The 72089-nt window shown below is 42.7% G+C and overlaps 3 protein-coding genes across 9 annotated transcripts in view; 1 reads left to right on the top strand and 2 right to left on the bottom strand.

The window, feature by feature from the left end:
- Positions 1-9082, bottom strand: part of LOC120033442 (integrin beta-6-like) — a 12384-nt gene extending 3302 nt beyond the window's left edge. Inside the window, exons 1-9 of the mRNA XM_038979803.1 lie at positions 8941-9082; positions 8384-8630; positions 7709-7874; positions 7326-7487; positions 6942-7037; positions 6545-6634; positions 4694-4828; positions 4123-4540; positions 3514-3736 (exon numbers count right to left, since the gene is read on the bottom strand). Of these exons, the coding sequence (XP_038835731.1) occupies positions 3514-3736; positions 4123-4540; positions 4694-4828; positions 6545-6634; positions 6942-7037; positions 7326-7487; positions 7709-7874; positions 8384-8630; positions 8941-8962 (1559 nt within the window). The 5' untranslated portion in view covers positions 8963-9082. The remainder of the gene's footprint in view (positions 1-3513; positions 3737-4122; positions 4541-4693; positions 4829-6544; positions 6635-6941; positions 7038-7325; positions 7488-7708; positions 7875-8383; positions 8631-8940) is intronic.
- Positions 9083-18494: 9412 nt separating this feature from the next.
- LOC120033381 (RNA-binding motif, single-stranded-interacting protein 1-like) lies at positions 18495-42405 on the bottom strand. Of its 7 annotated transcripts, none has more exons than XM_038979706.1 (13): positions 42021-42405; positions 33755-33906; positions 31942-32000; positions 31655-31746; positions 26591-26751; positions 26373-26452; positions 26153-26265; positions 24987-25127; positions 24782-24832; positions 20835-20936; positions 20557-20628; positions 20309-20384; positions 18495-20198 (listed from the first exon to the last, which is right to left on the bottom strand). In XM_038979706.1, the coding sequence occupies exons 1-12, from the start codon at positions 42069-42071 to the stop codon at positions 20316-20318; spliced, it is 1143 nt and encodes a 380-aa protein (XP_038835634.1). In that variant the 5' UTR covers positions 42072-42405; the 3' UTR covers positions 18495-20198; positions 20309-20315. The 7 variants fall into 7 exon arrangements, with proteins under 7 accessions (XP_038835634.1, XP_038835635.1, XP_038835630.1 ...); XM_038979707.1 differs by having other exon boundaries at positions 20557-20625; positions 42021-42404; XM_038979702.1 differs by having other exon boundaries at positions 20545-20628; positions 42021-42401.
- A 25141-nt stretch (positions 42406-67546) lies between these two features.
- The window catches only part of LOC120033715 (desmin-like), a 5977-nt gene continuing 1434 nt past the window's right edge, over positions 67547-72089 (top strand). Inside the window, exons 1-6 of the mRNA XM_038980153.1 lie at positions 67547-68362; positions 69658-69718; positions 70128-70223; positions 70587-70748; positions 71315-71440; positions 71702-71922. Coding sequence (XP_038836081.1) covers positions 67749-68362; positions 69658-69718; positions 70128-70223; positions 70587-70748; positions 71315-71440; positions 71702-71922 — 1280 coding nt within the window. The 5' untranslated portion in view covers positions 67547-67748. The remainder of the gene's footprint in view (positions 68363-69657; positions 69719-70127; positions 70224-70586; positions 70749-71314; positions 71441-71701; positions 71923-72089) is intronic.

Genomic DNA, 72089 nt, shown 5'->3' with positions numbered 1-72089 from the left:
GTCAAATAAAAAGCAAAGGGCTTCGCAATACTGTAGGTAAACATGATTTGTTTTTATTGGACGTGAAAACAGTTTCTGCTGAACATGACCCAGGTTTCACAGGATGTGGGCTAGTGTGGAACATGACCCAGGTTTCACAGGATGTGGGCTAGTGTGGTCTAGACATTTGCTATAAGTGTTGGCATCTCATCACTTTCAGTACTATATTTATTTGCTGTACTGTCTACAGTCGCTGTTGTCATTCCTGAAACACATGTCCTACAGTGCCTTCAGAAAGTATTCACACCCCAGGAGATTTTCCACATTCTGAATTTTGTGTCACTAGCCTACAAACACTATGCCATCATGTCAAAGCGGGATTATGTTTTTAAAAATGAAAAGCTGAAATGCCGTGAATCAATAAGGATTCAACCCCTTTGCTACGGCAAGTCGAAATAAGTTCAGGAGTAAAAATGTGCTTAACACGTAACATAATGGACTCACTATGTGTGCAATAATAGTGTTTAACATGATTTTTTTTTAATGACTATCTCATCTCTGTAACCCACACACACAATTATCTGAATGGTCCCTTAGTCGAGCAGTGAATTTCAAACACAGATTCAATCACAAAGACCAGGGATGTTTTCCAATGCCTTATTAATTACCCTTTGGATGATGTAGCAATACACACAGTCACTACAAAGATACAGGCGTCCTACCTAACTTGCTAGAGAGGAAGGAAACCGCTCAGGGATTTCACCATGAGGCCAATGGTGACTTTAAAACAGTTACAGAGTTTAATGGCTGTGATAGGAGAAAACTGAGGATGGATCAACAACATTATTGTCAGGGCGTGAGTTGGGGTGGGCATTCTATGTTTTGTGTTTCTATGATTTTCTATTTCTATGTGTTCTTTTTCTTTGTGTTTGGCCGGGTGTGGTTCTCAATCAGAGGCAGCTGTCTATCATTGTCTCTGATTGAGAACCATACTTAGGTAGCTCTTTTTTCCACCTGTGTTTGTGGGAAGTTGACTTTGTTTAGGGCACATAGCCTTTGAGCTTCACCACGCTGCACCTTGGTCCTCTCCTTTCAACAGCCGTGACAATTATAGTTACTCCAGAATACAAATATTCCTAAACATGCATACTGTTTGTAATAAGGCATTAAAGTAAGACTGCTAAAAATGTGGCAAAGAAATTAACTTCATGCCCTGAATACAAAATGTTATGTTTGGAGCAAATCCAACACAACACATCACTGAGTACCAGTCTTCATATTTTTAAGCATGGTGGTGGCTGCATCATGTTATGGGAATGCTTGTCATCAGCAAGGACTAGGGAGTTTTTTGGGGGGATAAAAATAAACGGAATAAAGCTAAGCATAAGAAAAATCCTAGAGGAAAATCTGGTTCAGTTTGCTTTCCAACAGACACTGGGAGACAAATGCACCTTTCAGTAGGACAATAACCTAAAACACAAGGCCAAATATACACTGAGGTTGCTTACCAAGACAACATTGAATGATCCCGAATGGCCTAGTTACAGTTTTTACTTAAATCAGCTTGAAAATCAGTCAAGACTTGAAAATGGCTGTCTAGCAATGATCAAAAACCAACTTGACAAAGCTTGAAGAATTTTTAAAAGAATGATGTGCAATCCAGGTGTGCAAAGCTCTTACAGACTTACCCAGAAAGACTCACACCTATAATCACTGCCAAAGGTGATTCTAATGACTCAGGGATGTGAATACTTACATAAATGAGATATTTCTGGATTTAATTTTCAACACATTTGCAGAAATGTCTAAAAATAGGTTGTCACATTGTCATTATGGGGTGATGAGTGACAATTTGTATTTATTTAATCCATTTTGAATTCAGGCTGTAACACAATAAAATGTGGAATAAGTCAAGGGGCATGAATAGTTTCTGACGGCACTGTATATAGTTGAAGTCGGAAGTTTACATACACTTAGGTTGGAGTCATTAAAACTTGTTTTTCAACCACTCCACAAATTTCTTGTTAACAAACTATAGTTTTGGCAAGTCGGTTAGGACATCTACTTTGTGCATGACACAAGTAATTTTTCCAACAATTGTTTACAGACAGATTATTTCACTTATAATCTGTCTGTAAATGATTTCACTTATAATCTTCCAGAAAATGATGTCATGGCTTTAGAAGCTTCTGATAGGCTAATTGACATAATTTGAGTCAATTGGTGGTGTACCTGTGGATGTATTTCAAGGCCTACCTTCAAACTCAGTGCCTCTTTGCTTGACATCATGGGAAAATCAAAAGAAACCAGACAAAAAAATTGTAGACCTCCACAAGTCTGGTTCATCCTTGGGAGCAATTTCCAAACGCCTGAAGGTACCACGTTCATCTGTACAAACAAGAGTACGCAAGTATAAACACCATGGGACCACGAAGCCATCATACCGCTCAGGAAGGGGACTCATTCTGCCTCCTAGAGATGAACGTACTTTGGTGCGAAAGTGCAAATCAATCCTAGAACAACAGCAAAGGACCTTGTGAAGATGCTGGAGGAAACAGGTACAAAAGTATCTATATCCACAGTAAAACGAGTCCCATATCGACATAACCTGAAAGGCCACTCAGCAAGGAAGAAGCCACTGCTCCCAAACTGCTATAAAAAAGCCAGACTACGGCATGGGGACAAAGATCGTACTTTTTGGAGAAATGTCCTCTGGTCTGATGAAACAAAAATAGAACTGTTTGGCCAAAATGACCATCGTTATGTTTGGAGAATAAAGGGGGCTGGCTTGCAAGCCGAAGAACACCATCCCAATCGTGAAGCACGGGGGTGGCAGCATCATGTTGTGGGGGTGCTTTGCTGCAGGAGGGACTGCTGCACTTCACAAAATAGATGGCATCATGAGGCAGGACAATTATGTGGATATATTGAAGCTACATCTCAAGACATCCGTCAGGAAGTTAAAGCTTGGTTGCAAATGGGCCTTCCAAATGGACAATGACCCCAAGCATACTTCCAAAGTTGTGGCAAAATGGCGTAAGGACCACAAAGTCAAGGTATTGGAGTGGCCATCACAAAGCCCTGACCTCAATCCTATAGAAAATGTGTGGGCAGAACTGAAAAAGCGTGTGCGAGCAAGGAGGCCATCAAACCTGGCTCAGTTACACCAGCTCTGTCAGGAGGAATGGGCCAAAATTCACCCAACTTATTGTGGGAAGCTTGTGGAAGGCTACCCGAAACGTTTGACCCAAGTTATACAATTTAAAGGCAATGCTACCAAATACTAATTGAGTGTATGTAAACTTCTGACCCACTGGGAAATTAATCATTCTCTCTGCTATTATTCTGACATTTCACATTCTTAAAATAAAGTGGTGATCCTAACTTACCTAAAACAGGGAATGTTTACTAGGATTAAATGTCAGGAATTGTGAAAAACTGAGTTTAAATGTATTTGGCTAAGGTGTATGTAAACTTCCGACTTCAACTGTGTATGACCCATTGGGAAACTGGACAGGTGTGTGTTCTTCTTACCTAGCAGAGCTACAGGAGTCTCCACAGGTAGGGCACCTTTCACAGGTGTCTCCAGAGGCTCCGGGCATGGAACACACACACTTCCCGCACACACACTTCCCCCGTCCGCTGCACAGCGCTCCGTCCTCCGACACACACTTGTCCCTGCTGCTGCTGCAGTTACAGTACTCCCCCGCCCAGCCGCTCTGACACACACACTCGCCGCAGTCACAGTCCCCGTGACCTACGCACGCACGCACGCACGCACGCACACACACACACACACACACACACACACACACACACACACACACACACACACACACACACACACACACACACACACACACACACACACACACACACACACACAGAGACACAGAGACACACAGACACACAGACACACAGACACACACACAGACACACACGCACGCACGCACGCACGCACGCACACACACACACACACACACACATTAGCACGCAAGTATATCCTGTTGCAATATTCTAAGGTCATATGTTATATTACTGTGTCACTGTGATGTCAGTACATTGTCTGTTTTCATCAAAAGAGGAAGAGGTGAAACCACAATGCTCGTCATGGAAGTCCGTGTTTCGACCGTACGTACACACCTCCACAGAGGACCCCTCGGAACCTCACACACGAGAAGTCGTCACACTCGCAGTAGGCCCCGTAGACGCGTCCGAAACTAGACGGGTGACACACACACTGGCCGCAGAAACACTCCCCTTGCCCGCTACAGGACTCCGGAGCGCCACTGGCCTTGCAGTTACTGCTCTGGACGCTCTCCTCCGTACACTCACACTTGGAACCCATGTACCCTGGATCACACAGACAGGAGCCACACTCCAGAGATCCACGGCCCAGGCTGCAGTGGCTGCTGTTGGGTTCGGGGGTCTGGTGACAGGCACAGGAGCACAGGGACTCCAGGTCTATCTCCAGGGGGTCCTGAAAGCCCACCGGTTTGATGAGGAAACGCTGGGGACCGTCGAGACACTCAGAGAGTTCTACAGTCACGTTGAAGGAGACCTGGGAATCACAGAGATTGAAGGGTGGATGTTATAGCATACATGCTTTGAGGTGGCTGTATAGTCAGTTGGAAACTTGTTACGACAAGAGGAAAATATAGGAATATTATTCTTGAATATCACTGACCAACTGACCAGCAAAATGGGAACAAACCGTGTCTCCAGCTTTGACATTGGAGCATCGTTTCTGTCCAGGTAGTACCGTGCCATCCTGACAGATCGCTGTGAAGGAGATCTGTAGATCCTCCGTGTCTCCTAGTACCTCCAGCTCTATCTCAGAGCGCAGCTCCTAAAAACACAAAGGTAACCTATAACAGGGCCATGGTCAGGTCCTAGTCCTGTGTGTGTATGTGTGCGCGTGAATGTGTGTGTGTGAGAGAGAGAGAGAGAGAGAGAGAGAGAGAGAGAGAGAGAGAGAGAGAGAGAGAGAGAGAGAGAGAGAGAGAGAGAGAGAGAGTGAAAGAGAGAGAGAGAGTGAAAGAGAGAGAGAGAGAGAGAGAGGGAGAGAGAGAGTGAAAGAGAGAGAGAGAGTGAAAGAGAGAGAGAGAGAGGGAGAGAGAGAGTGAAAGAGAGAGAGAGTGAAAGAGAGAGAGAGAGTGAAAGAGAGAGAGAGAGAGAGAGAGAGGGAGAGAGTGAAAGAGAGAGAGAGAGAGAGAGAGAGAGAGAGAGAGAGAGAGAGAGAGAGACAGAGAGAGAGAGAGAGAGAGAGAGAGAGAGAGACAGAGAGAGAGAGAGAGAGAGAGAGAGAGAGACAGAGAGAGAGAGAGAGAGAGAGAGAGAGAGAGAGAGAGAGCGAGAGAGAGAGAGAGACAGAGAGAGAGAGACAGAGAGAGAGAGAGAGAGAGAGAGAGAGAGAGAGAGAGAGAGAGAGAGAGAGAGAGAGAGAGAGAGAGAGAGAGAGAGAGAGAGAGAGAGAGAGAGAAAGGGAACCATTATAAGCTTCTGCAACCACTGACTTCTTACTCACTTTCTAAGGCTACAGTATGCTCCAACACTGCTAAGGTTTGCCCAGCTGGGCCTATTCATTCATAGTCTTCCACTATATAGGTAAGTCCCTTTCTCTGAGTGGTGTGAGTCATGATCCCAGTAACTTCCCAGGTATTCCGTCAAGCTCCCAGGTTTCCCAGGTGTTATTTGCCAATCACCACAGGGTACAGTGAGGTAGATATGACTCTTAGGACTCTTTCTCTTAGTAAACACAGTGTTGACAGATTACATTTTTATCCTTTCAGTTCCTTCAGGCCTTCGGGGAAGATGTGGTCTGTGTGATGCGTGAGAGAAAAAGCTTGAGCTGAGACACAGCTGGAGCAGTAGTGTACTCACGGTACAGTGTACTATGACGAGCACTAAATCAATATCTAGTTATCCCCAAAATAAGGGGGCTAATGTGGCTAACCTCTTAATAGCTTTTACACAAAGTATGTCCTGTACATTTCTTATTATGCTAGATGCTAAGTGCTTGCCATTAGCTCGGTATTGAATAAAGCTCTCAGTGAAGCCCCTTGGCATAGCTAGACGTGACTTGGCTATGGTAGGCTGTTCAGGAAGTGTCTGCTGAAATTATTAGAAGCTGTGGGTCTGCTCTCATCACCGTCAACGCACACGTACACACACCACTCGCGCATACCCTCGTGCATACACTCGCACACACACACACGCGCTGCCTGTAGGCCTGAAGCCAATAGGGATTAGACTGTAGGGAGGAACACAGAGCCACGACAGAGGATCAAACAGCAGGGGCGAGTACAGGCCTGCTGACAGCATATCGAGGTGCAGAGAGGAGAGGGAGAGAGGGGGGAAGGAACGGAGAGACAGGGATGAGAGGGGGAGGGAGAGGGGGGGTGGGGAGAGGAGGGAGAGAGAAGAGAAGAGATAAACAGAAAGGAAGATTTTAACCCGAGGCAGCTAGTCAGAGGTCACTACGGCCATGTACTCAGCAAGTCTCAATAGTCCTGCTAACTAACAAACACACTGTACACCCACAGTGACAGAATCGGACTCTTACTTTATACGCCGTCACAATCAGTTCCAGGATGTTCCTTGAATCTGATTCCAAAACCCCCACAGTGGCACCAGGTATGAAATGTGCATAGTTCTGTGATAAAACACACAACAGACACACTGTTACTGTTCATGTAGGTTGGTCGACCAGTCCCAGCAACATCATAAGGAAATAAGTTCAACCCAAAACAGGAAGAAGAGAGCGCTTGTTCCAACACGCCCACTGAGAGCCCTTAGCGAATCAAACATGATAACCTCAACGATACACAGAGATACATGTTCCTTCTCCATTCCATAACCCGGCTTACCGCATACCTCGTTTCAACCCGGTGTTTTCTGACAGGTAAACGTCACATTGCTGTTGGGAAAAGGACAATGGAGGGAGAAGGAGAAGTTCTCACCTCGTAGTTGTGTTTCTGATTTTCCGTCACAGCGAATATAAGCAAGATATTGTTGTCCACCAGTTTATCCATCAGCTGTCCCAGAGTTGGGTATTCCTGGATGGACAAAGTCAGTATTTTAAAACCTCAGACCGTCGCATTTCATCCCAATGAATGAACCAATTACATGTATTTCTAAAGCCCTTTTCACATCAACAGTAATAAAAAGTACTTTACAGTCACCCGGCCTAGACCCCAAAGAGCCAGTAGTCTTTACAGTAAAGGGACACTCCTTCACCATGGATAGGAATGAAAGCCATATTATAGTATCATAAACGGTGAATCACAGTATTACAACCCCAGTCATAGAAACAATGAATGAATCTGATGTGACTGTCCCCTTACCAGATGGGCAGCCATAGAGTATTCATTGTTGCTGTCCAGATGGCACTCCCCGTCGTTAGGGACGACGATGCCTGACATCTTGCTGTCCATCCCAAAGTGAGAGTCGGCGTCGCTCACAAACACCAGCAGGCGCATGGAGTCGTTCCTCCAGCCTATCTTGTCCTAACAGGAAGAGACGAGAGATTATTATACCGCAATAATACAATAGTCCGTTGTCAAAGAACACCTGAAGTTCCCTTGAAAAATGAAGATATTCTATCCCCTTCCCTTATATTCTATTCTGCAGTATTATTTTCTATTCAGCTCTATTCTCTTCTGTTAAAATGGGTACCATCTTTGGGGACAAATCAAATCAAACCTGAACCACAGGCTCTCTCACTTACTCCACAGACAGCAGCCTGCATAATGGCATCGAAGCCACACTCCGGCAGGTCGATGTTGGCAGACACACGCTGGTTGGTGATGATATTGTTGAACTTCTCTGTGCTGCTGGTGAGAGGTAGGACGTGTTTGTATCCAAATGTTGGCAGACAGCTCTCATCCACACTCCTGCATGGGAATTCCATACAGAAACATAGTGTATTACATCTATGACCAGGGCTCCCACTCTAAGACAAATTCAAAATAACAGAACTTTCCATGACTTTCCATGTCTACAGATAAGACTTTGAGGGACAAATATTTCCATCACTGTTTAACTAATTCGTTATTACTAGTTATTACTGTTACTTACAACAAGTAAGCGTGTTATAAACATACTCAAAAACATTGTGTCGTTTACTAAGCTCTTTTAGTGAGAAAATCTGTCTCTTCCACAGAAAGATGGTCCTTTGTAGCTTAGTTGGTAGAGTATGCCCCTTGTAACGCCAGGGTAGTGGGGTTTGATTCCCGGGACCAACCACAAATATGTACGCATGACTGTAAGTCACTTTGGATAAAAGTGTCTGCTAAATGCATATATTATATTATTATATAAATAAAGTGGTCTTCATTTGTACTTCAACCATAGTGTTACAAATGGTTTTCATTGAATTTCTCACAACCATACTGTACCCTACCTACAAGGGTTCTCCAGCTCTCCAGGAGTGATCTTAATGAACGGGAGGACTGGTTTCTCAACGAAGGACCCGAATCCAAGTCTGAATTTACTGGTGAGCTTTGCCATCTCTTTGGACAGGGTGGAGCCCAAGTCTTTAATCATCTCCAGGTCGTCAATCATGGAGGCTGAGAGGTCCATCAGGTAGTAGATGTCTACAGGGTAGTCCTCTGTCTGCTGCACACTGATCTGGAAAGTCACCTCACTGCCTGAACGAAAAAATAAGAAATAGAATAGAGTGTTTTCTGTCTCTCTCTCCGGGCTCTGTTCAGTTCAAGGTCTGACCATGCTAGTGAGAAATTATATTCATATTATTATCTTTATGTGATAAATTGTGTGACAATATTCATTAAACATCCTTCATTCATCAAAAAGAGTTTCTAAATCAACTTCAAATCACCGCCAGGCCAACATTTACACACAGTGTGAGCAGTGAGCAGTGTACCCAATGGCTGTATAAATAATAGACACATCGACTGCCCCAGGTCTCCATCAGTAACCGTATAAATAAGGGTTTACCAGTTCTGAGTTTGAGGGCCATCTTCTGTGGTGATATCTGTGTGCTGTTGGTATTCCCCGTTTTCTTCCCGAGAGGCTGGTCCTTGTGGACCTCGGAGTTGGTCACAGGAAATTCTACCAGGTCCTGGGCACAGCCTCTCTCTAGGAGGACGTACGGCGTGTCACATCGCTCACTAATTAAAAACGAGTCTGTGAAATTCTGAGAGGTTAAAAACACCACAAGGTTTTACTCCCACATTACAACCAATCTAACACAGAGACTCTTAACATATTTTATTGGTGTTTCGTCAGTCAATAGTTATATTCATACTACAGTACTAACTTAAAGGTAGAACTTCTGAAGATCATTTACAAATATTGTCATCATTAAATCATTGAACAATATTTTTTTGACTCTGCACTGCAATTTGCTCCATCAACAACATGTCATATCAGTATTCCATTTCAAGTTAGGCTAGTTGCACATTTATGAATTCATGATATGTTTTCCTACTGGACTTGCAACAATGTTATGCCCTAGATCAGCGTTCCTCAATAGGCAGTGATTTTATTTTGCCCCCAAAGTTCTGTGCAAAATATAGATATATAGTTTTATATATTTTTAATATACATTTCCTTCTTGGACATAAAAGACTGTAAAATCAGCAGGAAATGACGTCAAATAAATTTTTATTCAGGAAATTGTTCCCTAGTATTCCCACGCATAAATAGAGAGGCATATGTGATCGTATCCAAATGTAATTCAAGTTTGAAATTATTCTGTTTTTGTCAAATATTTGATCTGTTTGGAACTCTTGCGGTCAATTTGCAGTGCACACGTTATTTATAACTATAATGCGCCCCCCCGACCATCGGCTCAAGGAAAGATCGGCCCACGGCTGAATGTAATTGGGTTCCCCTGCCCTAGATGTATAGCCTACCTCTTGTGTGCACCATGCACAGTGGGGACCCAGCTGGAGACACTCGTCACAAGTCACTGCGCTGCCAACCGAACATGTTCCTACATGGACACCACACGGGGAATATAGAATATAGAAGTGGTCAGCGTGGTTGGCCCTGTCTAGCACGGGTTACATTTTCTCACGGCACTGATGCCTGGAATGTAATACTATAGTATATCAATATATGAATGAAGTTTTAGTGCCTCTGCCTATGTGATGCGCCTGGTTAATTTGCGCATGAATAACTAGAGCAAATGATAGGTTATGTCATCATGAAACATCACAATAATAATTGTGTGTGTGCGTGGGGGGGGGGGGGGGGGGGTATAAATAAATATTTGTATATATAAACCACTGGATCAAATAAATTAATTTAAATGTAATCAATAAATTGCATTAATGTATGACGTGGAATATTTACCTATATAAACGTATAATAAAGCTATTATAATATAGGGAAAAATCTGGATATACTGCAGTTACATGTAATCTTGAAAGGAGAAGTTAATGAAGTTATTTAATCAAAGCCGTTTGATCCGGTCTCTAGTCTTACCCTCCACGTTGTTGATCCAATGCCGAAGAATCAGGACCAGAAGTACAGCAATCCCCATTGGTCCTCGCGGTTACTGCTATAGGGATATGAAAGAACAACAAAACATTCTCTGGCACTTTAATATGTAGAGTAAAAGTAACAAAACAAATACTGTCTAAGCTAAACGACAAGAGAATGCGCCGTCTTTCTTACCTGGCAGGAAAGACTTTGAGTGCCTGCGTGGTTCAGACATTCTTACCTGCCCAGCCTTTTATGTTCACTTCCGTACAGGTGAGAACATAAACGGAACGGGACTACAGAGAGTGAGTGAGTGGGTGAGAAGTGAGTGTGTGGGTGAGAAGTGAGTGTGCGGGCGTGAGTTATGAGTAAAGTGAGGCCGGACAACGGGTACATTGATCTGGGTTTTATTTCAATGGAAGATTATTTGATAATCGAAATATAACAGAAATGAACTTGTATTTTTACATATATATATATATATTTTAAATCAATGTTATTTTGTAAGCCTGCAATCTCAAACTGTTATAACAAATATTGAAGTGCAGGTTATGGGATAAATAATCAAATCCATGTAACTATTTGTACACACAAAATAATAACTTTGAAATAGTGTTTAAACATGGGGAAATAGCATGTTTCATTCTGCCTTTCTAAATAAGCATGTTATGTGTCCTAGGACTGATCATTCTTCATTTTAAATCTGCCATGACAGAAATAATTCCCTCTTTACTGGACCTCTGTTTCACTGCAAACTATATAGGCTAGTGTTGATACTTTGAATATGAGTATTGATGCAGTTACGAAGGCCATAGTATTTGTAAGGTGTGTAAATTGACGTATGCTTATACACGGGTAATTCACTTGTATTAATGCCTCATGACCTATAATGACAACCTGATACATACCTAGACCAGTAGGCCTATTCCCTAGTGATCACAAATGAATATAATATTTGCCATTTAGCAGACACTGAAATACAAAGCGACTTAGAGCAATGCGTGCATACATTTTACATATGGGCGGCTCCAGCAGGAATCGTACACACAACCTTTGGCATTGCGAGCGCCATTCTCTACCCACTGAGCCACACAGGACCAAATGAACTAGATCAAGTCAAATCCCTGCGGCTGTAAAACATCATACTTTCGAACTTCCAGGATATGCAACAGAACACTTACCCATAGTTCAGTGGGTCACGATTGCCTGTCTGTCAATGTGTTGCATTATATGGTCAATCATGTCTTCACTGCCTTGTTCTTGAAATGTATTATATTATGGCACACATTGTCTTGTCTGTAGCATTTTTGCACTATAACAGGTCTCCATCAAGTGTTGTTTATTGGCTTTAACATCATACTCTATTCTATGTTGTATTTACCCATGAAGCAATGTGACTGGATCCATTGTTGAGCTGTGTATAAAGGCGGGTGTAGGCCAACGTGATAACCATTGTTTATAGGGACAACCAACCATCCAGGCGTGCCAGACCATAAGTCATTACCCCTGAATTACCCAGACGAGATACTGCAACTGAAAAAATACGTTAATATTTAATACGACCAACCCCTCAGAAATGTGCATATCTCAAGGGTTACTTTAGATTTAATGATTAACAGTAGGGACAAAAAATACGTCCTCGGGCTCTTTTGAAAAGTAGTCTGTTGCTCAATACAAATATCCTCATAAGTTTATGTGTGTGTGTGTGTGTGTGTGTGTGTGTGTGTGTGTGTGTGTGTGTGTGTGTGTGTGTGTGTGTGTGTGTGTGTGTGTGTGTGTGTGTGTGTGTGTGTGTGTGTGTGTGTGTGTGTGTGTAACCTGTGAGTGAATAGGCGTGAATGTGTGTGTGCGTAGCACATGGAGTGTGTGTCTTAACAGGCGGAGTGTGTAGGTGGGGAACAATTGACAGCTGCAGTGTGGATTTCTCAGCTCGTCCGTTCCAGACGGAATATCCTACTAAAGCAGTATCACACCCCTCCGAATCGCAGTAAGCCCCTCATCTGTTACTCCAAACCCCCTCCTCTCCTTCTCTGTTACTATCCCCCTCTCCTATGCTCCCTTCTCCACTTCTCCTCTCATATTTACTCATCTCTCCAAATGATTCTTCCATTATAATCTCTCCTATAGTCTACTCGTCTTTTCTCCAGTCTTCCGCCACCGTCATCCTTACTCCTGTCCTCCTCCACCCCCAGAGGCACCCAGCTGTCTGTCATTCCCACTGTCATGGATGGAGTGACCGTGTAACGACAGCACTTGTCCTCTGCCACTTTGCAGCTCCCTCCATTCTCTATCTGACTAGAGGACAAACATTTGTACAGGTGTGCCACCGCTGTTCAGAGAAAGTACACAGGCCACCCATAAACATCTTTAAAACATACACTAGTGTGACCTTTTAAAATATGATCTGTCGCTATCTGACAACTCAGCTACCCATTCATTCATTAAATTGTCCTACCTAATTGTCCTACTTAATTGTCCTACCTAATTGTCCTACCTAATTGTCCTACCTAACCAGCTTAGATATCCATTAACTCATTAAATTGTCCAACCTAGTTGTTCTACCTAATCCACTCAGGTCATTCATTACATTGTCCTACTTAATAGTCTTACCTTACCATGTCCATTCTTTCATTAAATTGTCCTACCTAACCAGCCCAGATATGCATTCATTCATTAAATGATCCTACCTAACCAGCCCATAGAATCACTCTTTCATTAAATTGTCCTACCTAACCAGCCCAGATATGCATTCATTCATTAAATGATCCTACCTAACCAGCCCATAGAATCACTCTTTCATTAAATTGTCCTACCTAACCAGCCCAGATAATCATTATTTCATTAAAGTGTCCTATCTAACCAGCCCAGATATCCATTCTTTCATTCAAAGTGTCCTACCTAACCAGCCAGTGTCCCAAAAAGTGTTCTCCAGCATGTCAATAAGCCAATCTTTGGGTCAGATGGTCATGTCTAACCATACAGAGAGAAATAGAAAAAACTTCTGTTCATCTTCATTGTTGCTTTCCCAAGGTTTCATTCCCACCATCAGTCACAATGTGAGGGAAGGAAGACTCTCCCACACAAAACCTGCCAGCATTCCTAACTAGACTCCAACCTCTACTTCCGTTGTTGAGACATGAACATGATATTGGCTTTGTCAAGTTAAGGGATTCATAAGAAACTGAATCCTAGTCATTACTCCTAGTCATTCCTTACAATGAGATGCCTGCTCCGGGTTGTACGCAGTGCTGTGTGATATGATATCACAGATATATCAGTGTGTGTGTGCCGGGCGGGCCGTGTCAACACACAGTACATCACAACGGTCGGCACTGCAATGAGGCAACTCACCTACAGGAGCCTCCTCTGGTACCATGCTGCCCTGTCAAAGGGCCGCTGCGTCCTTGTCACCGCCTGACAAATGGTGGGAGAGGAATCAGGGAGACGTCGCCACTGCCGCCGGCCCTCAAAACGTCCAGTTCCAACTGCAGCCCTGGGCAGGAGTAACTATAAACCTACAGTAACAGACAGCTTTATGAAGCATGACGCTGCCTGTCCCTCTCACCCTCCCCACTGCCCATGCTCCCAGGCTGATGGGGGTGGAGGGGTGCTGATGAGTGATGGCAGCAACTGCTGGTGGGTCTGAGACATACAAATAACAGCCGCCTTCATTAGAGAGGGATGGTAGCACAGTGGCAGTGATCCAGATTGACTGACAGGCCAAATGTGCCAGTGTTGCCCTCTCTTGGTTGACGCAGTAGGCTACAGCTCCCCGTGGGGAACTTGTGTCAAGATGTAAAGCACAAAAATGTGTTGTTTTTGTCGCTGTCTTGTGTTTGGAAGTGAATATCAAGCCCAGTGAGTTAATTGAAACAAGTGCAGAGGAGGGACAGAGATGAAAGGAGTGACGGTGTATTAATGTTATCCCTTCCCTGTGGTGGTATGATTGGAATGCGTGTGTGTATAAAAGAGTTACGGAGAGAGAGAGAGAGAGAGAGAGAGAGAGAGAGAGAGAGAGAGAGAGAGAGAGAGAGAGAGAGAGAGAGACAGAGACAGAGACAGAGACAGAGACAGAGACAGAGACAGACAGAGACAGAGACAGAGGAGAGAGAGAGAGAGAGAGAGAGAGAGAGAGAGAGAGAGAGAGAGGAGGTGGACAAGGTGACAGATGTACATCATAGGGATGAGAGTCAGATGAGTTCAGTAAAACTGCACATTCAGGCAAGGCATTATTCCCAGAAGTCAATGTGGTAACCATTCTGGTTCCAAATGGCTACCAGGCTAATCAAGCTGACTCTTTGCCATGTGGTACAGTTACCCTCTACTACTGTAGAGTAAAACACATTAGTCGCTTTTTACATTGCTATTGAAAAATGTATCCATAGGCTATACTGTGACCACATAAAGACACGTGGCAGAAACGTTTATTTAAAGGTCAATCAGCCCCTTTCCTATGAAATGCCATTGAACAGAAATTAGTGAATGAATCAAGACACTAGATACCACAGACCCTCTCAATGTCTGCACCCCCGATGTCTGCACAGGCACCCCCAATCTGACCTTGGCCCCACTTTAGGGAATAGCGCCATGTCCCTTCAGCTGTGGAGAATTAGACATCAGAAAGAGCGAGAGAAAGGAGAGAGAGAGAGAGTGCTAATCCTCCATCATTTGCTCCTTATGTTCATAGGGGTCGATGTTCTTGTGTGGCGTGGGGAGCATATGCCTGGCATTACAGTCTGGCTGGGTGGTGTCCAGAGCATGTGTGTGTGTGTGTGGTAGTGGGTGATCTTTACTGGTAAGATATATGGGACATGGTGCCTTTGTGTCTATGGCATCAGCTCAAGTAAGCTGCTAGCTTTAACAGAGAAGCCCCATAAAAGACACTGATATTACAATGGATACATTACATGAAACCCCCTGGATGCTACAAATAGTGCCAAATAGGTTAGCGCCATGGACATATACTGTATACTCACGTTTATATACATCACTGGTTAGCAAGTACATTGATACATCAAGTTCTTATCAAGACAGTACTAACGATGACAAAGTGGAATCTGAAACTATATATTATTCTATGTATATGATTTTAGACATCTGCTACATTTACTTTCAGGGTGGCAGGTAGCCTAGTGGTTAGAGCATTGGGCCAGTAACCGAAAGGTTGCTGGGTCAAATCCCCAAGGTAAAAATCTGTCGTTCTTCCCCTAAACAAGGCAGTTAATCCACTGTTCCCCAGTAGGCTGTCATTGTAAATAAGAATTTGGTCTTAACTGACTTGCCTAGTTAAATAAATACTTACTAATTTGAAAGCATAGCCCCCTCTGCTGTTGATTGAAGGTACTTCATGTAAATCAAATCACATTTTATTGGTCACATATTTAGCAGACGTTATTGCGGTGGTAGCGAAATGCAGTGCAGTAGTATCTAACAATTCACAACAGTACACACAAATCTCAAATTAAAAGAATGGAATTGAGAAATATATAAATATTAGGACAAGCAATGTCGGAGTGGCATTGACTAGAATACAGTAGAATACAGTATATACATATGAAATTAGTAAAACATTATGTAAACATTATTAAAGTGACCAGTGTTCCATTATTAAAGTGATCAGTGATTCCATGTCTACAGGGTAGCAGCCTCTAAGGTGCAGGGTTGAGTAACCGGGTGGTAGCCGGCTAGGGACAGTGATTAAGTTCAGAAAAGAGTACTGGGAGGAGGCCGGCTAGTGATTCATATTTAACAGTCTGATGGCCTTGAGATAGAAGCTGTTTTTCAGTCTCTCGGTCCCAGCTTTAATGCACCTGTACTGACCTCGCCTTCTGGATGATAGCGGGGTGAACAGGCCGTGGCTCAGGTGGTTGATGTCCTTGATGATCTTTTTGGCCTTCCTGTGACATCGGGTGCTGTAGGTGTCCTGGAGGGCAGGCAGTGTGTCCCCGGTGATGTGTTGTGCAGACCACAACACCATCTGGAGAGCCCTGCGGTTGCGGGCGGTGCAGTTGCTGTACCAGGCGGTGATACAGCCCGACAGGATGCTCTCAATTGTACACCTGTAGAAGTTTGTGAGGGTTTTAGGAGCCAAGCCAAATTTCTTCAGCCTCCTGTGGTTGAAGAGGCGCTGTTGCACCTTCTTCACCCCACTGTCTGTGTGGGTGGACCATTTCAGATTGTCCATGATGTGTACGCCGAGGAACTTGACGCTTTTCACCTTCTCCATTGACTTCAGTTGGATTCCATCAGGTAAATTTGCAACTAATATCCTCCGGAGATGATTTGCATTATTTTGTTTGCATTATTTTGTTGTAGTAATTAGTGTTGTCCTACACAATGTGTATACTTCTTTGTTCACTGTTCACTTCACTGCGGTCCCGTCGATGTGGATGGGGGCGTGCTCCCTCTGCTGTCTCCTTAAGTCCACGATCAGCTCCTTCGTTTTGTTGATGTTGAGGTTATTTTCCAGGCACCACCCCGCCCGCGCCCTCACCTCCTCCCTGTAGGCTGTCTTGTCGTTGTTGGTAATCAGGCTTGTTGTGTCGTCTGCAAACTCGATGATTGAGTTGGAGGCGTGCGTGGACACGCAGTCATGGGTGAACAGGGAGAGCAGGAGGGGGCTGAGCATGCACCCTTGTGGGGCACCTGTGTTGAGAGTCTGCGTAGTGGAGGTGCTGTTTCCTACCTTCACCACCCCGGGACGGCCCATCAGGAAGTCCAGGACCCAATTGCAGAGGGCGGGGTTCAGACCCAGGGCCCTAAGCTTAATGATGGTACTATGGAGGGTACTATGTAAAATTACATGCTTCTTGTCATATCCTGTTCTAACCAAAAGACTGCCACAATAGCTGTAACTGAAGGGGGTCAATTAAGATTTAGTAAACTACATCAAACATAAAATACGAGACATAAATGACTAAACAAACTCACCTCATAGGGCTGATTCATGGTGGGTTTTTATTCAAATGTTTTTATAAAGGAAAGCACAAGGATAAGATTGGTAGAACAATCTGGTGAAACAATGGCTGTAACATACATAAGGAAACAAAAATACAAAATTATTTTATTTTTCTAATTGATGATACCCAGCAGCGTCATCACCCGGACATGTAAAACAAAAAAAATCTATCTTTCTGCATAAATTACTACTATTTCATTTGACTTATTGTCATCAGCCAGTCTATATCACACAAGTGTTGGTTGAATTTGCTGTACAACTAGCCTATTGATCCAGACACAGAATTGCACTTGGTTCAGACATCGCTAGCTATGCAAGACTACAAATAGTATTGTTGCAATTTAAACTTCCATCTTTCAGACTTCTACAACCCCCTCACCACAATTAACTGCCAACACAAAGTCCCATACAGAGAAGGTGTGTGTGTGTGTTTCAAGGGAAGAATAGATCAAGTCTAGCCGCCTACACTACCACGTGGTGGGTTTGCATTCCTCTTTTATAAAAAAAACCCCCACCTCATTCCCCAGCCTATTGGAACCTCTGTTCGACAAGCAGCACTTTGTTTTTCTTTTAACTTTGGAGACTCCAAAACTAAGGCGGAGCTAAAACCAGATTCCACTTGTAACAATGTTCATATCGGGAAAAAAAGAAAAAAAAAGATTCAGCATGATACTACACTAAACAAAACAGAATGTTTCTTTACTTGGGGACAGAGTAGTAGGAGGAAGAATTGTAAAAATTGCTATTGGCCAGCTCCTGAGCTTGGCTTAGGATGCATTCCAAATCTGACCTCATTTCCTTTATAGTGCAATGCTTTTGACCCATAGAGATACATAGACGACTCTAGTGCCCAAAAGCCTATTTTAGCATTGGCAGCACCATTGAGGACTTTCACCATTTTGAAGTAGTCAACTAGGTGGGTCTTCCAATGGGTTAAAGGGATACTTTGGGATTTTGGCAATGAGGCCCTTTATCTACTTCTCCAGAGTCAAATGAATTTGTGGATACCATTTTTATGTCTCTGTGTCCATTATCAATGAAGTTAGAGGTAGTTTCGCAAGCCAATGCTAACTAGTGTTAGCGCAATGACTGGAAGTCTATGGGTATCTGCTAGCATGCTAGTAGATAAAGGGCATCATTGCCAAAATCCCGAAGTATCCCTTTAACCCATTGGAAGTCCCACCCAGTTGACTACTTCAAAATGCTCTCACAGACGGCATAATGGGATAGACACAATGATGTGATGTCTATCTAAGTCTATGTTTTTATTTATTTCACCTTTATTTATCTAGGCAAGTCAGTTAAGAACAAATTCTTATTTACAATGACGGGCTACTGGGGAACAGTGGATTAACCGCCATGTTCAGGAGCAGAACGACAGATTTTTACCTTGTCAGCTCGGGGATTCGATCCAGCAACCTTACGGTTACTGGCCCAACGTTTTGAACATAGCCCCATGTGAAAAGCCTATGGGTCAAAAGTAATGCACTACATAAGGAAAAGGGTGCGATTTGGTCCGCAGCTTTTGTGTTCTTCTCTGGTGAGGCGGGCTGGACCTGCAAACCCAGCCATACCAGCCCAGACAGAACTCTGAGGTAGATAAAAACCAGTCACACATGACCACACACGGTCAAGATGACCATTCAATGTTCTTTAAAGACAACCCCGTCAATTTAGCGTAAAGTAAAACAGATTGTAATTTCCTCATTAAAGTTAAGCATTTTCTATTAATATTACTGTATCTGTTGAAGTAAAAAATAGCAGAGAAAAAATAAAAGCGCCTTGATGTTACCTCACAATTTCAAGCATTTCTTTTAAATCTATTTGTGTTTTTTATTTGAATTGTAGGCTATCTTGTCTTAATTAGGGAGATGAGATTAGTATGTGTAGCATTTGATGGAGGTTCACATCCTTGGCTGTGTGTGAAATATGACAAAACAAGACACCTACACTGTCAAAGTCTAAAGAGACCTTACTATGGACTGACAGTAGTTCTAATTAAGAGTGGCTGTTCTTTTTAATGTAGCCTGGTTAGACCAGGCTGAATACTGTGATCACCATGAAGTGAAACAGTGAAATGTCAGGGAATCAGTTCGGATTCTGCCAGGCTATGTAAAATGACTGTTATGATGTTAGAGGAAGGCACATTATCCAACCCATCATCTATTTGGCAAAACATCTGCTTCTTTATCAGTTCTCTATTCATAGATTGATTGACAGCTGCCAAACGGCCAATCCTACATATTTAATCTGATACAGAAAATCATGTCAGACATTAACCCTAAAAGCCTAATTGAATGATAATATCTTATAAAGACCAAAAATGAAAACCAGTAACACCTCACCAAATGAACACTTTTTGCAAGCAACATTTTTTTCATCATATATCTTGGCTAATAAACTACCTATAAAACTCATTGGAAATCTCTTTTTCCTTAAGTCAACAGATTCCACAAAAAAAAGAATCAATCTCATGCATCTTTGAACATCACGCTGTAGGCTACTTGCCCCATTGCATCCACTTGGAGAATCCGTGGTAAAAAATGCACGTCTTTTCGTTTATCAAAATAAAACATATTTTTCCTGTTTTGAAGGGGGGAATAATTGTTGGTTTTGTCCATTTTTACACCTCTGTCTTCGTTTTACACACCATGGTATCATTGCTGTTGGTTCCATCATACACAGTTGTTTGGTTGAAGCTGTGCAAAAGAGTTCTTACTGAAGTCTGGTCTGGTCCAATCAGGAGAGGCTGTGACTGTGACATCATGAGTCAGCGCCCACAGCATCCATTACTGCTCACAGAAGTCACCTGACAATACACACAACAATCAGGATCATTACTCCTACTATTAGCAGTGTTACAGTACAATTAAAACTATCACTTCCATCTTATATAGGGACTCATAAGGAAGCACGTACCTTATCGTTACTTGCTCTGCTGACTGTAGGGAGACGAATTGTTGGACGAATCCATTTGCTGCTGTGAACCATTTTCCTGAAGAGAGAAAAACTGTGTAACTTCACATCTTAATATTGCGTATTAGCACCATCAAGTAAGTAATGGCATGGGATGTAAAGATTGTATGTAAAATGGCTGTACTCATGATGAGACATGAATGAGAGGAGATCAACACGATGAGATGGCAAAGACGAACCTCGGAACTTACGGCTGTCTGCTGCATGTGGGCGTACTGAGGCATATAGGCTGCCTGGACTGCAGCGTTGGCTGAAATATACTGCTGTCACAAGGAAAACAACAATATATTAGATTAGCTCAAATCGTGATTTAAGAGATACTGTACCCCTCAGAAGTTAGCCAACTCATTTTCACCCAATCCCAAATCACCCCCTAGTCCTTAGGCTCTATGCACTTTAGATCTGAGTTTGCATCAGGTAAAATGAGACTAACTAAATTGCACCTCCCCCTTCCCAGAATCCCCCTCACCGCTCCACTGCTGCCCAATGAGAGATGGCCCATCTGCTGTGTCATGATTGCGGTGGGCTGCATTGTCATGGAGTGGTCCACAGAGGGCGACATTACAGCCTGCTGTAGCAGAGAGAGAGAGAGATTATAATTCTAGAATCAATACAAGGTCATCCTCATACTCAAATCCATTGAGGATCAATGGAAGGTCTGCAGGCAAAAGTATCTGGCTTTAAAATGATTGGAATTTGTGGTTAGGTTTAACTGTAATAACTCATTCATAACACTGATTCTGTACAGGGCTGAATAGGGACTGGTTAGACCAAGTGTAGTGCTGAGCGATTAACCGAAATGTTGGTTATTTAAAAAAAAATTAACAACTACTTGACTGACGTCGGTTCAATTATTTGAATTCCATTTTGCTCCTTTTTTTTGTTGCTGAGCTCGATGTGCAGTTTCTGTAGAGATAAATCCGATCAAGCCTGAACTGTGCGATGTAGTAGGGAGTTGTAGGTTCCAACAAGCCAATATTCGACATAGTTTAGCGAAGAAAACATGGTCATTAACTACAATGACCATAATCCATTGTGTGCCCGCTTTAAACTTGTCCGATCTGTGCGGACTTGACATGGAGACAGAGAACAGAGAACGAGAGGGATAGAACGGAGAAGCTTCGCGAGTTTGAAAATGCAGGATCTAAGTGATTGATAGTTGGTTTTCAGCAGTCATAAAAGTATGCCTTATTTACTTTGAATCAAATCAAATGTTATTTGTCACATGCGCCGAATACAACAGGTGTAGACCTTCAGTGAAATGCTTACTTACGAGCCCTAACCAACAATGCAGTTAAGAAAATACCCCCCCAAAAAGTAAGAGATAAGAATAACAAATAATGAAAAAACTACTAAAATAGTGATTTTGTCAGACAGCATAGGCAGCAGCTTTATAGAGATGAAATAATGACTTGGAATAAAATAATAAAGTAATCGAATAAAATAATTTATTAAACTATAGTAATGTGAATAAATGATGGTTAATATAAGCAGTAATGGTCAGTCACTACCATCATGGGACTTGTATTAATAGTTTTGTTCTGTGTTGTTACAGAATTCAACCCACATACTGCATAGTGCATTTAATGTAAAAAATAAATACAAAATAAATACAAATAAAACCGTGATTATTTTGTAATAATCAAACAGAAACTGAAACGATCTCAAAAAGCACTAATCTCTCAGCACTAACCAAGTGAAACTTGTGACTTCAAGTTAGTTAGATTAATCAGACAAGCTCAGCACCCCCAGAAAATACATATTTGTTAGGCCTTAGGCCATCAGTATAAGCCACAACTCCTTGAGGGAGTGCACCATTTCCTTGTCAAAAGGAGGGGAAACAGACACAGACACTTGTTCTACTTGAAACCATCTGCTGAGAGATGCGAATGGCTTCAGTCATAAGACCGTGTCTGCTGCAGGCATTTCCTGTTGGCTCCATAAGGCAGTGGGAGCAGAGAGCTAGAGGCCAGAGAAGCACAGTTGTATTTTGGTCCCAGATCACACCCTATTCTCTCAAACTCAACTCTGGACCATTTTTCATTGTTCCCCTCTAATCAGGGACTGATTTAGACCTGGGACACCAGGTGGGTGCAATTAATTATCAGGCAGAACAGAAAACCAGCAGGCTCCGGACCTAGTAGGGCAAGAGTTGAATACCCCTGCCCTGTTCCCTACATTGTGCACAACGTTTGACCAGAGCCCAGAGTTAGTTAGCTACAGGAAAAGAGAGCTCTCTGCTTTTGTCTCAGGCTCTGGTCAAAAGTAGTGCACTATATAGGGAATAGGGTGCAAATTCAGACGCAACCTTAATCCACCGTGTCACATCCAGATGATAAAAGGAAAAGAGCTCAAGAGCTTAAACTCACCAGGGGAGTTTCCCCTTTAAATCCTAATCAAAACAATTGATTGGTTCCGCCCTCACTGAAATATGAGGGAATGTTTCGGTTCCCAGAACTGGGCTTGGCTCTGTTTTGTTCTGTTCTCTTCTCTTCCCACACAGATTTTGGGTGTGTTTATTCTGCTGCGTCAGCAGAACTCGCTGATTAAAGTAACACATTCTGTTTTTGAATCAGGGTATTTTGTCATATGTCATATGTGAGCCTCTCAACATATACTATCAGTGGGATAAGATATATACAGGGGCGCAACTTTCACATTCTGAAATTGCATTTTTGTCCCCTCCCAGTTGTATAATTGGAATGCGATACAAAACGAGGTGACAGTGTGCTTTAGGACCATGCGGATGCCTCCGAGCGGTCATGTAGGTTGTTTGGAGTGTTTATCCGACTGGATTTAAAATATATATATATATATACGCTACTGGTCAAAAGTTTTAGAAAATCTACTCATTCAAGGGTTTTTCTTTATTTTTACTTTTTTCTACATTGTAGAATACTAGTGAAGACATCCAAACTATGAAATAACACATATGGAATCATGTAGTAACCAACAAATTGTTAAACAAATCAAAATATATTTTATATTTGAGATTCTTTGATGCCTTGTTGACAGCTTTGCACACTCTTGGCATTCTCTCAACCAGCTTCACGAGGTAGTCACCTGGAATGCATTTCAATTAACAGGTGTGCCTTGTTAAAAGTCAATTTGAGGAATTTCTTTCCTTCTTAATGCGTTTGAGCCAATCAGTTGTGTTGTGACAAGGTGGGGGGTATACATAAGATAGCCCTATTTGGTAAAAGACCAAGTCCATATTATGACAAGAACAGCTCAAATAAGCAAAGAAAAATGACAATCCATCATTAATTTAAGACATGAAGGTCAGTCAATAAGGAACATTTCAAGTGCAGTCACAAAAAACATCAAGCGCTATGATGAAACTGGCTCTTATGAGGACCGCCACAGGAATGGAAGACCCAGAGTTACCTCTGCTGCAGAGGATAAGTTCATTAGAGTTACCAGCCTCAGAAATTGCAGCCCAAATAAATTCTTCACAGAGTTCAAGTAACAGACACATCTCAACATCAACTCTTCATAGGAGACTGTGTGAATCAAGCCTTCATGGTCAAATTACTGTAAAGAAACCACTACTAAAGGACACCAATAAGAAGAAGAGACCACCTTGTGCCAAGAAACACGAGCAATGAACATTAGACCGGTGGAAATTTGGAGTCCAAATTTGAGATTATTGGTTCCAATCGCCGTGTCTTTGTGAGACGCGGTGTGGGTGAACAGATGATCTCTGCATGTGTATTTCCCACCGTAAAGCTTGGAGGAGGAGGTGTTATGGTGTGGGGGGGCTTTGCTGGTGATGCTGTCTGTGATTTATTTAGAATTCAAGGCACACTTAACCAGCATGGCTACCACAGCATTCTGCAGCGATACGCCATCCCATCTGGTTTGGGCTTATTGGGACTATAATTTGTTTTTAAACAGGACAATGACCCAACACACCCCCAGGCTGTGTAAGGGCTATTTTACCAAGAAGGAGAGTGATGGAGTGCTGCATCAGATGACCTGGCCTCCACAATCACTGACCTCAACCAAATTGAGATGAATATAAAGAAAAACCCTTGAATGAGTAGGCGTTCTAAAACTTTTGACCTGTAGTGTATATGTCCCCCCCCACTTCTAAAACCAAAGTTGCACCCCTGGATATACAGTAAATATATATTTTTAAATCACAATGTTTTTGTATCAGAGAAGTAGCCGACTAACTGTATTATTAGTCGTATGTATGAGATACGCATGGTATACATCGTCCAACTAAATGTTTACTTGCATTATGTCTGTAGTCTACATGTATAGCGCTGCGAACTGAGGTAAGACATAGTTTCTTTCACTGTGTTTTTGTACCAGGGTAGGGTAGTACTCCATTTGTGGTAAAATGAAGTCTGACATATTTTCTAGCACTCTGTGTGTGGAGTAAGAAAGACATAATTTAATTTCTCTTACTGGGTGTTGCATGATGTAAGGCTGGTGGGCCATCCAGGAAGGATTCTGTACCTGGCAAATGAAAGGGTAGAGTTAACCTCATGCCACATTCTTCAAATGTACATAACATTTACATTTGAGTCATTTAGCACACGCTCTCATCCAAAGCGACAATCATCTTTTGATCGTTTAGATTTAATTAGCTCCAGGATAATGATGTGCCTACCTGGTAGGAGGTGACAGGAGACATGTAGGGAGACATGGCTTGCTGAGCCATCATCCTATTGGCCGTTAGAGTGTAGGGAGAGGCATAATAGCCGTTCTGCATAGCAGCTGAGGTGGGGTCGTAGGTGAGAGTCATCCCGCCCTGGTAGGACAAAACAGTACTGTCACACAAAACCAGATCCTTCTCATCTAACCGTGACATTAGCATCACAATACCAACCATTAAATCAGTACCATGATCTGTAATGGGCTATGCAGTGGTTCCTAAATTGTGGGGCGTGCCCCCCCCTGGGGTCGGCAGGGGGGGCACCGGTGGAATTGTGTAGAATTGCAGGAAATAAGCTTTAAACCTGCAAAATTCACTCCACCAACAAGAGGTAGAAAAAGTACACAATAGTCATACTTGAGTGGAAGTAAAGACACCTTCATCGAAAACGACTCAAGTAAAAGTAAAAGTCACCCAGTAAAATACTACTTGAGTAAATGTCCAAAAGTATTTGGTTTTAAATATACTAGTATCAAAAGTAAATGTAATTGCTCAAATATATTTAAGTACAAAAGTAAAACTATAAATCAATTCAAACCGGACAGCACCCATTTATAGTTTCTGGATAGCTAGGGGCACACTCCAACACTCAAACGAAGCATGTGTGTTCATTGAGTCCGCCAGATCAGAGGCAGTAGGGATGACCAGGTATGTTCTCTTGATAAGTGCGTGAATTTGACCATTTTACTGTCAAACTAAGCATTGAAAATGTAATGAGTACTTTTGGGTGTCAGGGAAAATGTATGGAGTAAAAGTTGTAGTACTTTAAAGTATTTTTTACTTAAGTACTTTACACCACTGGTCATGAACAGTTATTGTGCCCATAGAAATAGACAAGATGCGCGTGCAAAACGCAGGGGGGGGGGGGGGGGGGGGGGGTTGGGTCCCGAATGCTGGGAGGGGGGCCCGAGTGAAAAAGTTAATGAACCCATACACTAATGAACTGGTCTCTCAGGATAGGATTAACACTGGGCCCTGGGCAACTCAGTCAACACTAGACATGAGGTCATGCATTTACTCTTAAAATGGCCTTTATTAGTCTGGCAGGGAGAGAAAACGTGCAGTTGTGGCTCCACCCACAGAGACATCCAGACAGATGACACGGACAGAGAGGCACTTACTAGTCTGAGCTCTCCCTCTCGGGGCCATGTGCGACCGCTGGGGATGTAGGGACTGTGGCTGTGCCTCTTCCGCTGACCATCAGCAAACTTACACAGCAGTGGCTCAGAGGGAGCTGGAGAGGGGAAAAAACACATCATCCTCACCATCATCATTAGCAAAACCAAAAAGTGACCATCGCAGCCCAAAGCATGAGAGAGAATAAGAGAAAATAGGCCTTACCCGTAGTTCCAGGCGCCGTCTTGATAAACTTCCCATTGAAGTGGGCTATGACTGAGTTACACATCTCCTTGGACTCCATCCTGAGAATAGTGGACATAAGTCACACATGAATCAATGGGACCGAAATGAGAAAAAGTAGCAGGATTTGAACCCACAACCATTTGAGTTACCGACATGGTCCTCCGTCAAACTGTTACTGAGCATTGAGATGTTCTCACCTGGCGAAGCCGACGCCTCTGCTGGCCCCGCTGTAGTCTCTGAGGACGCGGGTGGAGATGACCTGTCCAAAAGGCCTCAGCAGCCCCTCCAGCTCCTGCTCGTCTACAGACACAGGCAGGTTGGAGATGTACAGGTTGGTGGGGTCCTGCTCCTGTTGCTGCTTAGAGAGAGGGACAGCGAAATGGATAGAGAGGCATTAGGATCATTTTCCTCCAAAGAATCTATGGTAATTTGGACAGCAACACCAACTCGAAGGCAAATACATGAATATTTCACTCTGATTAAAATAATGCGTTGACACGATTTGAGTCTGTGATGATATCCAAGCCAGGATATCCAAGCCATGACAAAAAACACAACTGAACATGAGTTAGTTAGGAGTTGTGTGTTGCCTTAGTAACGGCCACGTCCGGGTCATGTGGGGTCTTCAGTCAACAACTCTGTAAATGCGTTATCAAGGACTTGAGTTTCTTTGGCCCTTCTCTTTTTCTATTTTCTAGGCATCCTGTCCATAGACTTAACGACGGGTTCAGTTCTCCCATCTTTACCATTACGAGCTCAACAGCTAAGCAGTACAGTTATGCAGCTACCATACAGGCACACTGTGTTCTGCTGGCCTCGGCAGAAATACAGGAGCTAGCTAGACACATGTCCCCTGAGAGAGTGAGCGAGCAAGAGAGAGAGCGAGAGAGCGAGCAAGAGAGAGAGAGAGAGAGAGAGAGAGAGAGAGAGAGAGAGAGAGAGAGCGAGAGAGAGAGAGAGAGAGAGAGAGAGAGAGAGAGAGAGTGAGCGAGAGACAGCAGAAATGTGCTGACAGAGAGAAATATCTATGGAAAAGTGGAACCGGTGAAACTGGGAGAGGGAGGAGAGCAGTGGTGTTAAAGTACTTAAGTAAAAAAAATACATTCCTTAAGAAAATACTGTACTTTTTAGTCCTTACATTTTTCTTGACACCCAAAAGTACTCGTTACATTTGGAATGCTTAGCAGGACAGGAAAATGGTCAAATTCACGCACTTGTCAACAAAACATCCCTGGTCATCCTTTCTGCCTCTGAACCTGGTGGACTCACTAAACACACATGCTTTGTTTGTAAATGATGTCTGAATGTTGGAGTGTGCCCCTGGCTATCTGTAATGATGTCTGAATGTTGGAGTGTGCCCCTGGCTATCTGTAATGATGTCTGAATGTTGGAGTGGGCCCCTGGCTATCTGTAATGATGTCTGAGTGTTGGAGTGTGCCCCTGGCTATCTGTAATGATGTCTGAATGTTGGAGTGTGGCCCCTGGCTATCTGTAATAATGTCTGAATGTTGGAGTGGGCCCCTGGCTATCTGTAATGATGTCTGAATGTTGGAGTGTGCCCCTGGCTATCTGTAATGATGTCTGAATGTTGGAGTGGGCCCCTGGCTATCTGTAATGATGTCTGAGTGTTGGAGTGTGCCCCTGGCTATCTGTAATGATGTCTGAGTGTTGGAGTGTGCCCCTGGCTATCTGTAATGATGTCTGAATGTTGGAGTGTGCCCCTGGCTATCTGTAATGATGTCTGAGTGTTGGAGTGTGCCCCTGGCTATCTGTAATGATGTCTGAGTGTTGGAGTGTGCCCCTGGCTATCTGTAATGATGTCTGAATGTTGGAGTGGGCCCCTGGCTATCTGTAATGATGTCTGAGTGTTGGAGTGTGCCCCTGGCTATCTGTAATGATGTCTGAGTGTTGGAGTGTGCCCCTGGCTATCTGTAATGATGTCTGAATGTTGGAGTGTGCCCCTGGCTATCTGTAATGATGTCTGAATGTTGGAGTGTGCCCCTGGCTATCTGTAATGATGTCTGAATGTTGGAGTGTGCCCCTGGCTATCTGTAATGATGTCTGAATGTTGGAGTGTGCCCCTGGCTATCTGTAATGATGTCTGAGTGTTGGAGTGTGCCCCTGGCTATCTGTAATGATGTCTGAGTGTTGGAGTGTGCCCCTGGCTATCTGTAATGATGTCTGAATGTTGGAGTGTGCCCCTGGCTATCTGTAATGATGTCTGAGTGTTGGAGTGTGCCCCTGGCTATCTGTAATGATGTCTGAGTGTTGGAGTGTGCCCCTGGCTATCTGTAATGATGTCTGAATGTTGGAGTGTGCCCCTGGCTATCTGTAATGATGTCTGAATGTTGGAGTGTGCCCCTGGCTATCTGTAATGATGTCTGAATGTTGGAGTGTGCCCCTGGCTATCTGTAATGATGTCTGAGTGTTGGAGTGTGCCCCTGGCTATCTGTAATGATGTCTGAATGTTGGAGTGGGCCCCTGGCTATCCATACGTTTTTTTTAAACAAGAAAATGGTGCCGTCTGGTTTGCTTAATATAAGGAATTTGAAATGACTTATACTTGTACTTTTGACACCTAGGTATATTTTAGCAATTACATTTACTTTCGATACTTAATCTACCGACCACCAAACCCGGATCCGGGATCCCCCCCAGCATAATTGCTGACTAGCATAGCCTAGCCTAAAGTTACAGGGATATCATAAAAAAAATTGTTCATGAAATCACAAGTCCAAGACACCAAATGAAAGATACAGATCTTGTGATTCAAGCCGTCATCTCTGATTTGTAAAATGTTTTACAGGGAAGACACAATATGTAAATCTATTAGCTAACCACTGTTAGCAAAAGACAACAATTTTTTTACTCCACCATTTTCTTACTGCATCAGTAGCTATCACCAATTCGGCTAAACTAAGATATTGATAGCCACTAACCAAGAAAAAACCTCATCAGATGACAGTCTGATAACATATTTATTGTATAGGATAGGTTTTGTTAGAAAAATGTGCATATTTCAGGTATAAATCATAGTTTGCCATTGCAGCCACCATCACAAATCTCACCAAAGCGACTAGAATTACTACAGAGAGCAACTTGTATTACCAATTTACTCATCATAAAACATTTCTTAAAAATACACAGCACATAGCAATGGAAAGACACAGATCTTGTGAATTCAGACAACATTTCAGATTTTCTAAGTGTTTTACGGCGAAAACACAATAAATCGTTATATTAGCATACCACATATGCAAACGTTACCCCAGCATGAATTCAAGCCAAAGAGAGCGATAACGTAATCATCGCCAAAATATATTAATTTTTTCACTAACCTTCTCAGAATTCTTCCGATGACACTCCTGTAACATCATATTACAACATACATATATTGTTTGTTCGAAAATGTGCATATTTAGCCATAAAAAACCGTGGTTATACAATGAAAATAGTAGCAAATCAAGCCTCAAAATGTCGGACGTCATCTTTCAGAGTGATCTAGTTTAATTGAAAGCTAATCATATACTTGACTAAAAAATACAGGGTTGACAGGAATCGAAAGACAAATTAGTTCTTCATGCAATCGCTGATTTACATTTTTTAAATTATCCTTACTTTTCAATACAGGTTGCGCCAAGCGAAGCTATACAAAACAAAATGGCGCCATAAGCGTTTAACATTTTTCGACAGAAACACGATTTATCATCATAAATTGTTCTTACTGTGAGCTGTTCTTCCATCAGAATCTTGGGCAAAGAATCCTTTCTTGGGTCTAATCGTCTTTTGGTCGAAAGCTGTCCTCTTGCCATGTGGAAATGCCCACTAACGTTCGGCATGAACTGGAAACGTCCCCAGCGGTTCAAAGTGTCTCAGAAATAAATGCCTCAAAATCGCACTAAACGGATATAAATTGCTATAAAACGGTTTAAATTAACTACCTTATGATGTTTTTAACACCTCTAACGAGTAAAAACATGACCGGAGAAATATTACTGGCTAAACTAAAACTTGGAAGGAGGCGAGTCCGATGTCCTTCACGCGCAAGGCGCAGGCAGCAAAGGGAAGCTACTTCCGGTCTTTGGCCTTTTATACAGCCCCTGATTGCGCAATCGACTCCATTCAAAGCGTCATCACGCACTGACATCCAGGGGAAGACGTAAGAAGTGTCTGTTTCTTCATAGCATTTACACGGACCTTTAAACTGACTCCAGATCAGTGGCCAAAATGTTTGAAATCTGACTCCCTATCATGAAAAGTGCTGTAGATTGAGTTCTGTTTCACTCAGAGACAAAATTCCAACGGCTATAGAAACTAGAGACTGTTTTCTATCCAATAATAATAATAATATGCATATTGTACGAGCAAGAATTGAGTAGGAAGCCGTTTAATCTGTAGTGCAAATTATGCTAATGCGAAACAGCACCCCCTATATTCGCAAGAATTAAGTATATTTTAGCAATTACATTTACTCCTGATACTTAAGTATATTTTAAACCAAATACGTTTAGACTGGTGACTTTTACTGGGTGACTTTTACTTTTACTTCAGTCATTTTCTATTAAGGTATCTTTACTTTTACTCAAGTATGACAATTTAGTACTTTTTCCACCACTGGAGAAGAGCAGCTGTTCAAATCATAGGTTGAAGCTGAAAAAAAGACCACCCTATTTCACCAAAGAACTATTCAAACCAATAAGCATAACATCATTAATTGGACATGGAACGTTAGCATAACATGCTAACTCATATCACAGCATAAAATGCTAACTGGGAGTATCCTAGCCCAGAGCACATTAATTAGTAGTTGCTGTGCTACGAGACAGACAGTCAAAATATTTGCGTAACAGCAGAAAGCTGTCCGTCCTGTTCTGTGCGTGTGGACCGACTGTTTTTTGGCAGCGAGCGGGAGAGGGAAGGGAGGACATCTGGCTTAAGTAGAGAACGTGAATGGGGTCACCGCCTGAACAGCCAGCCAGTCAGCTGGGGTCATGTGACTGATTCTGCTGCTCTGCTTTACACACACACACAAATGCACGTACATGTACATTGCACACACACACACACACACACACACACACACACACACACACACACACACACACACACACACACACACACACACACACACACACACACACACACACACACACACACACAGTCTACTGCTCCATATAATCTGTCATTGTAATTTACAAAACAGAGACAGACCTAGGGGCCAATGTTGTTCTGCTACCAGAAGAACACAGGGTTCCTCTCACCTTAGCCATCTGGGCTTGTATGCCACTGGTCTTTAGGGCATGGACCGCCTTCTGGGCTGCTCCAGGGCTGTCAAAGTCCACAAACCCATACCCTGGAGTTGGAGGAGCACAGGAACAACCGTCATATACAGTACTACAACTTGATATTAGTTTGCTTTACATTACATTGCAAATGCATTTTCTTAGTAGCATACCAGTGTGTGATACTATCTGACAACCGTAAAATGTATAATTTGTTTCGATAAATTGGAGAAATGGAGATAAAGATTAGAATATATGGTACTGACCTTTACATTTGTTAGTTGTTTTATCGAGGATAGCCTTTGCCGATACGATCTTGCCATATCTATGAACACAAGAAGAATCAAATGTTAATAGGATGTTGCTCTCTTATCCTTTAACTGTATTGATTATCATTACAATATGCATACATTATTGTTTTAAAGGTCAAACTATATTTCAATCTACAGATCCTCTCTATTTGGTACAGTATGTGCTAAGAAGGCTCAAAGGGTAAAGCTGGTTGAAATGATGTCTATACAATTCAGTTTACAACCCAAATATGGTTGTAGTTACGTCATTTCTACCACTTTCGCAGTTTGGCTTTCTGGGGGGTTCATTTTGCCTTCAAATACATGAATTTGTTTAAAAAATACTGTATGCCCTATATCACAAACAGTGTCGATCTACTGCTAAACTTATATAACAAGGGCTGGGAGTCAGAACGCTAGGCTTGCACAAGAATGCATGACATCATCGCTGAAGAAAAAGGCAGCCATTTAAGTCGGGTGAGGCAACCGGGGTGTGAGGCTTGGAGGGAACATATCGAGCCGGATGACCACACAGCACACCGTGTTATTTCAGTAGACTCATTTAAGAGAATCAACTCATCATTGTGTCTTTAACCACATTGTGTCTTTAACTGAATTAAACCCTCATACTAACTGACATACTAAAAGGCACTTCTGAATAATAATCGCAACAGACTAAAGACAAGAAGTTAATGCAATCCTTGCGAACACACATTGCAGTATTTACACAAGTAGCATACAAATGTATATATACATCTCTGAAAGCTTTGGGCACTGTAAAAATAACAAATTGACTCCCCACATAGGGACCTTGCTACATTCATCCAGTTGTCAGAATATGTCAAATATGTGTGGTGGGATGTAGATATATAAAGAGACAACAAACATTGCTCCAACAGCCGACATTATGTCAAAGAGCAGCCCAACGTTAGTCCAAAGAGAAAACAATAGATGCCTGGCATAGCCTAACTATTTGTTCATGTCAACACTCCATGTTAAGGTACCTGAAAAACAGCCCGTGTCATAAACTATGCTCAAATTCAGACGGAAATGCCCGAGTTGAAATGATGCCAAGCGGTTTTGCGGAACTGGTATTTTAAGGACGTGCATCATGCTTTGGTTGGTCTAAACGCTTGGCTAACATTAGCCTGGTTGCAATGAAAGGCTCTTTCGTTTCTGCTTTGTGCCGGTGAGCAGGCGAACACGGTTGGGAGCAAAACACAAGCAAACAACACGGCAACAGCGGCTGTTGCCCCTGGTAACATGGTTGAATGCTTCACTCCATATGCTTGTGGTCCAGCAGAGGCCAGAGGCGCACAGAGACAAACCCAACCAAACATGACAATTGCTGAATTCACCAATCCCAATACTGTTGAAAACAGTCACGTTCCCTAATCTCTCGTCTCTACAGATACAGTATCATGTAAACACAGTTGGTTAATCCTTGGTTCCCATGGTTTAGTTGATTGGAAGGGTGCTAGCTAGTGGCCTCTATGCTTGGTTCATGCGTGGTCCACATGAATATGGTATTGGCATATATAGCTGGAACAAGCTGTTCTAATTCATCATAATAACGTGTGTCAGTCAATCAGTGCTTGTGTAGACTTGTGTGTGTGTCTGCGTGTGTGTGTGTGTGCTTTCATGTTTATACATGTGATTGTGTGTGTGATTGTGTGTGTGTGTGTGTGTGTGTGTGTGTGTGTGTGTGTGTGTGTGTGTGTGTGTGTGTGTGTGTGTGTGTGTGTGTGTGTGTGTGTGTGTGTGTGTGTGTGTGCTGAGCAGTACTCACGGCTGGCAGAGCTTGACTAGGTCCAGGTCAGTGGTTGCTGGAGGCAGGCCACGGATGTACAGGTTCGTTTTGCTGAGCTGGTCCCATCCTGTGGTGCTGCTGTTGCTGCTGGTGCTCACCGTGCTGGGGCTGGCTGGAGCCATGGGGTACGACTGCAAGGAAGAGACAAGACACTGTCAGGTACACAGTAAACACACTGTCACTCTGTTGTCCTCCGTCAATCAGGAAAGAAATGGAAATCCGAGACGAGTTTCAACTCAGACACATTTGTAGTTACAGTGCCCTCCACTAATATTGGCACCCTATTTGAGCAAAACAGGCTGTAAAAAAATCTTTATTGTTTATCCTCTTGGTCTTTCATTGAAAATATTCACAAAAATCAAACTTTTAATTAAAGGAAAATAATTGAAAGAAAAAATAAATTCTTAACATAAAACAAATATTTTTATAAAATGTATGTGTACCACAATTATTGGCACCCCTTCATTCAATACTGTGTGCAACCTCCCTTTGCCAAGATAACAGCTCTGAGTCTTCTCCTCTAATGTGTAATGAGGTTGGAGAACACATGGCAATGGATCTGAGACCATTCCTCCATACAGAATCTCGCCAAATCCTTCATATTCCGAGTTCCACGCTTGTGGACTCTCCTCTTCAGCTCATCCCATAGGTTTTCTATGGGGTTTAGGCCAGGGGACTGGGGTGGCCATGGCAAAACCTTGATTCTGTGGTCAGTGAACAGTTTTTGTGTTGATGTGGAGGTGTGCTTTGGTTCATTGTCCTGCTGGAAGATCCAACTAAGGCCCAGTTTAAGCTTCCTAGGAGAGGCAGTCAGGTTTTGATTTAATATCTGCTGGTACTTCATGGAGTCCATGATACCATGTATCCTAACAAGTTGTCCAGGGCCTTTGGAAGAAAAACAGCCCCACACCATCAAAGATCCACCACCATACTTCACAGTGGGGATGAGGTACTTTTCTGCGTGGCTATCTTTCTGACTATGCCAAACCCACCTCTGGTGTTTGTTTTCCAAAGAGCTCTATTTTGGTCTCATCTGACCATAGAACCCGGTCCCATTGAAAGTTCCAGTAACGTTTGGCAAACTGTAGGAGCTTGAGTTTGTTGTTTGATGACAGCAAAGGCTTTTTTATTGCAACCCTCCCAAACAACTTGTGGTTACGTAGGTGGCGTCTGATCGTAGTTTTGGAGACTTTCTGACCCCTCCTTGGATAATTTTTGGCCACTCTAACCATCCTCCTCACTGTGCGTGGGGTGAATATAGACACACGTCCTCTTCCAGGCCGATTGTTAACATCTCCTGTTGCTTTAAACTTCTTAATTATTGCCCTGATAGTGGAAATGGGAATTTTCAACCGTTGAGCTATTTTCTCATAGCCATTTCCTGATGTGCAGCTCAACAACCTTCTGTCGCACATCATTACTGTTTTCTCAGGTCTTTCCCATAGTGATGGATGACTATGGGAACTTGGCTTGGGTGTCACCTCATATTTATACTCCAGTGAAACGGGAAGTCATGGCTTACCACTTAAGTATTCCTAATCACGCAGGTCAACTTAAAAACGTAAAATATGCATGGGAATATACTTCAGGTAGATTTTACTCAAGAATTTCTAGGGGTGCCAATAATTGTGGCAAACATGTTTTGGAGAATTTTTTTTATTTCATTTACTTTTTCAGTCATTTTACTTCAATTTTTGAATGAAAGACCAAGAGGATAAACAGCAAAGACATTTTTTTACAGCCCGTTTTGCTCATATTTACCAAGGGTGCCAATATAATTGGAGGGCACTGTATATTTACACAGGAGAGACAAGAGGACATCAGCTACACACAATGTCACTGACTAAACACACACACCGGTAAGCAGACAAAAACACACACATATATGCACGCAGACAAAGACACACCCATACACAGACACACAAACACACACAGAGACAAACTGGTGTCCCTTGCCTACGGAAATATGAAACATGGCCTCCAGTGAGGCCTTTGTGCCACACCCAGAAAATACATCTGGGAATCTAGGAAATCCCCCCTCCCCAACAGAACACAACAACCTCAGCGGATTCCTGGACACACAACAGTCTACAGTCATGTCAATTCCTGTCAGGAAATGTACACAGTACCACGATGTTCTTCATGCTTCTACTCAAGGTGAGACGCAGGTAGCTGATAAGACCCACGGCACACTGAGCACAGACTGTCAACACGGCTCAGCTATATACCTAGCTCCCCCTTCTTGACACGCAAGGCAAAACAGTGCACCCCCCCCACCACCAAGCTAGTCTATAATATAACTGAATCAACCTAAGCTTATGACATGACAGGCTCGCGTGCCATTCTTAGCTGGTGACGTGAGATTGAGATTCTATTTCACACAGACTATAAACACATCCTGATGTGTTTTTTCGAGTACAGTGTATGCCATCTTATCAAGTCATTTCCCATCTGGTTTTGGACACCCCGCCCATGATGACGTTCTAATTTTGTATTGTGATATTATGTGTGAGTGCAGCAGGGAAATAAGAAGGATGTATGTGTATTATTTGACTCATGCCCTAATCAACTGACAAACCACCGTGAGTTACACACAGTCACATATTGGGTCAATGCATATCATTGTAGCGCCAACACTAACGTGAGGGCATCCGTGGTGGAAAAAGTACCCAATTGTCATACGTGAGCAAAAGTAAAGACACCATAATAGAAAGACTCAAATAAAAGTGAAAGTCACCCGGTAAAATTCTACTTGAGTAAAAAGTCTAAACGTATTTGGTTTAAAATATACTTAAGTATCAAAAGTAAATGTAATTGCTAAATATATACTTAAGTGTCAAAAGTAAATAATTTCAAATTCTTTATATTAAGCAAACCAGACAGAACGATTTTCTTGTTTTAAATTGTACAGATAATCAGGGGCACACTCCAACATTTAGACATAATTTACAAACAAAGCATGTGTGTTTAGTGAGTCCGCCAGATCAGAGGCAGTAGGGATGACCAAGGATGTTCTCTTGATAAGTGTGTGAATGGACCATTTTCCTATCCTGCTAAGCATTCAAAATGTAACGAGTACTTATGGGTGTCAGGGAAAATGTATTGTGTAAAAAGTACATAATTTTCCTTAGGAATGTAGTGACGTAAAAGTAGTCAAAAATATAAATAGTAAAGTACAGATACCCCCAAAAACTACTTAAGTAGTACTTTAAAGTATTTTTACTTAAGTACTTTACACCACTGAAGGGCATATAGTAGTTGTCAGCACTAGACACGCTACACGGCCCTACTAGAACTGACAGTAGTGGTGAGTTTGTGTAATCTGTTGAGCTCGTGCATCAGCTATTCATCTGTGAAGAGTACACTTCTCCAGCGTGCCAGTGGCCATCGAAGGTGAGCATTTGCACACTGAAGTCGGTTACGACGCTAAACTGCATTCAGGTTAAGACCCTGATGAGGACGATGAGCATGCAGATGAGCTTCCCTGAGATGGTTTCTTACAGTTTGTGCAGAAATTCTTCGTTTGTACAAACCCACAGTTTCGTCAGCTGTCTGGGTGGCTGGTCTCAAGTCGATCTCGCAGGTGAAGAAGCCAGATGTGGAGGTCCTGGGCTGGCGTGGTTACACGTGGTCTGCGGTTGTGAGGCCGGTTGGACATACTGCCAAATTCTCGAAAACGACGTTGGATGCGGCATATGGTAGAGAAATTACATTCAATTCTCTGGCAACAGCTCTGATGGACATTCCTGCAGTCAGCATGCCAATTGCACGCTCAGAACTTGAGCCATTTTTAGCATGTTGTTGTGTGATGAAATTGCACATTTTAGAGTGGCCTTTTATTGTCCCCAGCACAAGGTGTAATGATCATGCTGTTTAATTTGCTTCTTGATGTGCCACACCTGTCAGATCGATGGATTATCTTTGCAAAGGAGAAATGCTCACTAACAGTGATGTAAACACTTTTGAAAAAATTTATTTTTGTGCGTATGTAACATTTTGGGATCTTTTATTTCAGCTCATGATACATGGAACCAAAACTTTACATGTTGCGTTTATATTTTTTGTTCAGTGTTATATATATACACACACACAATGCCGTGAAAAAGTATGTGCCCCCTTTCTGATTTTCTCTATTTTTGTATATTTTTTACACTGAATGTTATCATATCTTAAAAAAATATATATATTAGATAAAGGGAACCTGAGTTTACAAATAACATTTATTTTATTTTATTTAATTAACAAAGTTACAGTATGCAACACCCAATTCCCCTGTGTGAAAAAGTAATTGCCCCTTACACTGAATAACTGGTTGTGCCACCTTTAGCTGCAATGACTACAACCAAACGCTTCCTGTAGTCGTTGATCAGTCTCTCACATCGCTGTGGAGGAATTTTGGCCCACTCTTGCATGCAGAACTGCTTTAAGTCAGGGATATTTGTGTGTTTTCAAGCATGAACTGCTCGTTTCAAGTCCTGCCACAACATCTCAATTGGGATTAGTTTTGGACTTTGATTGGGCCATTCCAAAACATCAAATGTGTTGCTTTTTAACCATTTTCATGTAGACTTGATTATGTGTTTTGGATAATTGTCTTGCTGCATGACCCAGCTGCACTTCAGGTTCAGCTCACAGACGGATGGCCTGACATTGTCCTGTAGAATTCTCTGATACAGAGAAGAATTCATGGTTCCTTCTATTAAGGCAAGTCGTCCAGGTCCTGAGGCAACAAAGCATCCCCAAACCATCACACTACCACCACCATGCTTGACCGTTGGTATGAGGTTCTTACTGTGGAATGCAGTGTTTGGTTTTCACCAGACATAATGGCACCCATGTCATCCAAAAAGTTGATTCAAGTTTGCCAAAAAGCACCTGGATGATCATCAAGACTCTCGGGATGAAAGTCCTATGGACAGATGAGTTAAAAGTCGAACTTTTTTGGACGACATGGGTCCCATGATGCCTGGTGAAAAGACTTTCAGCACTACTGTTCTTTCTAGAGTTTTGTAGCATGGAGTTTTTCCATTTCACCAAGCTCCAGAATGTCGGCAGTGGAATATAATGAGATGAATAGGGGTAGGAGTTTTTCCTCGTCACATGGTCAGGAACAACTCCTCACCCTGGTTCTATGCATTGCAGAATGCACTATAGGCTATGCTTATATTTTTCCTTATATGTGTGAATTGGAAATGTGTTTTTGCATATCCTAACTCCCCCATTACTCACGGCAATTAAGGAGAAGTGCCTTGCTCGAGGGAACAATAACAGACTTGTCACATTTTCTGGTCAGGGATTCAAACTAGCAACCTTTCAGTTACTGAGCCAATGCTCTAACCGCTAGGCTACCTGCCGCTAGGCTATTTCCCTGGTGACATTCTTGCGTGGGGTGCTGTCTACACTCCTTCCATCACAGTTCCTTCCTAGTACTACAGTCTGGTCTGGTGTGTCAGTGGGAAACTACCACACATTCTCTGAGGCAAACCAGAGCCCTCCTCTGCAAGGCATTTCCTTCCTCTTACTCATTAAAATAGCTCCAACCCTGCAGAAGCCACTCTAGAAAAATCTAGAATGGCATGCAGCAGTCCAATTCAACTGTGAATTAAGAAAAAACATGTTCTGCCTTCCACCATTTGAATGCATATTTACCAAAACAAAATGGTGAGTGAACTAAATTACATTAAGATGGCCACCACATTGAATTAGGGCTAGGCCTACTGATATTGTTTAGGATGGAGATATCCAAACCTACCCACAGAATGCACACATAATCACCTCCATCTTGTGGACTAGAATCACTGACGAAGCAAAGAATGAAGAACCACTGCATAACTAATTCAGATAACCACCAGATGATTATGCCTATGGATATCTTTACGGGCGGAGATATACTAAGCCTACCGACAGGATCTACACACCATCACCTCCATCTTGTGGACTAGATGGTTGAATCAGCAGCCAGGTCTCATAGACTAGACGTAACATAGTACATCACTGGGGCCAAGCTTCCTGCCATCCAGGACCTATATATTAGACGGTGTCAAAGACTCCAGTCATCCAAGTCATAGACCGCACAGCAAGCGGTACCGGAGCGCCAAGTCTAGGTCCAAAAGGCTCCTTAACAGCTTCTACCCCCAAGCCATAAGACTGCTGAACAATTAATCAAATTGCCACCCGGACTATTTAGGCTAACTATTTTTTTTATTTTACCTTTATGTAACTAGGCAAGTCAGTTAAGAACAAATTCTTATTTTCAATGACGGCCTAGGAACAGTGGGTTAACTGCCTTGTTCAGGGGCAGAACGACAGATATTTACCTTGTCAGCTCAGGGATTCGATCTTGCAACCTTTCAGTTACTAGTCCAACGCTCTAACCACTAGGCTACCTGCCGCCCCAATTAGAGTTTTAGCAACATGGAAATGGCACAACGATTTCTGCATCGGGCGAATAATGCAAACGTCTAGCAACCCAAAGGTTGCGTGTTCGGATTTCATCACGGACAACTTTAGCATTTTTAGCTAATTAGCAACAACTTACTACTTTTTAGCTACTTTGCAACTACTTAGGATGTTAGCCAACCCTTCCCTTAACCTTAACCTTAACCCAACCCCTAACCTTAACCCTAACTCCTATTCTAGCTAACATTAGCCACCTAGCTAACATTAGCCACAACAAGTTGGGATTCGTAACATTGCATACGTTTTGGAAATTCGGAACATATCATACGAATTGCAATTTGTAACATATTGTATGATTTGCAATTCGGAACATATCATACGAATTGTAATTTGTAACATATCATACGAAATGGATAATGGACATCCACAAATTAAAACATACCATACGAAACCGTAACATATCATACTAATTGGAGTGTCCCGGATTTACATTTACTATGTTACCTCTACCCCTGAGTCCAGGTTGGAATCAGTGGTGAACTACAGTGTGGAGTGGTAAAGAAGGACTGAAGTACCAACTCATTTACATGACAACCTGATTATTAGGCCTATTGGAATCATTCAGGGCGGATATAGCTACAAATCTCAATCACCTCCATCTTGTGGACTAGATGGCTGAATCAGTGCTGAACTACAACAGAGTAGTGGTATAGAACCACTGGATTACTGACTTGCCTAGTTAAATAAAGGTTGAATAAATCAAATAAATACAAATGTGTAGCTACACCTGAAAAGGCTCATTATAGATGCATGAACACCCATGTTCACTCCAGCACACTGACCCACATTAGGCAGAAGCTGAGCATACCACTCACTAGAAGGCCTACTAGGGCAAACTAACTCAGGTGGTGAAGCAGGCCTATACAGAACATGTTCTATTCTAATACCAACAAGGAATTGAAGATGTAGTTGGCCTACATGGCTTCTGTCTGCATCAAAACTATTCTATATTATTCCGTTCTATTTCATTCCTATTCTATTCAATCCTACAAGGAATCTAACAAATGGGACATATGAACTACAATTTAAATGCCATACATTTGTGTGACCTGCGCGGCCTATTTTCATTAAAAACATGCTGGAGAAATAATGTATTTCCCGTCCAAGACTTGGGGATGTAGTGATAGAATATCGTAGGCCTACATTTGAAAAACTGGGGAAATAAAACGGTGTATGTTCAGTGTATAGGTGATTCTTCTTGTGAACATTATAGCAATGTTATTATAGCAGTAGGACTAACAAATGTTCAACATCTAAACCTGGGTTACCTGGACCATATGGAGGACCTCTCTCTCCCTCTGTCCTCCAGTAAAAGAGTGCGTAATTCTATCATAAATCATATAGGCCTATCCCTTCATCAGTTACCTTCTGAATGAGCAATTCGATGCGTATCTGAATGTAAGTTTTTTAAATCCTATTTAGGGAATCAATCTATTTGGATGATGGTTGTTATAAGCCATTAGGGCCTAATACAATAAAAGCTGCTAGATAGGCTATTCTGTAATGCTAATTCAAGGACAAAGCCGATACTATAAAATGGACACTAATTCACAGAACAGACTTGACCAAAATGTAGTGTAGCGCGCTACTGACAGTCACACAACATGACTTTGCAACCTGACTGTCGGTGAGCGGTATTATAACATTGTAATAACGACTGTCGCTTCTAGTGACCGTGTTAACTGAGGTGATAAGACAGTGGGCCGTACGCACACTCGAATTGGATGCGTTCAAGGGACTTATGGAACCGTTTTGGACCATCCCAGCCAGGGCTTTTTTGGCCTACCTGCTTCCGATATGTGCTCTTCAACGGGTTGGCAGTATTTGCAAAGATCATCCTGGATAGCCTATTCCAGTTATTCCGAGATAAAAAGCTTGTTTACTCCCAAAAAATGAAGCTACATGCAGACCCGTTTATTAGAATCCAGTGGGTTTATTTGGACAAAATCCGCATATCGACCGGTTTAGAAATAAACTCCGGTATTTCCGTTTTCGATCCTGATTAAAATTTCCTTGTCGCGTTGTCACATCTGTAGGCTACCTGACATAGGCTACACTGCGTAGGTTATATGGTTTAATCCCACCAAAGTGTCGTCCAACCCAGGCAGAAAACTCAGTTCAGTTCATTGATCTACGACGTCCTGCTGACCGCTCCTGAGTCCCGCCTTCCACAGACCAAACCATTGCACATACACTAGAGGTACGTTTCAATATATACTCAAATAACCTTGCTATTGAGTACGGTTAGTATTACTATTCTGAATACAGAACACGTTTCAATGTTTGACAATCAACAGATAACCAGTCACTACCATGAAAGATACATGTAATACGCAAATTAATACATTGTTTCAATTTGTCGTTCCCCATAAACTGCGTCTTGTTGACGCCCACACATACCATACATTCTTTACCCCCTCCCCCAACCCCTCCCTCCCCCTCCCGGAGCCCAATGGTTAAAGCGAGAGATGAGAATTGACAGGTCAGGATGTAAAGGATAGGCGGTTCTGTTAGATAAGCAAAATACTGTATCATGTCAATGGTTTGTGCCTCGCCAACATGAATAGTCAAGACAAGGCAGTGTCTGTGTTGTTTTTAAAAGGGACAGGGACAAAGATAGGAAGGATATAGCTTAGATATAGGGATCTATTGTAGGCTATTTCCTCCAGCTCCTGTGATGATGTAGACCTAAGGACGGTGGGAGTAGAAACTAAATATAGACTGATCTATGATCAATTAAAAAGTACACTCTAAAAGTTCAATCTGTAATGGGAGGGTATATCCACCTCAGATCTCACTGCGCTCAGACCATCTTGAATGATTTAGTAGGTTAGAGGAAACCATTACGAATGCACCTGATATTTATGAAGAATAAGCGTCTTTGCAGTGGAGGAAAAAGTGCCCAATTGTCATACTTGAGGGACCTTAATAGACTCAAGTAAAAGTCACCCAGTAAAATACTACTTGAGTAAATGTTAAAAGTATCTGGTTTTAAATATACTTAAGTATCAAACTAAAAGTAAACGCTATGAATCAGAAGGCCCGATTTTCTTGTGTATTTTTTTATTTACAGATAGCCAGGGGCACACTCCAACACTCCAACACTCCAACACTCAATTTACAAAAAATGTGTTTGTTTAGTGAGTCCACCAGATCAGAGGCAGTAGGGATGACCATGTGTTCTCTTGATGAGTGCGTGAATTGGACAATTTTCCTGTCCTTCTAAGCATCTGAAATGTAACAACTCAGGGAAAATGTAAGGAAGGAAAAAGTACATATTTTCCTTAGGAATTAAGTGCAATAAAAGTAAAAGTTGTCCAAAATGTAAAAAATACAGTAAAGTACAGATACCACTCAAACACTACTTAAGTAGTACTTCAACATTACTATAGTTACTTTACACCACTGCATCTTTGAATATACAAAAATATCTGTACCATTCAGTGGTCTTTTGTTGTAGACAGTCCTATTCATGTATGTTAAAATGTGTATATACAGTATATATATATATATATATATATATATATATATATATATATATATATATATATATATATATATATATATATATACATATATATATATACACACGCATACATTGCCTTCAAAAATTATTCATACCCCTTTACTTTTTCCACATTTTGTTGTGTTACTGTCACGTTCCTGACCTGTTTTCTGTTGTTTTGTATGTGTTTAGTTGGTCAGGGCGTGAGTTGGGGTGGGTAGTCTATGTTATTGTGTTTCTATGTTGGGTTTAATGTGTTGCCTGATATGGTTCTCAATTAGAGGCAGGTGTTGGACGTTTCCTCTGATTGAGAACCATATTAAGGTAGGCTGTTCTCACTGTTTGTTTGTGGGTGATTGTTGCTGTGTCTGTGTTTGTTGCACCACACGGTACTGTCTCGTCTCGTTCGTTCGTTTTCCCTGTTCGTGCGTTCTTCGTTTCATGTAGTTCTCATGTTCAGGTCTGTTTAGTTCGTTTTGTTATTTTGTAATTTCTAAAGTGTGCTTTGTCATCGTTATTCTTTTCTTCATTAAATTCATTATGTATTCATCCCCCGCTGCGCCTTGGTCCGCTCATTCACCACAAGACGACCGTTACAGTTACAGGCTGAATTTAAAATTGATTAAATACAGAGTTTTGTGTCACTGTCCTACACACAATACACCATAATGGCAAAGTGGAATTATATTTTTTGAAATTATGACTGATTAATTCAAAACGAAAAGCTGAAATGTCTTCAGTCAATATGTCAGGGTTTCCCAAACTCAGTCCTCGGGACCTCAAAGGGTGCACGTTTTGGTTTTTGCCCTAGCACTACACAGCTGATTCAAATAATCAACTAATCATCAAGCTTTGATAATTGTTAAGGCAAAAAACTAAACATGCACCCCTTGAGGTCCCCAGGACTGAGTTTGGGAAATGCTGCAATAAGTATTCAAACCCTTTGTTATGGCAAGCCTAAATAAGTTCAGGACTAAACATTTGCTTAACAAGTAACATAATAAATTGCAGTTCAGTTCATGGACTCACTCTGTGTGCAATAATATAGTTTAACATGATTTGTGAATGACTACCTCGTCTGTGTACCCCACAAATACAATCATCTGTAAGGTCCCTCAGTTGAGCAGTGCATTTCAAACAGATTCAACCACAAAGACCAGGGAGATGGGTAAAAAACAAAAAGCAGACAATGAACATCCCTTTGAGTATGTTGAAGTTATTAATTACACGTTGGATGGTGCAGCAATAGACCCAGTCACTACAAAGATACATGCGTCCTTCCTAACTCAGTTGCCGGAGAGAAAGGAAATCGCTCAGAGATTTCACCATGAGGCCAATGGAGACTTTAAAACAGTTACAGAGTTTAATTAATGGCTGTGATAGGGGAAGACTGATGGATCAACAACATTGTAGTTACTCCACAATACTAACCTAATTGACAGAGTGAAAAGAAGGAAGCCAGTACAGAATACAAATATTCCAAAACATGCATCCTGTTTGCAACAAGGCACTAAAGTCATACTGCAAAAAATGTGGCAAAGCAATTCACTTTTTGTCCTGAATACAAAGTGTTATGTTTGGGGAAAATCCAATACAAAACATTACTGAGTACCACTCTCCATATTTTCAAGCATAGTGTTGGCTGCATCATGTTATGGGTATGCTTGTAATCGTTAAGGACTGGGGAGTTTTTCAGGATAAAAAAGACATGGAATGGAGCAAAACACAGGCAAAATCCTAGAGGAAAACCTGGTTCAGTCTGTTTTCCACCAGACACTGGGCGGTGAATTCACCTTTCAATAGGACAATAACCTAAAATAATCCATCCACCTGACAGGTGTGGCATATAGTATATATATATAATAAAACACTTTTTTGGGGGGGATAGATCAGCTTTACTCTTGCAGATTGTGGCTTCTATCAATGTAATTGTCTGCATCATTTCCAATCCCCCATATATTTTTTGGTAAATATATATACTGTATATATGTGTGTGTGTGTTATTCATGGATTGTACATGTACAGTTGACCTTGTAAGGCCCTGCCAGTGGAAACCCCCCTCCTTTCCTAGTCCACCCCCTCAAACATAACAACAACAGTATCATGTGCCGCTTGGATTTCATTAGCAGCTGTCTTCTGATAGGAACCAGCCACTCGCTCAATCTGTGTTTCCTACTTTGTGTTGGTAGCAACGTTCCTTGTACCAGAATACTAGATCAACAATAGAGCTGACAAAGTGAAAGATTCTGATAGAACATACAATTTAGTACGTACGTAGTATCCAATGTAAATCCACACTACACAACAGTAGTAGTTCTTTAAACCTCTGCCTTTTTGGTGTGAATAGAATTCTGATTGGCACATTATGTTCTCTCTTCTAAGTCTCAGCAGCTAAATTACATTCACTAAGTTAACTTGAGTCACTTCAATTTAGTTCACTTAAAGTAAATTATGTTTCTGTACTGCAGGGCAAGCAGTCAGTCATTGTACATCAGGGGAGAAGGAGTTCAACTATGTTCCATAACTCTTAATATTTTTTAAATCAAACCATCTCCGATCCATATTCCTAGTCAGAATGAGTTTGGATGTATCGAGGAAGAATTTCCTTCCTATCTTGTTTTTGTTGCCAATTATAATTCCTGAGATAGTTGGCCCAGGATCTCTGGAATGTGATCTGTAGATTTGGTCTGTCCATTCCTCAATCAGCAAAGCAAAGCAAACTCTCTTCCTTATGTTCTGACTTCCCACTTCCCAGTTCCCCCTAGACTTACCTGACAATACTGCAACTAAGTCCATGCATGTATGTTCTTAAAATGTTATTACAGTATTAGGATCATACAAAAGGAGAAGGTTACTGCAAAGCAACACGAGAACGCACATTCACTTACCCCGTTTTCTGTTTGAGAGGGGCTTTGCTGGCTTTTGGCCATTGATCTGGGGCTGTGAATCAGTGATATAGAGGAGGGGGGCTATACTCAAGTCAACGAAAGTAAACGACCACCTTTTAATTTGGTGAATTACGGTAACCCACATATTAAGTCAGAGAAGTGTTTTTGCACAAGAATTTACCTACCTATTTACCCACGACACTCCGGGTTTACCCACTGCTACATCTGGTGTGTATGATCATGGTGTGTAGGCAGGGTTGGGTGGGCTGGGGGCCTGGTGGGGTGTGGAGACGGTGGTAGGTCTGGTGGGTCTGGCGTCTGGCATAGCCAGCATTCTAGCTGCAGGAAAGAGGGGAGTTTGCATTACTCACATACCGTAGAGGACCGGGCTATTACACAACACTCACCGCAGAGAACACAGCTAAGGAAACGCTACATCCGGTTGTAGACCTACCAGAGACAACGGAGCATTTTATTCATAGTATCAGAGTTTTTTACCAAGACGTTTGTCACAGGACAAAGGGAACAGACCAGTCCATGCAACAAACTCAAGGACCTCTTAAGAGAAACTAAAAGATGATAGTGTGGTCAGGGAACAAACGTCAGTAGGAGGAAATAAATAGATTTAACTCAATTTACCTGAGCACATGAGGGTCAGCCGTCTTTAAACCATTAAAAATGAATATGAAAATGAATAACAGAAGAATGTCTCATTGTTGTAGCACTTAACTATGCAATAGAACACCAAACAGACATAGCCCATGTAACAAAGTTTGAAATGCATCACTGGTATATACAAATATCTGTTATTCTTCAAAGTGTATTTATTACCATCCATATAGACTACAGATTATGGTGGCCTGTGTGTTTCTCCTTTAGGAGGACTATAGCAGCTAGCCAGGCCCAAATCCATTTAGGACAGAGCTACTCAGAGGCTCTTACGGCATCAGATTTCCTCCTCGTTTCCTCTGCAGCCTGTGTTAGGGTTTCACGGTCAGATCGGGTTACAAAGCAGCCTCTACTAATGTGTCCAAGCAAGTGAAAGGTTCAATCTCATCTGGTTAAAGTGTAATCTACGGCTGCCACAATGAAAAAAAGTCTGTTTTAATACTTAGTAGTTAAATCCTGCTTATTTATTGGTAGTTAACAATAACGGCTATCCATCAACAGGTCTTTGAGTTTGAATGTTACTTTGCTCTCATGTATAGCAAGAGATATTGAAATATCTACAGGCCATTTAGGTGCACATATTGATCGTTTGCCAACTATTCATCAATCAATCTCATTAATTCACTGACCCATATATGAAGAAGTAGTGCCATGGCATTGATGTTCTACGGTATGTAGAGCTTTCAGTCTTTTTAGGCTTCTCCGTCTATCGGTTAGCATATGGGACTGCACTGACTCAGTTCTGTGGTGGTGAGTCCTTCAAATGGAATGCTGAGAAATGCTTGGAAAATCCCACACAGATGTACGTACGTACGTACACACGCACAGGCATCCCCACACATCAACAACATGCATGATAGTCTTTCGTGGTTGAGGGTTGAGGAGAAATTGTCTACTTCTCTTTTATCCTGCTCAAGAAAATGCTTAACCAATTGTATAGTCTATTTGCATACCCTTCAAACAGACATACATACCCCACCAGACACGCAACTATGGGTCTCTTCACTGTACCCAAACCAAAAACAGATGTAATACGTCACTCAGTTATGTATAGAGCCATGCCATGGTGGAATGCTCTGCCACCAGAGGTTACTCAGTTATGTATAGAGTCATGTCATGGTGGAATGCTCTGCCATCAGAGGTTACTCAGTTATGTATAGAGTCATGTCATGGTGGAATGCTCTGCCACCAGAGGTTACTCAGTTATGTATAGAGTCATGTCATGGTGGAATGCTCTGCCATCAGAGGTTACTCAGTTATGTATAGAGCCATGTCATGGTGGAATGCTCTGCCACCAGAGGTTACTCAGTTATGTATAGAGTCATGTCATGTCATGGTGGAATGCTCTGCCATCAGAGGTTACTCAGTTATGTATAGAGCCATGTCATGGTGGAATGCTCTGCCACCAGAGGTTACTCAGTTATGTATAGAGCCATGTCATGGTGGAATGCTCTGCCACCAGAGGTTACTCAGTTATGTATAGAGTCATGTCATGGTGGAATGCTCTGCCACCAGAGGTTACTCAGTTATGTATAGAGTCATGTCATGGTGGAATGCTCTGCCACCAGAGGTTACTCAGTTATCTATAGAGTCATGTCATGGTGGAATGCTCTGCCACCAGAGGTTACTCAGTTATGTATAGAGTCATGTCATGTCATGGTGGAATGCTCTGCCACCAGAGGTTACTCAGTTATGTATAGAGTCATGTCATGGTGGAATGCTCTGCCACCAGAGGTTACTCAGTTATGTATAGAGTCATGTCATGTCATGGTGGAATGCTCTGCCACCAGAGGTTACTCAGTTATGTATAGAGTCATGTCATGTCATGGTGGAATGCTCTGCCACCAGAGGTTACTCAGTTATGTATAGAGTCATGTCATGTCATGGTGGAATGCTCTGCCACCAGAGGTTACTCAGTTATGTATAGAGTCATGTCATGTCATGGTGGAATGCTCTGCCACCAGAGGTTACTCAGTTATGTATAGAGTCATGTCATGGTGGAATGCTCTGCCACCAGAGGTTACTCAGTTATGTATAGAGTCATGTCATGGTGGAATGCTCTGCCACCAGAGGTTACTCAGTTATGTATAGAGTCATGTCATGGTGGAATGCTCTGCCACCAGAGGTTACTCAGTTATGTATAGAGTCATGTCATGTCATGGTGGAATGCTCTGCCACCAGAGGTTACTCAGTTATGTATAGAGTCATGTCATGGTGGAATGCTCTGCCACCAGAGGTTACTCAGTTATGTATAGAGCCATGTCATGGTGGAATGCTCTGCCACCAGAGGTTACTCAGTTATGTATAGAGTCATGTCATGGTGGAATGCTCTGCCACCAGAGGTTACTCAGTTATGTATAGAGCCATGTCATGGTGGAATGCTCTGCCACCAGAGGTTACTCAGTTATGTATAGAGCCATGTCATGGTGGAATGCTCTGCCACCAGAGGTTACTCAGTTATGTATAGAGTCATGTCATGGTGGAATGCTCTGCCACCAGAGGTTACTCAGTTATGTATAGAGTCATGTCATGGTGGAATGCTCTGCCACCAGAGGTTACTCAGTTATGTATAGAGTCATGTCATGTCATGGTGGAATGCTCTGCCACCAGAGGTTACTCAGTTATGTATAGAGTCATGTCATGTCATGGTGGAATGCTCTGCCACCAGAGGTTACTCAGTTATCTATAGAGTCATGTCATGGTGGAATGCTCTGCCATCAGAGGTTACTCAGTTATGTATAGAGTCATGTCATGGTGGAATACTCTGCTACCAGAGGTTACTCAGTTATGTATAGAGCCATGTCATGGTGGAATGCTCTGCCACCAGAGGTTACTCAGTTATGTATAGAGTCATGTCATGGTGGAATGCTCTGCCACCAGAGGTTACTCAGTTATGTATAGAGTCATGTCATGGTGGAATGCTCTGCCACCAGAGGTTACTCAGTTATGTATAGAGCCATGTCATGGTGGAATGCTCTGCCACCAGAGGTTACTCAGGCAAAAGCATCACAGCTCCTCACCTCTTTGTAAAGATGAAACGTAACTTTACTGTATATAAGAATAGTAATATGTATATTTGAATAGTGTGTAATTAGTATTTTTGTTGTCTCTTGGTGTCTTTCCTATATACACTGAGTGTACAAAATATTAAGAACACCTTCCTAATATTGAGTTGTACCCCCTTTTGCCCTCAGAACAGCCTCAATTTGTCAGGGCATGGACTCTACACGCTATCGGAGTCGGTACAGCCACCTGGTTTCTTCACGCATCGCGCCGACAGAAACAATAATCTCTCTGGTAAGAAGAAGGGCGGGGGGGGGGGGGGGGGGGTATGCCTTATGATTAACGAGACGTGGTGTACAGGAACTCAAGTCCTTTTGCTCACCTGACCTAGAATTCCTTACAATCAAATGTCGACCGCATTATCTACCAAGAGAATTCTCTTCGATTATAATCACAGCCGTATATATCCCCCCCAAGCAGACACATCGATGGCCCTGAATGAACTTCATTGGACTCTATGTAAACTGGAAACCACATATATTCATTTTAGCTGGATTTTAACAAGGCTAATCTGAAAACAAGACTCCCTAAATTTTATCAGCATATCGAATGCGCTACCCGGACGGGAAAAATCCTGGACCATTGTTACTCTAACTTTCGCGACGCATACAAAGCACTGCCCCGCCCTCCTTTCGGAAAATCTGACCACGACTCCATTTTGCTACTCCCAGCCTATAGACAGAAACTCAAACAGGAAACGCCCGTGCTCAGGTCTGTTCAACGCTGGTCCGACCAATCTGATTCCACGCTTCAAGATTGCTTCGATCACGTGGACTGGGATATGTTCCGCATAGTGTCGGACAATAACATTGATGAATACGCTGATTCGGTGAGCGAGTTTATTAGCAAGTGCATCAGTGATGTTGTACCCACAGCAACTATTAAAACCTTCCCCTACCAGAAACTGTGGATTGATGGCAGCATTCGTGAAAAACTGAAAGTGCGAACCACTGCTTTTAATCAGGGCAAGGCGACCGGAAACATGACCGAATACAAACAGTGTAGCTATTCCCTCCGCAAGGCAATCAAACAAGCTAAGCGTCAGTATAGAGACAAAGTAGAGTCGCAATTCAATGGCTCAGACACGAGAGGTATGTGGCAGGGTCTACAGTCAATCACAGACTACAAAAAGAAAACCAGCCCCGTCACGGACCACGATGTCCTGCTCCCAGACAAACTAAACAACTTCTTTGCTCGCTTTGAGGACAATACAGTGCCAACGACAAGATCCGCTACCAAAACCTGCAGGCTCTCCTTCACCGCAGCCAACGTGAGTAAAGCATTTAAACGTGTTAACCCTCGCAAGGCTGCCGGCCCAGACGGCATCCCTAGCCGCGTCCTCAGAGCATGCGCAGACCAGCTGGCTGGTGTGTTTACGGACATATTCAATCAATCCTTATCCCAGTCTGCTGTTCCCACATGCTTCAAGAGGGCCACCATTGTTCCAGTTCGCAAGAAAGCTAAGGTAACTGAGCTAAACGACTATCGCCCTGTAGCACTCACCTCCGTCATCATGAAGTGCTTTGAGAGACTAGTCAAGGATCATATCACCTCCACCCTACCTGACACCCTAGACCCACTCCAATTTGCTTACCTGCCCAATAGGTCCACAGATGACGCAATCGCAATCACACTGCACACTGCCCTAACCCATCTGGACAAGAGGACTACCTATGTAAGAATGCTGTTCATCGACTACAGCTCAGCATTTAACACCATAGTACCCTCCAAACTTGTCATTAAGCTCGAGACCCTGGGTCTCGACCCCGCTCTGTGCAACAGGGTCCTGGACTTCCTGAAGGGCCGCCCCCAGGCGGTGAGTGTAGGAAACAATCTCCACCCCGCTGATCCTCAACACTGGGGCCCCACAAGGCTGCGTTCTCAGCCCTCTCCTGTACTCCCTGTTCACCCATGACTGCGTGGCCATGCACGCCTCCAACTCATTCATCAAGTTTGCAGACGACACTACAGTGGTAGGCTTGATTACCAACAACAACGAGACGGCCTACAGGGAGGAGGTGAGGGCCCTTGGAGTGTGGTGTCAGGAAAATAACCTCACACTCAACGTCAACAAAACAAAGGAGATGATCGTGGACTTCAGGAAACAGCAGAGGGAGCACCCCCCTATCCACATCGACGGGACAGTAGTGGAGAAGGTGGAAAGTTTTAAGTTCCTCGGCGTACACATCACGGACAAACTGAAATGGTCCACCCATACAGACAGCGTGGTGAAGAAGGCGCAACAGCGCCTCTTCAACCTCAGGAGGCTGAAGAAATTCGGCTTGTCACCAAAAACACTCAAACTTTTACAGATCCACAATCGAGAGCATCCTGTCTGGCTGTATCACCGCCTGGTACGGCAACTGCTCCGCCCACAACCGTAAGGCTCTCCAGAGGGTAGTGAGGTCTGCACAACGCATCACCGGGGGCAAACTACCTGCTCTCCAGGACACCCACACAACCCGATGTCACAGGAAGGCCAAAAAGATCATCAAGGACAACAACCACCCGAGCCACTGCCTGTTCACCCCGCTATCATCCAGAAGGCGAGGTCAGTACAGGTACATCAAAGCGGGGACCGAGAGACTGAAAAACAGCTTCTATCTCAAGGCCATCAGACTGTTAAACAGCCATCACTAACATTGAGTGGCTGCTGCCAACATACTGACTCAATCTCTAGCCACTTTAATAATAAAAAATTGGATGTAATAAATGTATCACCAGTCACTTTAAACTATGCCACTTTATATAATGTTTACATACCCTACACTACTCATCTCATATGTATATACTGTACTCTATACCATCTACTGCATCTTGCCTATGCCGTTCGGCCATCGCTCATCCATCTATAATTTTATGTACATATTCTTATTTATTCCTTTACACTTATGTGTATAAGGTAGTTGTTGTGAAATTGTTAGATTACTCGTTAGACATTACTGCATGGTCGGAACTAGAAGCACAAGCATTTCGCTACACTCGCATTAACATCTGCTAACCATGTGTATGTGACAAATAAAATGTGATTTGATTTCGAAAGCGTTCCACAGGGATGCTGGCCCATGGTTGACTCCAATGCTTCCCACAGTTGTGTTAAGTTGGCTGGATGTCCTTTGGGTGCTGGACCATGTATACACGGGAAACTGTTGTGTGAGGAAAAACACAGTGTTGTAGTTCTTGACACAAAACGGTGCGCATGGCGCCTACTACCATACGCGGTTCAAAGGCACTTACCATGTTGTCTTATCCTTTCACCCTCTGAATAGCATATATACACAATCCACGTATCAATGGTCTCAAGGCTTAAAAATCCTTCTTTAACCTGTCTCCTCCCCTTTATCTAGAGTGATCGAAGTGGATTTAACAAGTGACATCAATAAGGGATCATAGCTTTCACCTGGTCAGTTTATGTCATGGAAAGATTAATTATTTGTATACTCAGTGTATAACTCTTATTTTTGTACTTTGTATTTGTACGTTTTATGTGTAGCTGCTAAATGTGCAGTAGCTAATGGGGATCCTAATAAATGAAACTTAACTAAACCACACACCCACATTGTGGTGCAGAATATTGTTATATAAGCCATCCAGTTTCTGTTTCTTTCAATCACTGACACATTTTTCTGATGTACAGTAAGTGGTATACAGAGGTGTAAAAAGTACCCAATTGTCATACTTGAGTAAAAGTAAAGATATCTTAATAGAAAATGACTCAAGTAAAAGTGAAAGTCACCCAGTAAAATACTACTTGAGAAAAAATCTAAAAGTATTTGGTTTTAAATATACTTAAGTATCAAAAGTAAATGTAATTGCTAAAAAATACAACAAGTATCAAAAGTAAAAGTATAAATCATTTCAAATCCCTTATTTCAAGCAAACCAGATGGCACCATATTGTTTTTTTTAAGATAGCCAGAGGCACTCTCCAACACCCAGACATCATTTACGAACAAAGCATTTGTGTTTAGTGAGTCAAAACTCTAAACTGATAACACTTGTAATGGCCCTTATTTTATGTTCAGAACCTTTGATTGAGCATTCATTGTGGGTTCACACATCTTTCACCCCTGAGTCATTCAAGCAACATCTACACGTTCTGTGAAATACCATCAGCATATTTTGTTTAGTCACCAAGACATCAGATAATGATAGGCTCGCCATTTGTTATTTTAACTACCATTTAATCCTATAGCAAAAAATACAAGATACAGATTTGAAAACTGTTATTTTTGAAGTGCTGAATAGAAAGAATAGTAGATGGTAAATATAATTTCCCCTACAGTACTTGACTATAACTTGACATGCACGTTTCAATCCAGTTTTACATGTTCATTATCCTTATACAGTACATAAGGACAAATCATCAGAAATAGACGTATTGTAAAGCAGTTGGCTACTGAAAAAACGTAGCTCGGTGTTGTGTTTTGCCCCATGTAACAATGTACAAGATCACCTTTTCTACGTGACTTGTCAACTGGTACCGTATCGCCTGCCTCTCTGCTTGACAAAATTCACCAGCTAACAGTGTATCAAGGAAATTCAGATAACGAGTGGAATGTATTGTTATATACAACCCAGGTATTTCAGCAGTGCATTGGATACTACACTAGAATTCCAAAATGGCAGCACATGAGAGCGACTCGTTCCACTTTATCCAATTGAAGCAGACTGGAGGATAATGTAGTATTTACAGCCACGTCCATATATGGTTTGGTTTCACCTTCCAACATTAACTGATGTCAAATTGATACATTTGATGTAAAAATATAGAGATGTACAGTGTTCAGCAGCTATCAAACTATATACAGTGAGCTATGACGTTGAAGTGCAGACTGTCAGCTTAATTTGAGGGTATTTCCATCCATATCGGGTGAACGGTTTAGAAATTACAGCACTTTTTGTACATAGTCCCCTCTCCTATTTCAGGGGACCAAACGTATTTGGACAAATTCACTTCTATGTTTATTGAAGCAGTCAAAATGTAGTAATTGAATTCCATGTTACGTACGCCTCTTGGATGAGGGAACGCAACACGCCGCTACATCTCAACTCCCCATGGAGGGAAAAAGTATGTGATCGTAGGTGCGGGGAAGGACGGAGGCAGAGAAAAATACAGTTTACAGGTTATTTATTATTCCTTAAAACGGTCATGTGGGGAAAAGGGGCTGGAGGGAACCAAAGAAAGTAAAAAGTAGAGTCTCCTCTCCTACCTTACCTGCCTTCCCACTTCTTACCTAACCTTTAGCACCAACTGGAGCACTAACCAAAATACAGGGGGTGATCCACCCAGGTTTTACCCACTGTGCATAGACAGATTCAATACTACGGATTATGTATGCCCGAAGGCCTCTTGCCTAAACACTCCCAAAGTACGTTCTCCTTCCCCCCCTGGGAACAAATGAAACAGAACAATTTCAATAACCAAAAAACACTAAGTCCTATTGGCATACACATACCGCTGAAGGAGCAGCTACAAAATCATATCAACAAAACTTTCACTGACCAATAACCAACACAGTACATACAAAGAAGCTCTCCTCCCTGAAGGAACACTGTCTTTTATCAAGCTGGAGAAGGAGTTGGTAATTGAAGAGGCAGCTGTTTCCCCTGGCGAGAGGGAGGGGTCAGAGCGCCAATCAGCGATAGAGCCGAGCAATCAGCTGCTTTAGGATTCCAGGAAGCCATTTCCTGAAATACACACACATGTGAACCCACAACACAGAAACTGGGGAACGTAACACATAATTCCATAATTTTGTGATTAAAGGTGTGATCATTGAAGACATCTTTTACGACTTAATCAAATGAAATAATGCAAAGAAACAGTGTTTAGCAGGCACTGGTTTGCATCAGGCCTGTCAGACCCCAGCAACTTCATTTTGTATGGGGATGCATTCATTCTTGTTTTGGACTTTCTGGATTATTTGTATATTGGTATTGCATTGTATTGCTATTGTATTACTGCACTGTAGGAGCTAGAAACACATAACACAAGCATTTCGCTGCACCTGCTGTAACATCTGCTAATTTGTTTACGCAACCAATATACTTTGATTTGAATTTATTTGTTTCATATATCTGATCTTGTCACTATCAGATTTCTTATTTGTTTACTGTGAAGTCAAATCAGAATAGTCATCATCATAGTAGTACATCATAGTAGTATATATATATCATACCTTTTATGTTTCTATTTCACAGACATTTTCATTATGTAGTTCTCATAGTCTGCAGTAGACAAACCAGTTGACATGTAAAATCTATAGGTTACCAAACATTTAAGTGGTCATCAATTGAGACCAGTCAGATTAAGTATTTTAACAAAATAGAAGAGAATCATATCAAAAGTATTGTGAGCACTGCATTGTAAAATGCAATTACTTTAAATGAAAATGTATTACAATATGAAACATGTATTTCAAGATGAAACACTGATTAAGTCTGGTGAAAAAGTGACTGTATGATGTTGTGTGTTGCACTTAGTCAATTGAAAATGTGCTTAGAGTTTTGAAACAAACTGCCTTTTTGATGATCTGTTTTGAGTTTTTTTACTAAGAGTTGTGGAAATGTACCACATACTTGTGAAAATTGCACCAAAGCGATAAAAAAAATGGTATCATTAGAAAATGACAAGAAAATCATATCAAGTAAAGTGCATATTGCATTTTGAAAAGCAGATACTTACATTGAATATGTATCAAATAGAAAGAGCAATTTGGTGCAATGAATTTGTTTGTTTTACTCAGTAAATTTCAAATGCGCTTAGACTTTTGAAACATTAGCCATGATTGAACAAAACTGTAACAGGAAAGCATCGTATGCTCCTTATATGGATACCACTTCCTGCCATACAGTGCATTGAGTTCAAGTGTCAAATTTCACCAGGAAAATACCTTTCATCCTTCTTCCCCTTTCTAGAGACAAGGCTGCTGTTCTTAGAAATGTATTTAACATAATACCATGGAAACAAAGTTCTTGGTAGTCAACGACACGAACATGGAAATTGATGCCTAATACTGGGAATTATTATGGTTTACGCCATACTATTTGGTACAAAAAGTCTTATCACAATAAGTGAGTCATGGCGTGTGAGTAATACAATCTCAGGGTATAGACTCATCTGAAACTCTGAAGGGGGGAAGCAGTGTCTCATTACGGCTGAAAAAAATCACAATAGGTATTGTTTACTATGGAATATGAATATAGAAATTACAGCTTTACGTCACATGTGGATGTTATTAGTATATGTGCCTGAAAAACTCCCATTATGCTCACTGTGAAACGAAGCCAAGAGAGTCAGGGAGGATTTGGAACGATTTCACAATCTGTCACACACACGAAACCCATAACTACTATAGCATACACGGTCCTAGGCCTAGTTACATGGTCTATAACCTGAATGAATGTGTGCATCTATGTGAGAAATCAGCATTTAAGGACTGTGTTGGATGCACATGTACCCAGGGAGACAGCAACCTTACCTTGGTCCAGGACCAGCTCTGTCTCTCTTGACCAGCTCTGTCCCTCAAATTCTAACCTTAAACCTAAACCTCCTAGAAATAGCTTTTTTCCTTGTGGGGACTAACAAAATGTCCCCAGTTGGTCAAATTTGTCTTTGTTTAACCATTCTCGTAGAGACTTTGTGTCCCCACAAGTATAGTTAAACTCGTTCACATACGCATGCCCACAAGCACGTGCGCAGGCACACACACACACACACACACACACACACACACACACACACACACACACACACACACACACACACACACACACACACACACACACACACACTTTTCTCCCGTCCCTCAGACAGATAGTTCAGAGACCCCAAATGGAGGATGAGAGTTTCAGCACGACAGGGAGCCTGTTTCATTTTGTTGCAGGATGGGGAAGTAGGTTGAAGGTCAGAGTGGCTCTGTTTGAGCTGCGGGTTTTAGATGACCCCCCTGAAAGGGTCTGGTGCTCCTCGGGGGTTAATGAAATGTACCATGACAGATTGGAGGAAAACATGGAAACTGAACCTCTCTGGGGTTCAACAGGGGTTGGAGAAATCTGTGGTGGTCGGTGCTGTGGGTCCTATATCCTATATAGGAGTCCCTGTAGCACTTCTCTGGTGGACTATCATAAATAATCATGTGGTCTTTAGATATCTAAGACCAGACATGCATTTCTTCCTGAAATGTTCATGAAATCTCTTTTGTTCACTTTTGATCAATGCAATGGGGTGTGTTGATTGATGGAAGAAACATGAATGAAGCCCACATTCACACGTGTTACATGACTGACATCTACTGGTTGAGATGTACTTGTAATACATTTATTTAGAGCACGTAATCAACATTATAGTGTCGTGCTCAACAGTGTTGGGAAGTAGTGAACTAGATGTAGTTCAACTAGTAATTTAACTGTATTTTGTAGGAGCTTGGTGGTAGATGAACTCAATTCAAATCTAGGTTGTGTTTTTTGCATTGTAGAAGTGTAGCTAAGTACTGGAACTACACACTACTTTTTGCAATAAAATAAAATATGGGTGAAGTACTGTAGGCAATCATTGCCTTTCTTTTTTTGCAACAGACCTATCTAATTCTCACTTGAAACATTGTTTTCAAGTTTAATTGGCAAAATGATACATTCTGTTCATTTGACATAGTAATTCACATTTCCTGTTGCTGCATGACTCTTTTCCTGCCGTAGCGAACTGGCTCAGATTGAGATCCCACGTCTGTATGACCCCAAAGTGACCTTGCAATTTGCAGTCTACGACACTTCAGATTTACATCTGATAATTTATCACAAACTAGTTTGGATGTAGTGAACCGCTTTTTCAAAGTAACTTTTAACTATCACAGTGCCATCCGTTTTGTCACCAAAGCCCAATACACTACCCACCACTGCGACCTGTACGCTCTCGTTGGTTGGCCCTCGCTTCATACTTGTCGGACAAACCCACTGGCTACAGGTTATCTACAAGTCTCTGCTAGGTAAAGCCCCGCCTTATCTCAGCTCACTGGTCACTATAGCAGCACCCACTCGTAGCACGCACTCCAGCAGGTATATCTCACTGGTCACCCCCAAAGCCACCAGCTGTCAGAGCAGCTCACAGATCACTGCACCTGTACATAGCCCATCTGTAAACAGCCCATCTATCTACCTCATCCCCATACTGTATTTATTTATTTATCTTGCTCCTTTGCACCCCAGTATCTCTACTTGCACATTCATCTTCTGCACATCTATCACTCCAGTGTTTAATTGCTATATTGTAATTAATTCGCCACCATGGCCTATTTATTGCCTTAACTCCCTTATCTTACCTCATTTGCACTCACTGTATATAGACTTTTTGTTTTCTTTTTTCTACTGTATTATTGACTATATGTTTTGTTTATACCATGTGTAAATCTGTGTTGTTGTATGTGTCGAAATGCTATGCTTTATCTTGGCCAGGTCACAGTTGCAAATGAGAACTTGTTCTCAACTGGCCTACCTGTTTAAATAAAGGTGAAATAAGAAAAATAAAAAGGTAGCCCTTTCCTGCAGGCAAATGAGCTAGTGGACTCACGGGTGGAATGTTATTCATATTTTTCATAATTTCATAATTGTTCAACTTTTTTTTAATGGTGAAAATCCGGTGTTTCTATGTCAAACAGTTTTGTTATATTTCAGTCTTCTGTGATGTATATAAAGTGTAATATTGGGATGCAAACTCAAAATGTAACACATTTCAACTCTATATCTGACATGGTATAGGGTTTTAAGCCCATAACCATGTGTGTGAGGTTTATACTTTTGTTTCAAAATAGATTTGTTTAAGACTACCAAGAAATTAGATTTTCAGAGTAGCTTCCCCAACCCTGGTGCACAGTTAAAACATTAGAGGGAGACGTACACTGAGTGTCCAAAACAATAAGAACACCTTCCTAATATTGAGTTGCACCCCCCTTTGCCCCCAGAACAGCCTCAATTTGTCAGTGCATGGACTATACAAGGGATCGAAAGCATTCCACAGGGATGTTGGCCCATGTTCCCACAGTGCTTCCCACAGTTGTGTGAAGTTGGATGGATGTCCTTTGGGTGGTGGACCATTCTTGATACACATGGGAAACTGTTGGGCGAGGAAAGTGTTGCAGTTCTTGATACAAACCGGTGCGCCTGGCACCTACTACCAATATATTGTCTTATCCATTCACCTTCTGAATGGCACATGTCATGACGTTGGCCTGTGGGTAAGGTTTATGACCACCCCATAAATACCTTTCTCCCCTCTCTCTCTTGACTCTACTGGAGGACTCTTGAATAGCCTTTGTTAAACATAGAGAGTCTGGGAACATCAAACGGTGGGGGGAAAGGAACCATATTTCGGTAATCCAACCAGTGGAAAATATGCGTTGGTACTTAATGAATATGAATATGATGTCAGTTCGGTTGTCATCTGAGACATTATGACTGATGACAGGACGACATAAACTGTATCTGGGAAAGTCTACACATTCTAGTTATCAGATTCACATTGAATTGTTGTGCAATTTAAATGTTTAAATATGAAACTATTTGTGAAAAGATGAAATGTAATTTTAGCTTCCAAATGAGAGAATTGGGTTTTCATAAGGTTAGAACTCTGCTCAATCAGTGGCCCGCCCCTGTGAAGAGACATGGGTTATAAACTATGAAACACACCCTTCTCTCCCTCCACTATATAAGCCCTTGAAGAAAATGTAACCTCCTGTTCCGGGTACATTAGGGCGACGGTCCGATGTCAGAAGGATTTAGATAATAACTACAGAACGAAGCCAACCTCAGCGTGAGCGTTGGTTGCGAATGGTATGAACTTTGAACTCTTATTCACTACAGAAGTGATACCTCCCTGCCGTTGAGTTAGCAGCGGCCTCTGTAAATGTGGGCTAGGAAAGGACGGACAACGACGTATCCAGTCTAACACACAACGACTATACTACAACGTATCCAGTTTACCACCAGAGACATTCTTCCGAGGACAGGAAGATCTCTGTTGGCCAACATCTACGACCAACCTACCGAAGCGCAGCTCAGAGTAAATATTTATTGCATTTTCCTTTTCCAAATGGGCGGTAATTTAGAATGCATAAGATACTGTATTTACGATAGCATGGCTTCTCCCTTTGTTCCTCAGTCTTCCCGCTCTTTCACTCAAACCCAACCCCCTTTCCTTTGTGTAACCAGCCGTCATGTCGGCTCTGTCCACCAGGGACGTTTTCTGTATGACATAATTTGCATTCTGTGTATATGTAATTCTGTGTGATTAGTTAGGTATTTAGTAAATAAATAATTAAACCCAATTTTGTATTGCTGATTCAACTTGTTAGCCAGGGTTCGTGAAGATAACCAAGAATTTACAACTTTCAGATGAGACTGAAAAAGGTGACGATTAATAATTGACTGCTATTGATGTAAAATATTACTAGGTCTTTAATAGTTTATTCGAAAGATAACAGCTCTTTAAACACTCTTCCGTGGTGCCCCGACTTTCTAGTTAATTACATTTACATGATTAGCTCAATCAGGTAATATTAATTACAGAGAAAGGATTTTATAGAATAGCATGTCATATCACTTAATCCGGCATAGCCAAAAACACGACACACACATACACAATCCACATCTCAATCGTTTCAAAGCTTAGAAATCCTTCTTTAACCTGTCTTCTCCCCTTCATCTACACTGATTGAAGTGGATTTAAAGGGACATCAATAAGGGATCATAGCTTTCACCTGGTTACACTGAATGTACAAAACAATATGAATATTATCCTCTTTCCATGATATAGACTGACCAGGTGAATCCAGGTGAAAGCTATGATCCCATATTGATGTCACTTGGGGGAGTAAATGCAACTCAATATCAGCAAGGTGTTCCTAATGCTTTGTTCACTCAGTGTACAGTAGACCTACCAGGGACTTGCTCCCCCCTGACGCAGCCTGACTGAAATGCCTGCTGCCTGGAAGCGTTTGAGGGCTTTTGTTCCCATTCTGCTGTGTGTTTATTTTAGAGTGTGAGAGAACAGGGATCCTGTCGCCCGGCAACGTAAAGCACAATGGTGTCACCTGAAGAGGGAGCGGGAGATATAACAAAGGTGCACACAGGTTAAAGGGACAAAATGGAGACATAGAACACTTAAACAGGGAAGAGAAGTATACTGAACAAAATTATGAACGTAACATGCAACAATTTAAACAATTTGACTGAGTTACAGTTCATAAATGAATTAGGCCCTAATCTATAGATTTCACATGACTGGGCAGGGTCCCACCACCGTGGGAAAATGGCTCACCCACTGGGTAGCCAGGCCCAGCCAATCAGAATGAGTCTTTCCCCACAAAAGGGCTTTATTACAGACAGAAATACTCCTCAGTATTTACACCTTATGGAACAGCGGGACAGTGAAGAGACACACACACAGGCACAGACACACATACACATGATAAGACACACACTCTACACACATGTACACAGGGATTTTGTATTGTAGATATGTGGTAGTAGAGTAGTGGACTGAGGGCACACACTTAATGTGTTGTGGAAAGTGTTAGGAAATGTAATGTCATGTAATACTTTTTATTGTATATAACTGCCTTAATGTTGCTGGACCCCAGGAAGAATAGCTGCTGCCATGGCAACAGCTAATGGGGGATCCTCAATAAATACAAATACAAATAGTATGGTAAACGAACATCTAACAGCGGTATAGAAAAAATCATGCTACTCTCTGTAACGTTTGGAATAGCAAAAATCGATTCAACCATCTCAATAAAAGTAGAATGTTTCACATAGTATCAGTCCAAAGGCCTTTAAAAGGGAGATAAACCTACTTGGTGACGGCCATCTGTGCTTATGTCCTGTCCCTTTGGCCTGGCCTTGCAACCAAAATCAGGATAATAACTGGAAGGACGATCAGATCGTCTTGATCCAGCAGTCCATGCACTTTCTCTGGCTCAGTCCATCTCCTTTGTTCTGCTACTTGATGGTTTGAAGTGTCAAACAGGTTCCAAACAAGTTCAAATAACCAATACAGTGGAAACATCTGAACATTTGGAATGAAAACTAGCCCATCATTCTGTTCTGAGGTCATCTTAACAAAGCACACAGAGATCATAAACATGGTCTTGCCCTGCTCTGCTTCTCATTCATATTAGTCTCCATCTGCTGGTCTTCATGCTGGTCTTTAAACACCACCAGCATCAGACCCAACAGCACCCAGCCGTATATAGTGCTGGGACGCACAGAGCAGAGGACGATAGAGAGAGAGACAGGAATGGAAGAGGAGGAGAGTAGAAAGAAAACAAAGGACGAAGCACAGGTCTTTGTTTATATGCCTTGTCAGAGAGAGTATGAGAAGGATGGAGAGAGAGAGAGAGCGATGGGGGGAGGGGGAGAGAGAGAGAGAGAGAGAGAGAGGGGGGAGGGAGAGAGAGAGAGAGAGAGATAGGGGGGGAGGGAGAGAGAGAGAGAGAGAGATAGGGGGGAGGGAGAGAGAGAGAGAGAGAGATAGAGAGATGGGGGGAGGGGGAGAAAGAGAGAGAGAGAGAGAGAGAGAGAGAGAGAGAGAGAGAGAGAGAGAGAGAGAGAGAGAGAGAGAGAGGGTTGGAAGACGAGGAGGAGAGTTGAAAGAAAGGAAGGGGAAAGGGAGGTAGCACTTTGCTCTTTGTTTACATGTCTTGACTGTCTCTCTGCTAAGTGTTGAGGAAGCCCAGAGAGACTGCTCTGCTTGGGTCTCTGCTTGGGTCTGTTCCACTGTGAACACAGTGTTCAGTCTGGTAGATCTACAGTTGAAGTCGGAAGTTTACATACACCTTAGCCAAATACATTTAAACTCAGTTTTTCACAATTCCTGACATTTAATCCTAGTAAAAATTCCTTGTCTTCGGTCAGTTAGGATCACCACTTTATTTTAAGAATGTGAAATGTCAGAATAATAGTAGAGAGAATTATTTATTTCAGCTTTTATTTCTTTCATCACGTTCCCAGCAGGTCAGAAGTTTACATACACTCAATTAGTATTTGGTAGCATTGCCTTTAAATTGTTTAACTTGGGTCAAACGTTTCTGGTAGCCTTCCACAAGCTTCCCACAATAAGTTGGATGAATTTTGGCCCATTCCTCCTGATGTAACGGAGTCAGGTTTGTAGGTGTCCTTGCTCGCACACGCTTTTTCAGTTCCGCCCACAAATTTTGTATAGGATTGAGGTCTGGGCTTTGTGATGGCCACTCAAATACCTTGACTTTGTTGTCCTTAAGCCATTTTGCCACAACTTTGGAAGTGTGCTTGGGGTCATTGTCCATTTGGAAGACCCATTTGCGATCAAGCTTTAACTTCCTGACTGATGTCTTGAGATGTTGCTTCAATAAATCCACATCATTTTCCTACCTCATGATGCCATCTATTTTGTGAAGTGCAGCAGTCCCTCCACAACATGATGCTGTCACCCCCGTGCTTCACTGTTGGGAAGGTGTTCTTCGGCTTGCAAGCATCCCCCTTTTTCCTCAAAACATAACGATGGTCATTATGGCAAAACAGTTCTATTTTTGTTTCATCAGACCAGAGAACATTTCTCCAAAAAGTACGATCTTTGTCCCCATGTGCAGTTGCAAACCGTAGTCTGGCTTTTTTATGGCGGTTTTGGAGCAGTGGCTTCTTCCTTGCTGAGCGGCCTTTCAGGTTATGTCGATATAGGACTCGTTTTACTGTGGATATAGATACTTTTGTACCTGTTTCCGCCAGCATCTTCACAAGGTGCTTTGCTGTTGTTCTAGGATTGATTTGCACTTTTCGCACCAAAGTACGTTCATCTCTAGGAGACAGAACACGTCTCCTTCCTGAGCGGTATGACGGCTGCCTGGTCCCATGGTGTTATTTATACTTGCGTACTATTGTTTGTACAGATGAACGTGGTGCCTTCAGGCATTTGGAAAATGCTCCCAAGGATGAATCAGACTTGTGGAGGTCTACAATTTTTGTTTCTGAGGTCTTGGCTGATTTCTTTTGATTTTCCCATGATGTCAAGCAAAGAGGCACTGAGTTTGAAGGTAGTCCTTGAAATACATCCACAGGTACACCTCCAATTGACTCAAATGATGTCAATTAGCCTATCAGAAGCTTCTAAAGCCATGACATCATTTTCTGGAATTTTCCTAGCTGTTTAAAGGCACAGACAATTTAGTGTATGTAAACGTCTGACCCACTGGAATTGTGATACAGTGAATTAATTGTAAGTGAAATAATCTGTCTGTAAACAATTGCTGGAAAAATTACTTGTGTCATGCACACAGTAGATGTCCTAACCGACTTGCCAAAACTATAGTTTGTTAACAAGAAATGTGTGGAGTGGTTGAAAACGAGTTTTAATGACTCCAACCTAAGTGTATGTAAACTTCCGACTTCAACTGTAGCTATAGCTCTGACACCACCAGGCCTGGGTAGGGGAGGAGCCATCACTGCACACCTCACTCACTCATTGGGCCCAACAGTGATGGCCTCTGGGGTAGGTTTTTGTGTCTATGTGATACTACTGGTGAATGAATGAATGACAAATTAATTAATTATATTTAATTTTCGTGTCAAATCGCCAATTGGCAACCCATCCCTTATGGGATTAATTGACAAATAAACAAACATTACAATAATTCACTGTGATAATTCAGTGATAATTCTATAGTGGTATAGTACCACTCCGCTCTCTAGGTAGATAGTGGCTTAACACACTCAGCCCCTAGGAACAATGTGAGCCTCAAGGGCTAAACCCAAAGCGTCTTGCATAAGTAGGATTGTAACGTCTTCTGACTTCACCAATAGATACAATTCTCAATAAAAGTCATTCGAGTCTGGGGTAATCTGAGAGGATGAGGTCTCCTGAGAAATGTATTTTTTCCTCTCATCCCATCATGGCATCCATAGTCCATACGATGTCCTTAGGAAGTTAAAGCCCCCTTCCTTCAGCCAGTGAGAGCTGTGACAGATGTTTACGATGACATCATCATTAATGGCACCCTTTTGTTTAGGCCACGCTTTGCTTAGGAACGATGATGGCTCTCTTGCTCTTTTCTTGGAGGAGAGAGGGCAGGCCAGGCACATACCTCTCTCCTCTTTGGGATGCTTTTCCTTTTTAAGGCAGGTTGGCCTAACCTCCCCCACTGAGAAGAACACGCTGCCTAACCATGTGTGGATGATGCAGCATTTAAACCCATCTTTAAATTGTTCTGTCATGAAGTCAGTGAAGCCAGGTCTTCCCTGCGGAAGCACTTCAAATGATGTATGGTGTACTAATATGATGTATTGTGTACTACATGCTGTCAATGAATGACTATGCTTTCGTATTTAGCTATCCAGTAAACCTTTAATATAATGTTCTGAAGAACATGAGTCATTGGAGCATGTCTGAATCAACCAATCAGCTCCATCAAACTACAACAGACAGAGCAACAATACAACAAATGATATTCTACAAACCCATTTAGAAATGAAAGAGCAAAAGAGTGGCATTGATATCATCCTAGCTTTGCTTTGAGTGATGTAGTATAGACCCCTTCCTAACCCAAGGGTAAGGGTTGAACCGGGGTGTGGACATGAAGCTAGGGTTAGGGTTATGGTTGAGGCTAAGGTTAGGGTTGAACCGAGGTGTGGACATGAAGCTAGGGTTAGGGTTGTAGTTGAGGCTAAGGTTAGGGTTGAACCGGGGTGTGGACATGAAGCTAGGGTTAGGGTTGTAGTTGAGGCTAAGGTTAGGGTTGAACCGGGGTGTGGACATGAAGCTAGGGTTAGGGTTGTAGTTGAGGCTAAGGTTAGGGTTGAACCGGGGTGTGGACATGAAGCTGTCCAATTGCTGAGCTGAGGTCTAGCTGGCCATTGTGAGCTCAGTCATGCTGCTGTGACGGTCAGGGTGGACACAGCCTCCCAGAACCCTCTCCTCTCACTCTGGAACACAATCTGAACCAAATACCAGACCCCACACCAGGACCTGTGACAGCCCATTCTGGAGAGGGAGGAAGGGGGGGATGAGAGACGGAGAGATAGAGACACAGACAGAGAAGGGAAGAGAGGGGTAGAGACGGAAAGAGGGGAGGGTATATAGAGGATTTGAGGGAGGGGATATGAGGGGGTAGGTACTACAAATAGCCAGAGTGAGTCCTGTGTGTCCCTCAGTCAGCCTACCTGCTCCAGTCCACTCCAGCAGCCATCCCAGACCCTTCTCCTGTTCCAGCCCAGACCCCTTTCCTGCTCCAGCCCAGACCCTTCTCCTGCTCCAGCCCAGAACATTATCCTGCTCCAGCCAAGACCCTTCTCCTGCTCCAGCCCAGAACATTCTCCTGCTCCAGCCCAGAACATTCTCCTGCTTCAGCCTTCTGCACTCCACCATGAGCTCCTACCGCTCTTCTGCTCAGTCAGCCCAGTCTGGCTCCTCCTCCTACCGCCGCACCTTTGGCACAGGGTACAGCCCTGCCATGTCCCATTCCCTCTACAGCAGCCGGGGCTCGGGCGGGGGGCTCGGACTCGGACATGGCGGCTCCGGCCACATCTCCTCCAGGGTCTACGAAGTCACCAAGACTTCCGCCTCGCCCTCTTACTCCGGCTACCGCACCTCGTCTCACTTCGGCGGACCTGTGATGTCATCGACCGCACACGGTTCGCGGTCCTATGCGGGGATGGGGGAGACACTGGACTTCAGCCTGGCCGACGCGCTGAACCAGGAGTTCCTCCACACGCGCACCAACGAGAAGGTCGAGCTGCAGCACCTGAACGACCGCTTCGCCAGCTACATCGAGAAAGTTCGCTTCCTGGAGCAGCAGAACGCTACATTGGTGGTGGAGATTGAGAGGCTGCGGGGGCGTGAACCCACACGCATCGCCGACCTGTACGAAGAGGAGATGAGGGACCTGCGTCGCCAGGTGGAGGCCTTGACCAATCAGAGGAGCCGCGTCGAGGTGGAGAGGGACAACCTGGGCGAAGACTTGGACAAACTCAAACTCAGGTAGGAAAGAGGGGGCGGAGGGAGAAAGAGAAGCGAGAGGAGCAGGGTGAGGGGGGAGAGGAAGAGAAGGAGGTAGGAGGAGAAGGAGGAAGAGTAGGGTAGAAATATGGTAACTAGAAGTTACTGTAAAACTGCTGATGTAAATAGGACTTTATAAATACATTTGATTGATTGATTAATTGCTCAGTAAGACTGCAGGGGTGTAGTTTCTGATTGGTGGATAAGTGGGTGAAGGAGAGGATCATGGGTAAGATTAGAGAGAGGTGAACTCTAGAAGTGAAGATCCTAGTATAATGTAAGTGTGACATTTCAGCCACCAAAAGCAGCGCTGGTATCACGGCTGGCATACAGTCCCCTGGGATTTCAGTCAGCGCCTCTGGATTAGCTGTTGTGGTTTAGCTGGTTTGTTTGTTGTGGTCACAGCAAGTATTTTTAAACTTGGTCACATCACTCACTACAAGTGGACTGATTGTGAGGTGCTGTTGAAAAAGTTGTGTATTTGGATTCTTACTGTAAGTAAAATAGGAAGTGTTACTGCTTCAGGTTTTTCAAGCGTGTGATAGTCTTACTGCCGTTTGCGTAGCTGCGAGATCAGCATGCCTCCTCTGCCGTTGAAGTGTCGGCCTAGATGACATATTAAATACGCAGTGTACGTGTGGCTTGAGTGACAGCACAGAATCTTCCATGATTCTCATTCAACCCGTGAAATAGGAGAGAAGCACTAGTGATTAATAAAGACTGGCGAAGAAAGAAAGATGCACACAAGTGCAGAGTGGGATAGTCTTGTTCCAACTCCAGTGGACCTTAATTAAGTCAACAAGATCCATCCTCCACCCCTGAAAGACAAGACCCAGCCTCCTTCTGAAGGACTAACCCAGCCTCCTTCTCACATTAGGGTATGGTCTAAGCCTCTAGCCCTTACAGAGGCAGGTCCTTACCGTCGCTTACTGGCGCCACGGTCCGACTCTATAAAAGGCCAGGAATGAAAACATCTGTATTCAGACAGATATAATCCAGATCTCTCTATCTGTCAGTATGGCCTCCTGACGTCTAGAGCTGGTATTCAAAATGAGGACCTGGGATTGGATTAAGACCACATTTGCACATTAGATCCACACAGCAGTCTTAAAGTCCCTTTCAAACAATTCCTGGGTGACAAATCACTTGTTATTAGACAGGTGACTTGCCTAGTTAAAGAAAGGTTCAATCAAAATATTTGATAAAAGGTGCGGACACGTAAAAGACACAATTGTGATCGGGTCTCACTCCATCTCTTTGGTCAACTGTGTATCCAGACTGCAGGAAGAGATCCTTCAGAGGGAGGACGCAGAGAACAACCTGGCTGCTTTCAGAGCTGTGAGTTGAACACTATTAATCAACACAGATTATGAATATGATAACATTTTCATGTCTCACTACTAGTATTTTCCCTGCTTTTAATCTGAATGTAGGCTGGATAGTCGTTTGAATTGCCACACAGCTGGGCACCGACGTCAGTCAGTTCAACGTCAAGTTTTCTTTTGAGTTGTCAGCTGATGTGAATTTAACGTTAAATCAACAACAACAACAAAATCACCATACCATTGGATTTAGGTTAAAAGTTGGGTGAAAAAAAGAGGAAATGCCCCTTAGTTTTCCACGTTGATTCAACGTCATCACATTGATTTTGGGGGTTGAAATGACGTGGAAAAAATGTTGATTCAATCAGTTTTTGTCCAGTCAGATGTCTGTTGAATGAATCTAATCTAACGTCTGTCTGTTTTAGGATGTTGATGCTGCCACTCTGGCCCGTCTAGACTTGGAGAGACGCATCGAGACACTACAGGAAGAGATCGCCTTCCTCAAGAAGATTCACGAGGAGGTACGTTACTCATGTATTTTAATGTGCTATGTGTTACTACAGTTGGTCTGTCTGTCTGGCTATCTGTCAATGTATCTAGTCATTGGTCATTCCATCTGTCTGTCTCTCTGTGGTAGGAATGAACAAAGACACACACACACAGACACACAAACACTATTTGTGTGTGTGTGTGTATGCTTCATAACAGACAATGGAGAAGAGAAAGCTGTAGAAACCTTAACCTATTGACCTCTCCTACTCTCTCTCCTTCTCCAACTATCTCTCCTCCTCTGCTTTCTTCCACTTTAAACCTATTGACCCTCCCCCCACCTCACCTCACCTTACCCCTCCCTCCCTCTCCCCACCTCCCCACCTCACTTGCAGGAGATCCGTGAGATGCAGTCCCAGATGCAGGAGACCCAGGTGCAGATCCAGATGGACATGTCCAAGCCGGACCTGACAGCTGCCCTCAGGGACATCAGGGCTCAGTACGAGGGCATCGCCGCCAAGAACATCTCGGAGGCAGAGGAGTGGTACAAGTCTAAGGTGATGGGGGGGAGAGAGAGGGGGGAGATAGATAGAGAACAAGAGAGACGGAGAGAGAGCGGGGAGAGAGAGAGATAGAGAACAAGAGTGAGAGAAAGAGAGAGAGAGATATAGAACGAGAGAGAAAGAGAGAGAGAGAGGGAGAGATATAGAACGAGAGAGAAAGAGGGAAAGATATAGAACGAGAGAGAAAGAGAGAGGGAGAGAGGGAGAGATATAGAATGAGAGAGAAAGAGAGAGAGGGAGAGATATAGAACGAGAGAGAAAGAGGGAGAGATATAGAACGAGAAAGAAAGAGAGAGGGAGAGATATAGCATGAGAGAGAAAGAGAGAGAGAGAGGGAGAGATATAGAACGAGAGAGAAAGACAGAGATAGAGAACAAGAGTGAGAGAAAGAGAGAGAGAGAGGGAGAGATATAGAACGAGAGAGAAAGAGAGAGAGATCAGATCAGTCAAATTCTTAAATTTACTAGAAAATGTCTCTGGCACTCTGGGGGGTGCAGTTATTGTGATGTCAGACAAAGTGATGTTCTTCCTGTTGACCTCTGACCCCTGCTGACCTATAGGTGACAGACCTGAACCAGGCGGTGAACAAGAACAATGAGGCTCTGAAGGAGGCCAAGATGGAGACCATGGAGTTCAGACACCAGCTCCAGTCCTACACCTGTGAGATTGACTCACTTAAAGGCACCGTAAGTATCTGTCTGAATACTATTCTCCTCTTCTAATGACACCCTTTATTCCTCCCCATATCCTTCTGTACTTTCATAATTCATACCACTACGCTTTCATTCCTCTCCTTCTCATTTTCTTCATTTTTTCCCTTCCCTGGTCTGCAAGTTCACTTCCAAGAAACATGTCAATCTCTTTCTCTAATTTCTCTCCCCCTCCCTCACGCCCTCTCTCCTCCTACCCCTCTCTCCTCCCCCCTAACCCCCTCTCCCTCCCTGCAGAACGAGTCTCTGATGAGGCAGATGAGAGATATGGAGGAGCGCCACGGGCGGGAGGCGGGCGGGTTCCAGGACACCATCTCCCGTCTGGAGGCTGAGATCGCCAACATGAAGGATGAGATGGCCAGGCACCTGAGAGAGTACCAGGACCTGCTCAATGTCAAGATGGCCCTGGACGTAGAGATAGCAACCTACAGGAAACTGCTGGAGGGAGAGGAGAGCAGGTATGAGGAGGGAGAAGAGGAGATGAGAGAGAGGAAGGAGGAGGAGGAGAGCAGGTTAAATGGGGGAGGAGGAGTGTGGGTAGGTGACAGAGAAGCAGGAGGAGGGAGGCAGGAGAGAGAAGCAGGGGAAGGAGAGAGGAAGGGATACAGGAGGGCATGGGAGATGG

This window comes from Salvelinus namaycush, chromosome 40, assembly GCF_016432855.1.
Source record: "Salvelinus namaycush isolate Seneca chromosome 40, SaNama_1.0, whole genome shotgun sequence".
NCBI lineage: Eukaryota > Metazoa > Chordata > Actinopteri > Salmoniformes > Salmonidae > Salvelinus > Salvelinus namaycush.
This window is presented reverse-complemented; position numbering and strand designations above follow the sequence as displayed.

Coding starts and splice junctions, on each gene's coding strand:
- LOC120033381 (XM_038979702.1), bottom strand. CDS start 42,071: ATGATCTTTGCAAATACTGCCAACCCGTTGAAGAGCACATATCGGAAG. Junction 26,266..26,372: donor GACGGCGCCTGGAACTACGG/GTAAGGCCTATT, acceptor TCCCCTCTCCAG/CTCCCTCTGAGCCACTGCTG. Junction 20,937..24,781: donor CTTACATCATGCAACACCCA/GTAAGAGAAATT, acceptor TCTCTGCTACAG/CAGGCTGTAATGTCGCCCTC.